The following is a 72,089-nucleotide window of genomic DNA, read 5'->3' as shown; positions in this document are numbered from 1 at the left end:
TTCAAGATTCTGTGTCGAGCCACCAAATTCCAGTGGGATAGAGAATGCGACCAGGCATTTGAGGAATTGAAGGGTTATCTAAACTCTTTGCCTGTACTAGCAAAGCCCAACATCGGTGAGCCACTCCGCATCTACTTATCCTCGACCGAGCATGCTGTAGGCTCGGCATTAGTACGACAGGATGACGAAGAACAACCCGTGTATTTCCTGAGTCACATTCTAAAGGATGCTGAGTCCCGCTACACTGGTCTCGAAAAGCTTGCCTTCGCGCTGGTCCTCGCCGCTCGGAGGCTTCGACCTTATTTCCTCGCGCACACAATAATCATCATGACGAACAGCCCTCTAGGGAGAGTTCTCCTCAACCAGGAGGCATCCGGGCGGCTGATTAAGTGGACAACCGAACTTAGTGAATTCGATATCCAGTACCAACCCCACACGGCGATTAAGGCGCAATCGCTGGTGGACTTCATCACTGAAGTGCAGAATCCCGAGCCCGGAGCTTTGTGGAAAGTACATGTGGACGGATCATCCACTCGGCTCGGAAGCGGTATTGGTATTCTATTGACCTCTCCTCAAGAAGAGCGGATGCATCTGTCTGTCCGGCTGAACTATCGGGAAACCAATAATGAGGCAGAATATGAAGCCCTCATTACGGGATTGCAGGCCGCTCGGCATGTGGGAGCGAGCCGAGTAATGATCTATTCAGACTCTCAGCTTGCCGCTCAGCAGCTTGCAGGATCTTTCGAGATAAACATCCCCAGACTCAGGCTCTACGCAGAAGCCTTCGAAAGGCTCAAAAACAACTTCTGCGAGGTTATCATACAAAAGATCCCCCGAGCAGAGAACCAGGCGGTGGATGAATTGGCCAAACTGGCAAGTTCAATAACGTCAATCGTCATCCAGCAAACAATTGAGCATGTAGCCTTAGTGGCTCACATTGACCAGATAGAGGGTCTCACGTTCCCAAGTGACTGGAGGACGACTTTAATGGAATTTTTACGAACAGGAGCTACGCCATTCGACTGGGAAGAGGCCCAGTTGCTAAGAAGAAAAGTCGGTCGGTTTACCCTCATCGGAGATCAGCTCTACAAGAAGGTTTTCTCCCGACCATTGCTAAAATGCGTCAGCTCGGAGGACGCGGAATATATACTAGAAGAGGTACATCAAGGATCTTGTGGAGGACACCCGGGCGGCCGCTCGTTGGCGAGGAAGATTCTGCTAACCGGGTACTTTTGGCTAATCCTCTAGGAAGATGTCGCTCGAACCGTCGCCACATGCCTTTCCTGTCAGAAATATCACAACTCCACCCACTGGCCCACTAAGAAGATGAAGGCGTTTATAGTGTCCTGACCGTTCGACCAGTGGGGCATGTATATTGTGGGACTTTTTCCTATGGCGACCGGGCAGCGGAAGTTTTTACTTGTGGCAGTGGACTATTTCTCCAAATGGGTTGAAACCGAGCCGCTAGCAAAAATAACTGAGCAGATGGTCAAGAAGTTCATCTGGCATCACATAATATATCGGTTCGGCATTCCACGTCAGCTCGTGTCCAACAATGGGCGGCAGTTCGTCGGGCAGCAACTCCATGAATGGTGCAAAGGGTACGGCATTCAGCAGCACTTCACCTCCATGGCATATCCGCAGAGTAACGGGCAAGCCGAAGTCACCAATCGGGAGATCCTTCGGATTCTTCGAGTTCAGCTCGACCATGTCATGGGTCGCTGGGTAGATGAGCTCTCGGATGTGTTATGGGCAATCCGCACTACTCCTACGGAGGGAACGGGAGTCACGCCTTTTCACTTGGTATACGGAGGGGAAGCCGTCGTGCCCGTGGAGGTTGGAATAGAATCTGATCGGGTGCAATAGTATGATGCAAGTAACACCGAGCAGAGATAGCTGGAGCTAGACTTGATAGACGAGGGGTGAGCCAAAGCAGCCGTCCGCCTAATGGCATATCGGCAAAGAATGAAGCAGAGTTACAACAGGCGAGTAATTCCCAAGGCGTTCCAAGTCGGCGATTTCGTATGGAAGAAGGTGAAGCCGGTTGGGGATGTGAGCAAGCTGGAGGCTCCCTGGGCTGGGCCCTTCAAAGTCATTAAGAAGTTCCGATCGGGCATCTACTACCTGGAAGATGAAGACGGACGGCAGCTAGAACGACCACAAAGCGCTATCCATCTCCAGCCGTATCGGGCTGGGTGAAAGGTGTGCCAATGTAATCAGTTATGTGTATTTCTGCTCTTCGATACCCTTTGATTGCAGGAATGAAATCATAAAACACAAGGGTATAACAAATTTACGTCGAACGACCACTCTCCACGAAGACCGTCGAGCGGCGACGTTAAACTCTAGAGTCGAGCCGGCGACTATAAACCCCCCGGCCTGAAGACCGTCGAGCGGCGACGTTAAACTCTAGAGTCGAACCGGCGACTATAAACCCCCCGGCCTGAAGACCGTCGAGCGGCGACGTTAAACTCTAGAGTCGAACCGGCGACTATAAACCCCCTAGCCTGAAGACCGTCGAGCGGCGACGTTAAACTCTAGAGTCGAGCCGGCGACTATAAACCCCCCGGCCTGAAGACCGTCGAACAGCGATGTTAAACTCTAGAGTCGAACCGGCGACTATAAACCCCCCGGCCTGAAGACTGTCGAGCGACGACGTTAAACTCTAGAGTCGAGCCGCAGACTATAAACCCCCCGGCATGAGCCAATGTCGTGCAGAAGCACTTCAGCGAGACGCTTGAAGACCGTCGAGCGGCGACGTTAAACTCTAGAGTCGAGCCGGCGACTATAAACCCCCCGACCCGAAGACCGTCGAGCGGCGACGTTAAACTCTAGAGTCGAACCGGCGACTATAAACCCCCCGGCCTGAAGACCGTCGAGTGGCGACGTTAAACTCTAGAGTCGAGTCGGCGACTATAAACCCCCCGACCCGAAGACCGTCGAGCGGCGACGTTAAACTCTAGAGTCGAACCGGCGACTATAAACCCCCGGCCTGAAGACCGTTGAGCGACGACGTTAAACTCTAGAGTGGAATCGGCGACTATAAACTCCCCAGCATGAGGACCGTCGAACGGCGACGTTAAACACCCAGGCCGAACTGGTGGCTATTAAAAATCCGGCTTGAAGATCGCCGACCGGCAACTATAAAGTTCAGCCTTGGCATCGCTTAAACCTAACAGAGCTTATGGAAAATAGGTGGTCTTGTGCTCGACTGCCGAGCGGCAGTTCGGGGATCAAATGACGGAGGCTCTCACGAATATAGTAACAATCAAGGAAACGGATAACTCGCTCGAATGCACACAGCGATAGAGCAAGCAGACAATGAAAAGCCAAAAAGTTAAGTTCATTAAACAAAATAAGCCGAACGACGAGTACATATAGTGAAATAGGTCGAACGGCCAATACACATCCACGACTTTACTCTAGATAATTAAAAATCTCATCCGGAATCGTGGTTAGAAGATCAGCATGATCACGGATAGGAATATTGAAATCCTCAGGAAGCCGACCCTTTGTCTTCGGATAGTCAGCCGTAGCAGTGATGGCCAGCTCGAACGCGTGGACTAGCCGAGTGCAGGCTTTCTCTACAAATTTCTTCGAACGGATGTAGTTCTGTCGCGCGATAGCAAATCGGCTAGGCTCGGCCTCCTGATATTCTTTGAGGGCGGCTCGGGAGGCCTCCAGTGCGTCTTGAAAGGTCTTCAGGTCAGCTTGGAGAGTGATCACCTCTGCCGATCGACCAGCCTTCTCGTCGGTGAGCAGATCCGTTAATTCCTTGACCTTCAGCTCAAGTGCCCGAACCTCGACATTCTTCGCCTCCAGGTCAGTGATGGCTTTATTCTTCCTGTTGGTGGCCAAAGTGATCTTCTTGTCGTATGTTTTGACCTGGGTCTCGAGCCGGTCCACCATGGTTTGCAGGTCCGAAGATTTGTGTTGCTCGGCCTCCAGCAGTTTCTTGGTCTTATCCAGGTCTGCCTTCAGCTCGGCATAAGTGGGGCTTTGAGAGGAAGCCCCGCCAGAAACCTTGAGTTTCTTGAACTACTCTAAGAACGTCAGGTGGTTGCATACCGCAATGCTTTCCACCCAATACTGCAATCAAGTCAGAAGGGAAAAAGTCAGTACCGAACAGAAAGGAAAGAGTGAAGGGTATGGTAAGAGTTACCCCAGTGTCCTGTTGCAGGTGGTTGTTGCCGAGCAGCCCCGGGGACATCAGAGCAGTACACGCCCGAGCGTCCTCCCATACTTTCGCGAGGGGTCCCCGGACGGTTATTAAGGGTTCAGGGCTCGCCGGCTGTTTGGCCGTCTGCAGATATTCCTCTGTCGGTAGGTGGAGTAAGGTCGAACGACCAATACACATCCACGACTTTACTCTAGATAATTAAAAATCTCATCCGGAATCGTGGTTAGAAGATCAGCATGATCACGGATAGGAATATTGAAATCCTCAGGAAGCCGACCCTTTGTCTTCGGATAGTCAGTCGTGGCAGTGATGGCCAGCTCGAACGCGTGGACTAGCCGAGCGCAGGCTTTCTCTACAAATTTCTTCGAACAGATGTAGTTCTGCCGCGCGACAGCAAATCGGCTAGGCTCGGCCTCCTGATATTCTTTGAGGGCGGCTCGGGAGGCCTCCAGTGCGTCTTGAAAGGTCTTCAGGTCAGCTTGGAGAGTGATCACCTCTGCCGATCGGCCAGCCTTCTCGTCGGTGAGCAGATCTGTTAATTCCTTGACCTTCAGCTCAAGCGCCCGGGCCTCGACATTCTTCGCCTCCAGGTCGGTGATGGCCTTATTCTTCCTGTTGGTGGCCAAAGTGATCTTCTTGTCGTATGTTTTGACCTGGGTCTCGAGCCGGTCCACCATGGTTTGCAAGCCCGAGGATTTATGTTGCTCGGCCTCCAGCAGTTTCTTGGTCTTATCCAGGTCTGCCTTCAGCTCGGCATAAGTGGGGCTTTGAGAGGAAGCCCCTCCAGAAACCTTGAGTTTCTTGAACTCCTCCTCTAAGAACACCAGGCGGTTGCATACCGCAATGCTTTCCACCCAATACTACAATCAAGTCAGAAGGGAAAAAGTCAGTACCGAACAGAAAGGAAAGAGTGAAGGGTATGGTAAGAGTTACCCTGGTGGCCTGTTGCAGGTGGCTGTTGCCGAGCAGCCCCGGGGACATCAGAGCAGTACGCGCCCGAGCGTCCTCCCATACTTTCACGAGGGGTCCCCGGACGGTTATTAAGGGTTCAGGGCTCACCGGCTGTTTGGTCGTCTGCAGATATTCCTCTGTCGGTAGGTGGAGTAAGGTCTTGATAGTCCTGCGTCGGCCCGGGGTAGATTGAGCAGACGCGGAAGGGGCAGAAGACTGGCCTACCGGATCGGAACGGATGAGGGATTGCCTGATTGTCCGTTGAGCAAGAGGAAGTGAGCTGAGGGGTTGAGCAGCAATGGGGTCGGAAGGCCAATCACCTTGAGATGGGGTCCGGTCGGAAGATAGCGTTTCCACAGTCGCCGGAGCCAATGGAGGGGGATCGTCCATCTGCTCGGACACGTGTACGGCTGAGGTGGCCGAGCGGGTTTGTGTGCCCATTCGGTGGTGTTTGCGTCCGACCAACAGAACTTCGTCACCGAAAGACCCGGCTTCCTCGGGTCGAGTGGCCGATTGAATACCCGACGGAACGGTCTCTTCTGCTGCATCAGTTGTGGCAGTTCGAGCGGCAAACGCATCGCTCGCCGTCTGCACCTCTTCGCGCTCGCCTTCATGAGAGCCGACCAGGGCGATGCCGAGTCTCTCCGACTCCTGTGCTGTAGCCGCCTCTATCTCGGCAGCCTTGCGCTTTATCATGCCGAGCACCACCGATTTCATCATGGTCGCAGCTGCAAGAAAGAGAAAAGAAATTAGTTAGACTCAAAGAAAAGGAGAGAAAGTTATTTCTTACCAGGGTCATTCAAAAGTCGCGTTCGGATCAGGCTTAAGCCAAACAGATACAGCATCCCTTCGGGTAGCAGCTTGTGGATGTCCAACTTCAGCTCGGCCAGCAGGTAAGCCACGTGTAAAAAAAGGGACTCGGTCCTATACCTTTTCAGGTCGGGAGGAGGTGGCAGAGCTGTTTGCCATTGGGTTCAGAAGGGTGGTGACTCGGGAAGACTCAAAAAGAAAAAATAATCTTTCCAGTGCTTGTTGGAGGTCGGCATCTTATCAAAGAAAACCAAACCGATCCGAGATTGAAACAAGAAGGTGCCTATCTCAAATTGCTTGGGATAGTAAAAATAATGAAAATTTTGAGGCTTAAGGGGGATGTTGTGCACTCGAAAGAGCACAACCACTCCACACAGCAGCCTAAAGGAGTTGGGCACGAGCTGGCCGAGCGGAATGCGAAAGTAGTTACACACTTCTATGATGAATGGGTGGATGGGAAACCTAAGGTCCGCTACGAATTGGTCTCTGAAGAAAGTAACAGTGTCGACCGGCGGGTCATGGGGTCGGTCAGACGGCTCGTCTAGGATAAGCTTGTGGTCGGCAGGGATGTCATAGGCATTAACTAGATTACAGGCATCTCCTGAGTCGAACCGACTCTCCATGGCTTGATGCCAGAGGCCAGGGGAAGGGTCGAAAGAGCTGGCCATGATCGGAAAATGAAAGGGCAGAGCTTCGTCGGAAAAATTGACGGAAAGAACAACGAAAGAGGCAACGTCAAGGAAAGCGAGGGGAAGCAAACGCGAAAACAAGAGGATCAAAGAGCTTAACAAAGGAAACCTAAGAGAGGAAGGTGGAAGATCACCGGAGCGCTTGAAGCCGAGGACGTCGACGAAGCAGGCGGAAGCAGCAACGATGGAATATTTGTCGGCGCCGGTGCTTTATAAAGGGCGAGCTCGGTCAACCCTAGTCGTCTGATCTAGTTCGCGGAGATCGAAGTTGTCATCCGACCGTTGAATTCAAACTGCCGCATGTCCCCTCGGAGCCGACGCCCCCGCCGCACGATGACATCGACGGCTCCACGTGGCGCCAAGTTACAGGGCAGCATTTAATGAGCGTCATTGCCCCGACGTGGTCACGTGCTCGGTTTTAATGGCCAGGATTTGCACGAATTCCGAGAAAATCCTAAAGACGTCAGCATTAATCGACCTCAGGTTGGCAGGGCAATCAGCGGCGAGCAAAACTCTCCAAGGCCCAGCAGGTGGGTCGTCGAACGGTTGCAGGGTACCCTCATAGTGCCCGAACGGAGAAGCACTCACATCAGTGGAGGAGCGATCGTTACACCACCAAACTAATAGTCCAATCAGTCGGACTTCTAGCCTCCTTCGATTAGACTTGAGGGAAAGGCACGTGATCCGGTGGTGAAGGAGGGGGCCCAGCCATACAGTGGTCAATGACACGTGGAAGTCAAAGTCAAGATGGTCAGCCCAATGGTCTGGCAGAGCGGGAAGGTCACCTCGCCGATCGGTCGTTGTAACGAACAGACCGGCGCGAAGATAGCTCGATCGCAGGTCGGGTTTCCGATACTCAGGGGTTCTCGTATAAAAAAGCCGATGTGCCAAGCGGCATGTCCACTCAACTAAGCTATCAAACAACTAAGGTTGCGTGCCAGTCCGAGTATGCGACCGAGCGGCTCTCCCGCTCGGCCTACTAACGGACAAGAGAAGGGCAGCTGGCGATATCCTTCTCGAGACATGCGCCGCCGACAGATAGCATGGTCGGCGACCAAACCAGACAGAAGATCGTACGGTGGAAGTTTCCATTGTCACATCGGAGATATGCTCGAACGGTTGCGGTATGGCGTCAGACACACTTTTCTAACACGTCCATTTTAAGGTATGCTTTGGAAAGAGTGCAAACCTCGACGAGTGTGCACGCGTTCCCCCGGGATCCTATATAAGGACCCCTAGACTTCAACGGAGGTATGAGATATTCTTCACTGTAGCTACAGTTTCACTATTTTGCTTCCGCTTCTTCTCGTCGTGGCCTGACTTGAGCGTCGGAGGGTCGTCGTCGGGAACCCCTTCCCGGCTCAGCTTTGCTGCAGGTTCGTCGGGGGTTCACGTCATCTGGGAGGTGATCCGAAAACAGGATAGAGCGTCACGTCCTCAGCGTCCGTCAACTCGATTCTCGGACAGGATCAAGGTCATTTGACTAATCTTATTTGTAAGAAAGTTCTCTAAAAGGAAAAACCCTATATTTTGTAAAAAAAAAAGAAAAAAAAATCTATAAACTTAAACTTAAATTAATAGAAAAATCATTTTGAAAAGTTTTTAACAATGTCAAAACAATTATATTTATATATATTTATGTATTTCTAATTCATTAGCTAATTTTAAGTGAAATAAACAATAATTAAAATCTGAAAGTAAAAAATAAAATTAACTACATCAATAAAAAGATATGAGCCTAAATCTAAATTTATATAAAAAATTATTTTAGTAAAGCATTAAAAAAAAATGTTCATGTGGTAAATAATAGTAAAATATTAAAAATCTCAGCCTTTCTTTATTCATATTGCTAGTAATCAGTATTATTATATGAAATATAATTATAAAAAATTAATCTTCTTACATTTTTATCTGTAAAATCATACATCAATCTTTCATAATTACTCTAGAGATATAGCAGTCCTTACCGATACATTACAGTCGGATCCTATAATGCGTTCCTTCCGAGGAACAACTTAGCATTAGCCCACAATAGTTTAATTGATCCATTCATTGAACATCTATTATAATTTAACGTTGTTTGGCAACCTAACATAACCCTCTTCTTTTATCTGGACTTGAGACCGACTATGACTGATTCGTCATGGGCAGAATTTCAAACTAGTAAAATCTAAAATAAATTATGGATCAAATTTAATTTTCACATATAAAAATTAAAAATTATTAGTCCAATCTAAATTCCACAAATAAAAAATTAAAAATTATTAGCCAAATTTAATTTAGTTGGTAAAAAATTAGAAGTACCGGTCAAAATGAGTTTTTATTAAAATTCATTTTGATTAATAATCTTAAATGTTTTCCAGCCAAATTAACATTCCAAAATAAATTAATAATTATATTTTATTTAATAAATACTATATTTATGTATATATATAATATATTAATACTTACCTTTCCTCCTTCGCCGCCCCTTGAGTCTCTCCAAACCACAATTGCCCTCAACTAGTACTCTTCTATCTTTATTTTTGTCTTTTTTTCCTCTCTATAAATTGACTCTCCGCTTCGTTTCGTCACATCGCTCAATATCTCTTATCCTCGTACACGATTGCTACACTGGTAATTAAGGAAGATGGCGACGCTCAGCGCTGCAGCAGCCACAGTCGACGGAACGGGCTCCAGGACGCTCCATGTAATCCCACTACTCGATCGGGTTATTTAATTTGCCGCCATAACACCATGGCATGCATGTATCTGATTATATTTTGTCATAACCGTACATGCACTGCAGGCTAATTCGCCAGACAGCAAGAAGATCGTCGGCGTTTTCTACAAGGCCAACCAGTACGCTTCCCTGAATCCTGAATTTGTTGGGTGCGCTGAAGCCGCCTTGGGCATTCGGGACTGGCTAGAATCGAAAGGCCACCAGTACATTGTAACTGATGACAAAGAAGGCCCAAATTGCGGTTCGTATGCTAAATTTCTCTGATTGTTAGTCATCGAATTGGAACGGATATTGGGCTAATTTAATTTAGCTGCTTTATTTTCTCATGGCAGAGTTAGAGAAACACATTCACGACATGCATGTTTTGATCACGACTCCCTTCCATCCGGTTTACGTGACCGCGGAGAAGATAAAGAAAGCCAAAAACCTGCAACTTCTTCTGACCGCTGGGGTTGGCTCGGACCACGTCGATCTGAAAGCGGCAGCCGACGCAGGAATCACTGTAGTAGAAATCAGCGGAAGCAATGCTGTCTCGGTGGCAGAGGATGAATTGATGCGAATTCTCATCCTCGTCCGGAACTTCTTGCCTGGTTATCGTCAGGTGATCGACGGTGACTGGAACGTCGCGGGCATCGCGCACAGGGCTTACGATCTTGAGGGTAAGACTGTCGGCATTATCGGGGCGGGGCGCATCGGGAAGCTTTTGCTTCAGCGCCTGAAGCCTTTCAACTGCAATCTGCTTTACCATGACCGCCTCACGATTTCACCTGAACTGGAGAAAGAGACAGGAGCTAAGTTTGAGGAAGATCTTGATGTAATTCTCCCAAAGTGTGACGTCGTCGTCATAAACACGCCTCTTACCGAGAAAACCAGGTCTCATTTTTATTTTTTTTAGTTTTTTTTGTTCCTTCCGATGACTGATCGGACATTGGATCGACGACTCCAGAAATTAATGCTCTCTCTGTTTCCTTCAGAGGAATGTTTGATAAGGAGAGGATCGGGAAGTTGAAGAAGGGAGTTCTCATCGTGAATAATGCTCGAGCTGCTATCATGGACGCCCAAGCAGTCGTAGATGCTTGCTCTAGTGGGCACATTGCAGGTTCATATGATAACTATCCGATCCGTTGAAAAAATGAATCAGATCAGAAGATTTAATTTATTATTTTTTTTATTTTATTGCTATATAAATGAATCCATCCATCTTGATCTGATCATTCAGGTTACAGTGGCGACGTTTGGAATCCCCAGCCAGCTCCCAGAGATCATCCATGGCGCTACATGCCAAACCACGCAATGACTCCCCATGTATCTGGCACCACCATTAACAGCCAAGTAGGTTTTCTTGGCAGTTTCTTCGGCCACGTACATTCAATTTGCTTCTTCTTCCTTGGAAAATTTTGTTGGACTTGATGATTAATTAACATGGTTAAATTATCTAAATTGTGCAGCTGAGATATGCGGATGGAGTGAAAGACACACTCGATAAGTACTTCAAAGGAGAGGAATTTCTAGCTCAAAACTACATTGTCAAGGAGGGAAAGCTTGCGAGCCAATACCAATGAAACGAATGATGACCTCTCTTTTATATATCTTCTCAGTTCAAGAATGTTTGCATGTTGAGTTATGGAGTTTCTGCAACTAGTATTACAATAAGAGGAGATGATTTGTTGCTTTGATCGTTACGCTTGACCAGAAACGACTTTTATATATTGATTATTATATTGAGATGATACTAAATGTAATAATTAAAACATATTAAAGGTTTTTAATTTACCATAGTCCAGTTAATCTAAGGATATGATTAAAGAGTAATTTTTTTTAATTAAAAGAGTATCTTTAAATCTATTTTTCTTTTTAAAAAAATATCCCTAAAAATAGTAGCTAAACATGGGGAATAGATAATTTGACCAATCGTTGATTGCTTTCATTGAGAAATCACTAATAGTTTGAATAAGTTTACAATTTGAAGTATAATAGCTATAAAAATTTAGTTACCGACAACAATAGAATTAGAAGTTGTTCATCGATTGTCAGAGTAGCGTTTGGACGTTGTTGAAACATTCTGGAGCAACGCGCAATAGTGAAAGTTGTTCTAAATCATCACATTTCGAAGCTACTAGTCGAACCTTTTTTATAGGCGAGTTAAACCTGATCTATCCACTGATCTTGGGATTACTATTTGACTCAACGTTGATTGATCGACTAATCCTCCCTGATCAGTCGACTGATCCTTTTGAATCCACCCAGCTTTCCATCCAGATGCTGATACTTCGGATAGAAGTCTTTGTTCAGTCGACCGATCCAACCATTCAATCAACCGAACTTTGATGCTCCCCGACTTATCTAGTCTGATCAACCTGGTCCAATCTACTAATATCTATCCACCTATTCGATCGACTGAACCCGAGGTTTTGTCGATCGATCCCTTGGTCAAACCTTCACCATGAGCTGATCTGATCTCTGGGGTTCGGTCGACTGATCCTGACATTCGGTCGACCGAATAAGTTAAAAATCTTAATCTACGGAATGTTAGTTTCCTATAAAATAGAGTTAGAATAATAGACAGATAAGGTATTTTGACAATCTCTAGACTGTCCTATTCCGACTTTAGGACTTTCCGAAAATTCTATGTCGAACCGATGCCTATTATTCCCTTAACGAGGAACACTTCCTCACCTAGTCCTCTCAAAAGACTTTACGTTTTGCCAGACTGGTCCTCTAGACCATTTGAACTTCTGCTCAGCATCCGAAACTTCAGGATTTTTCACTCGATGTCTGATTCCTGACCCGTTTAGTTTTCCGCCTGGTGTCCGCGACCCCCAAGACTTCCACCTAGAATCCGCAACCGTAGGATATTGTCCGACGTCCTGACCTGCCAAGACTTTGCTCAGTTTCCGGACGCGGACTTCGTTGCCTAATCATAGCTAGGACTTTCCACCTGCCTAGCCTCAACTAGGACTTTTACTTTACCTAAGATCACGCAGGACTTTCCTACAAACTTAGTCAAACTTATTGGATCACAAGACAGCTTAACTTTGAACCCCTTTACCATTATCAAAATACAGATTCAATCGTCTGGTGCTCTATGCACCAACAATCTCCCCCTTTTTGATTATGATAACTTGATTCAAAAGTTAACTAAAACATAGTAGTTTAATACTAAAGCAATTTGAACATCGAAAAATTGTTTAAGATTTATAATTTGGGTGGTTGGCTGTGTTGATATCACTCGACTAATGATGAACTCTATTGGAAGTTGACTAGGGATAAAATGAAATAGAAGAGAATGCTTTGTAGTCAACAATGATAGCCAACTATTACATAGGCAATCGACCAGTGCAATCAATTGGTGTTAAAATAGGAATCTACTAAAGAAACGAGATTCAAATACAACTTTAAAAAAGTTAAATTTTTATCATCTATAATGAATCAAGCAATTTTGTTCAAGCAGTCGACTAAGTACAATAAGTTAACTAAATGGATTCAAGTCACGAACATAGATCCTATAAAGTGTATTTTGTAGAGGTTTCATCTAAGACTTTGGAAGATATATTCTAGGAAGTGCCAAAGTAAGTGGTATTGCACTCTAGGGCTTCCAAAGAGCATTCCAAAGCAATCAAAGTTACTAAGCAAGCAAGATCTTATTCATTGGTAATCTCTTTTATTGAATAAGTTTATTTCTACTTGTATTTGTTCTTCTTTGTGCATTTTAAGTAAGAATTAGTTATTTATAAGAGGTTTATCTATCTCTAGATGAAATTCAAGAAGGATAAAGATAGTAGTATTACTAAGGTTGACTAACCATGGAGTAGGAATTGAAGGATTTCAAACCACATAAAAATGTTTGTATTCTTGTTTTACACTATGTTTGTGTTAGAGTGTATACTAAAAGTCTAGCTTTTGGTATAAACATTTATCTAGAAATAAAAATCACATTGGTCAAATGTCTACATTTATGATAAATGTAGTTGCTCAATTAATTTATATTGTAGATAACATGGTGTGTGGTGTCACATACAGAAGATCATGTTATTGGTTCCTTATAAATTATAAACAGTAGCTCACGACCAAGATGGAAAGGAACAAACCATTGGAAGGTCGTAGTGTAATTAGATATTAGTTTATCTTAACTATATAATTACACTAGTACACTTAGAGTGTATTGAGTAGGACCATTTGAGATCGTTCCTTTTATACTGTCTTTATAAAGGAACAAAGACCTCAGTTATTATGGAAGTGTGTGCTCTTAATCCTAATATAATAACAAGCACATATATTTGATATTTATTTCTTTAATTTATCAATGGGTGAGATTTAGTTCGATAAATCAATAAGCCCGATAAGTTGGGAAATGATGTCACTTATAGTGTGTGTTGTTGATTATAGAAGTGTCCTAGTGATCTAGGTTGAGAATGTCCCCAAGAGGAGCTCATAAGGATTGTCATGTTAAACCCTGCAGTGGACTTAGTCCGACGATGAAGTTGAGTGGTACTACTCTTGGAGCTAGATATTAATTAAGCGAGTTGTCAGTAACTTACTTAATTAGTGAATATTTGTTATCTTAAACACAGGGAGACTAACACACTCATAATAAGAAGGAGCCCAAAATATAATTTGGGATTGGTGCGGTAGTTCAATAATAGTTCTTTAGTGGAATGAATTATTATTGATGAAATTAAGTTGTGTGTTCGGTGAACACGGATGCTTAATTTCATCGGAGACCAAAACCAATTCCTCCTCTCCCTATCGTAGCCTCTAGTATATAGAGATTTATACCCACCATACCCACCTTCTTACCCATCCAAGTCGGCCAAGCTAGCTTGGAACCCAAGCTAGGGCCACCAAGACCAAGTGGATGAGCCGGTGGTGGCCATAGCATGGGTCCCAAGCTTAGGTGGCCGACCACTAGAATATTAAAAAGGATTTTTATTAAAATTATTTCTTATGTGGATATCATGATTTTAAAAGAGAGTTTAAAAATTAAAAATTTCCTTTTATAGCTTTCTACAAAAGATTAAGAGAAGAGATTAATCTCTTTCCTTATTTGTAGTTCAAAAGGATGGTTTTAATTTTTGGTAAAAACTTTCCTTATTTGTAAATCATCTACATGTTTAAAAGAGAGTTTAAAATTTGAAATCTTTCCTTATTTGTTGTTTAAAGGAGGATTTTAAATTTTAAGAAAACTTTTCTTTTTAATCATGTTCATGATTTAAAAGAGAGTTTAAAATTAAATATTCTCTTTTATAAGTTTCTACAAAAGATTAAGAAAAGATTTGATATCTTTCCTTATTTGTAGATTAAAAGAGATTTTAATTTTTAGAGATAACTTTCTTTTTATCCACATGTTAAAAGAAAGATTTTAATTTATTAAATTTCCTTTTTATAAACCAATCATGAAGGGATAAAATTATTGGAGAAATTTTATAAATTTCCGGAAGCAAATAAGGAAGTTTTAATTGGTGTTTAAAATTTTATTTGCTTGGAAGTTTATTGTTGCGGCCGGCCATTGAAATTTGAAAAGAAAAACTTGTTTTAATTAAATAAATTTTCCTTTTCATTGGCAAAAGAATTAAGGAAGTTTTTATTAAATTTTCCTTATTTGTCAAGACCAAGGATTATAAAAGAGGGGGTAGAGGAGGCTTCAAGGTAAACGACTCTATTATTTTTCTCCCTCTTTTCTTCCTTGGGTGTGGCCGGCCCTTTCTTTCCTCTCCTCTCCTTTGTGTGGCCGAAACCTTCTCATGATGGAGATAGCTTTGGTGGCCGGATCTAAGAAGGAGAAGAAGGAGAGAAAAGAAGCCTCTTTTCTAGCATCCCTTGGAGCATGGTGGTGGTGGCCGAATCTCTTCATCCTAGGAGAAGTTTTGATGGCCGAAACTTGCAAGGAAGAAGAAGGTGCTTGGTGGTTCTCATCTCGGAAGATCGTTGCCCACACAACGTCCGAGGTTAGAAGAGGAATAGGGTAGAAGATCAAGAGGTCTTTCTAAAAGGTATAACTAGTAATTTTTCTTTCCGCATCATACTAGTTATTTTTGGAAATAATACCAAATACAAGAGGCATACGATTCTAGAGTTTCGAATTTGTTTTCGATATAGTGTTCTTTTGTTTTTCTTTTCCTTGTGATTTAATTATTCTTTTCGGTTAACCTAAAGTTATTTTAGGAAATTAAATATTATCTTTCCATAAAAGGTTTTGTCTAGTCGGTGGTGGTTGCTCCCATATCCAAGAAGGTCGTGTGCCTCGCCACGTCAGTACTGGGAACCAATTATGGAAATTAATATTTAATGGAATTAATAACTTAAGGTGATTTGGGTCGAACGTGTTAAGTTCCGCAGGAGACCCAAGTCAAAACCTAAAAGAACGAATAGATTAAGTTTTGGATCAAACGTGTTAAGTTCCGCAGGCGATCCAAAATTTAATTTAAAAGAACACATGGTAGCTAGGAAAAGGTTCAGACCTTTGTACAAAATTTTTGTACAGTGGAACCTCTAGGTTTTCCGAGTAGCAACCAACAGTTTGTTCATTCTATTTTCACTATGTACACTAACATGGTGCAGACAAGCACAATCGACAAAAGCAGGGGGAAAATGAATCACACTATTCAACCCCTTTTATTTGCATTGATCGATCCTACAAGTTAAATCAAGAATGGATGTACTTAAAATTTATTTTTTAGCGTTATTTCCATATATGCTGTTTTTCCCTAACTTTCCTAAACATTAAAAAGGAGAGGTTGTTCTAACTTTTGGTCCCTAGGTGATCTAATGCGATCATAATTTTTATGTTAGGTAAAAGGTTTATGTTAATTTTTTTTTTTTTGTGTTGATTTGTTTTAAGGGTAACAAGGACTAAGTATACATATATGGTAGTAAAATATGGAATCCACCATCCCAATGATGCCACACAGTTGACCCCATAACCATATGTGAGGAGGTAAATCAGGAAGTAGTTGACCAGTGCAGGGAGGACTTTTTTTCCTCGGCTTTGCCAATATTTGAACTCTTGCCTATGGTAGTAACTCTGTCTCGCATTAGCCAACTCAACCCTGTTGTCGGGGCCTAATTATACCCATATGGAGAATAGTTTACATGGTCAAGGTTATAAGTGTTGGATATATGTGAATGGAGAAGAAGTAGAAGTAGAAAAAAGCTCCATTGTGAATGGTACTTTAGTCCCATATTGGGAGCTTTAAGGCAAATTGGTTGATTTATATTGATTCACATGCTTTGATGATGTGAACAAATGCATGCGGAGAGGCTCTCTCTCACGCGTGGGTGGGCAAGGGGGTGCGAATCCAGGGCCCAGATTGCACTAAACCATGTTGACTCGTGTGCGGGCATGACCTGCACATGCCAAATGCTGGGCTGGTCGAAGTAAAATTTGTCCAAGTGGAACAATCAATATTTTGCCACATAAACCTTTTGTTGCTTGTAAAGGAAGTATTAAATTGAAGATTAATGCAGAGAGTGAAACGTTGGTGTTTCATATCTCGATGAGTAATCGATCATTAACATTGTTGTTGATCTGAGCTCCTATATAAGGAGGCTGCGATCATATGGCAAAAGGTTACACACACAAAAGGCTGAATCTCCACCTACGTTCCCCATCTCCTCTATCCTGCATTTCTTGCTCGGTGGAGTGCACATGATAGCAGTCGAGTACCTCTCAGTTCGCCATGACCATCAGTTCTTGGTGGGAATCATGGTTCACCCTTATATCCTAGGAAACAAACGTCCCAGGAAAGCCTCGAAGCACAACCAGAGGTGGGGCGAATTTGTTTCAAGGAAACTGCATTCGTCGCGGACCTTGGTTCACTCAGTTCACTCATATGACCGCTTTCTAGGCTTCTCCCTGTTGATCGCTTCACTCTACTGTTCGTTCAGCAACTCGCTCGGCAGAAGTCTTTGACTTGCTCGACAGCAACTTGCTCGACAACAACTCGCTCGGCAAAAGCCTTTGACTCGCTCAGCAACAACTCGCTCGACGGAAGCTTTCGATTCGCTCGCTCGACCCTAAGCTTCGCTCGGTCGGTCTCTTCGCTTGGTCAGCCTTAAGCTTCGCTCGGTCGACCTCTTCGCTCGGTCGACCTCTTTGCTCGGTCGGCCTTAAGCTTCACTCGGATGGCCTCTTCACTCGGTAAGACTCTTCGCTCGGTCGACCTTAGCCTATTTCTCTCAATCGGCAAAAGCCTTCGATCCACTTGGTTGGCCTTAGCCTATTTCTCTCGGTCAGCAGAAGCCTTCGATTAGCTCAGTCGACCTTAGCATATTTTGCTCGGTCGACAACTAACTTACTCGGCCAGCAATTGTGAAGCCTGCGTTAAGCACTTGGCAGACACCAGCTCCTGCTAGCAGTTTGAGATTATCAACTCAGGTCATTTCAAAAGTTAAGTGAATTTAAATTCTATATAATTTTAAATTCAACTAAGTTTCTAAAATATCTTGCAAGAGATTATTTTTGCTAACAATAAGTACTAGTGGTTCAAGGTTCGTAGAAGATTAAAGAATGGTTGGTTTGGGAGACTAGAGGAACCATAGATAGGGTTGTAAATGAACCAAGCGTTCGTGAACAAGCTTAGTGTTCGACTTGGTAAGAGCTTGTTTATGTTCGTTCAATATACATAAGATTAATTAAACAAACAAGCTTGAATAGCTCGTTAAGCTTGAACACATATGTGTTCAGCTCGTTAACGTTCGTGAACAACGTTCGTGAACAATGTTCACGAACTATATTTATTAATAAAACTCTTTTCAATATGCTAAATAATAATAAAATAAATAAATAAATTTAAATTATCAATCTTAATAACCAATCAAACAATTAAAAGTTTCAAACAATCAAACATGCTTGAATTGAGAGCTTGATAACATCTAAACGAACCAAGCTCAAGTCAAACTTGAATTGAGAGCTTGATAACATCTAAACGAACCAAGCTCAAGCCAAGTTTCAAACAAGCTCAAGCTCATAAAAAATAAACCAAGCCAAGCTTGAACACTCATTTCAAAAGCTTGGTTCATTTTAAGCTCGGCTTGGCTCAGCTCGGTTATCTTATCAAACAAGCTTAAACACCCCAAAGCTTGGCTCGGCTCGGCTTGTTTACAGCCCTAACCATAGAATTTAAAACATCGGAGGTTGGGGCATTGGGGAGGAGTGTAAGCATCTGGAATATGAAGGATGTCACAGAGGGATGAGAAATGTACTATTAGTTTCTTTCTATTTAGGAAGTTTGACTGATTTAATTGACAACTAATTCGATTAGGCAATTGACTTAGAAAATTATTGTACCTTTTTTTATTTGACTAGTCTATTGATCATAAACAATCAATTTGATTCTGAAGTTGGTTGGATGGCTTGTTTATGAAAGAATCAAAGGAAACAATTGTAACTACTGATTCAATCAAGGTCAATCAGTTATAGTGATTGCAACATGAACCTTGGAAAAAGTAATCATCAAGGCAAACACAAAAAAATGATTACAAGCCACATGAATAAGTCAAAATAGTCAATTGATAGTGATATAATAATCTACTGATAAGCAATGTTAAAAAAAGGCGCTAGGCGGTAGGCGGACGGTTGCCCATCGCCTAGCACCTAGGCGCCTAAGTAGAATTTTTTTCCCAAGAAAACACTGTCAGATAGATCAGCTGATCAATCCAATAAGGTTTTCTCCACAAATAGAACTGTGTTGAATCGATCAGCTGATCGATTCAACATGCTGAATCGATTAGCTAATCGATTCAACATGCCGAATCGATTAGCTGATGGATTCAACATGCCGAATCGATTAGTTGATCGATTCAACATGCCGAATCGATCAATTGATCGATTTGGCAGGATTCTATTTATTACAAAATCCTTCCGAATAAATCAATTGATCGATTCAACACGTCGAATCGATCAGCTGATCGATTTGGTAGGGTTATGTTTGTCGTAGAATCCTTCCAAATCAATCAATTGATCATTCAGCAGGTCGAATCGATCAATTAATCGATTCGGTAGGGTTCTGTTTGTCGCAGAATCCTACCAAATTGATCACTTGATCAATTTGGTAGGATTATGTGATATGGCAGAATCCTGAAACTGAAAGTCTGAAAGACTTTCTCAATAGATAAATGTAAATAGAAATATCGAAATAGCAAAAGTATACAAACTAGTCTAAAAGACCAAAGTACAAACTACAGACTAAAAGTCTGAAACTATCAAGACATATAAAATAGCAAAAGTTTTCTCACAGCCACAAAATAACTCATATAATCTCCTATATCTCTAATTCTTCTTCTGGTCAACTCCATATTTCTCCAACACTTACTCGGTATCGGATTCAAACTCAAAATCCATAGCATCTTCCTCTTCTTCTTCCAATACAAATTCTTCTTTGTGAAGTTCTCTGATATCTTCAATATTTATCTCAACATCTTCATCTCCATCATCAACAATCCATCCTTGTGACATAGTTGCTTCACTAGCAAGTAGCACATCTTCTCTTTTTTTTTCTTTTTTTTTTTTGTTTATGGTCTTGGCATTGAATTGAATATAGACTAAATTGTTCAACCTTTCGGTATCTAGTCTATTTCTTTTCTTTGTATGAATCTACATTAAATAAATATATTAATTATTAAGTCAATAAGTAATTATTAATTAAGTACTTACCCCCTCAAATGTACTCCAATTTCTCTCACAACCGGAAGACCTTATAGTTAAAGAAAGAATTCTTTTAGACATCTTTTGTAATTTAGGTGCACCGTGTTCAAAAAGATGTCACCGGCTAACTAAATAAAAACAAATCAAACAATAACAATAAGCAAAATCAAGAAACAACAAACAAGCAATAAAAATAACAAAATAAAGTAAGTATTTAGTTCTTACCCGGATCATATTTCTCACCATTTTTTGTGCATCCAATTATTGCCAATGGTCTTCCAAATCCCCCCCCCCCACACACACACACTTTATTAATATACTTCAATAACTCCACATTTACTAGCTCACTTTGGCTATCAATATCATTGACAAAGAATGCTTCAATATAAGTGAATAAGTCATTCGTGACCACTTCTTCACTTCATATGCTCTAGTCATTGAAAGAGTAATAAGAATTCAAGAGGTAGGCTACCAAATGTAGTGGACTATCAAGCCGATTATGACTTTTCTCATCAATAATATCAATAATTGGACGATAGTGAAGCTCTTGATTTTTTTAATGTCACCTTAATCTCCTCTCTCACTCTAAGTAATTCTCCATATGCAAAACCCATATATAGCTTCTTATCCCCATCAACAAGACGAAGCGGCTTAACTAAAGGGGCAAACATCTTCAAGCAAAAAACTTACTCTATTCTAAAGAGAGGCATTCATAGCGGTATTATGTGTCACCTTCCTCTTTATGCTTTTTGAATGTTTGCATGCATTCTATTCTTTACTAGCAACCATAGATCTTAATTCACTTCTCTTCTCCATCAAGCTTTGTAAAGTTAGAAAAGCGGTTGTAAATCGTGTTACTCCCAGCCTGACTATGCCCCTTTTTTAGTAGACTTTCTCATCATTGACAATGTCTTGTGATGTGCATAAATAAAGATTGTCAAGTTCTTTTCCTTCTCAATAACCCCTTTGAATTTTGGTTGGCTCTCAATTCCTTGAAGCATAAAATTCATGGTGTGAGTTGAACATGAAGTCCAAAATATATGTGATCTCTTTTCCTTCAACAAATCTATAAACATCATATTATTCAAAGCATTGCTCGTTACCACTGGACTACACTTTAGGGCTCAACCTCTTTAATGCACTTGTCCATATATTCAAATATATATTTCCGGTGTGTGCTTCATCTGATGCTTCCCTAGAAAAAAAGGAAAGTTGTGCCTTCTTTACAATTGACACACAAATTTATTATACTTCTTCTTTTCCAGTCGGTTCAAGCATCGATCAAAATTGAGCAATCATTCAGAGCTTATTCTTCTTATTGCTTCTTTAATAGACTTTTAGTTCTATCTATCTCTTCCTTCAATAAGAGCTCCTTTAATAAGTATTGAGTTGGAGGGCGATAACCCGGACCCAATTGACCAACTGCTTCCACAAACCTCTTGAAGCTATCAATGTCAATGGCATGAAAAGGAATACCAGACTTATACGCCCATCGAGCTAAATATTGGTGCACATTGTGTGTCTTTTGCTTCCAAAGTGCATCAATAATATTTTATTATTGTTTTGTTTTCTTACTTCCACTCAATGAAGATTTGGAATCAATAACGGATGTAAATCTATCCATAGGGCCAAGAGTAAGCGGATTCCTTCTTGTCCCTAGAGTCCCTTCATTTTCCTTATATTTTTCAAGAACAACTTCTCTCACCTCCATTTCATTGATATTCTTTTATTTTTTTTTGTTCTTGCTTCTTCAATTGCATTCTTATACTTTAATTTATTCTCATCCGAGGACTTTTGGACTTCTTACATAAGGCAACATTTTCCTTGATATTGACAACATATTGTTTGATCCTATAAATTCCACCATTAGTAATTTTTTGACACAACTTATATTTCAACTTATCTAATTTGTAGAATTCACCACAAATTCCCATCCAACATAATTTGAATTACACTTTAAAGGGGCAACAATCGACCACATTAAATTAATTAGATGCTTGAGAATCTAATAAAAAAAATGTAGATGTGTTATATTAATGACCCCTAGTGTCGGCCCCACGAATATGGATAGAGGTAAATGCAGGTACACAGACATTAGGCTCATGGTAGGGTAAACCCCAGGTCGTCAGTTCCTGAGAATTGATCCCTGACCATTACGCTAAAGATGTCATGCACCTACCGTCTGCGCTACGCCCTGGAGGCACTTGAGTATCTAATAAAGAACATACAAGCAATGGTTATCAAGCAGTCAAAAAACCCATAGATGATAATTCTTAATTCAAGGCAAGTAATAACATACAATTGAATTTTATTAAGTATTAACCAATGGCGGGAAATGAAGAACATACAAGCAATGATTATCATTTATCAAACATACAATTTTAGTAACTTGGCAGAAGAAAAAGTTGTCTACAACTGTGGTTGGAAATGAAGGAACAAGGGTTGCTTCCTTTCGTTGTTAACACTTGGTAGCCTTGGCGACAACAAGCTCCTTGATGAAGACTAAAGGAGGAAGAGGCTAGGACAACAAGCTCTTTGCTGCTCATTCATTTTTCAGAAGAAGGGGAGGGAGAAGAGGCAGCAACTAGGGCAGGTTGGAGAATAAAATAGGATGAAGAAGAAGGGGAGGAAGAAGATTATGAGGTTTAGGGTGACTGAAAATCCTAATTAAAAGTTTAAAACATAACCCTATAATTTATATCAGTTGATCGATTTAAGGGGAAGAAGTTTATTGTGAAAAATTGGCCAAATCGATCTGGTAGGGTTTTCATAACAAATAGAATCGTGTTGAATCGATCAGCTGATCGATTCAACAAGCCAAAATGATCAGCTAATCGATTCAGTAGGGTTATATTTATTGTGAAAACCCTACCGAATTGATCAGCTGATTGATTCGGTCAGTTTTTCGCGATAAAAAAAAATTAGGCACCACCGAGGAGGCGACACTCAATGGCATCATAGGTAGTCCCAGCCGCTTAGGCGGTCGATTAATGCCTCACCACTTACCATCGCCACCTTGCCATGTGGGGTAGTTGGTTGCTGCCGACCGCCTAGGCAGCCCTAAGCGGGGATTTTTTGAACACTGCTGATAAGGGTATGTCAACACGATCATGTAAATAAAGTAATTTATGAGAAAAGCTTTAAAAATGGAGTTTAGAACCATGAACAGAACAATGCATTACAATATATTAGAAAAAGTTTTATTTTTGTTATTCCACTGTTGAACTTTATTGAAAACCCTATCTTTGTTGTAAGCCTCCCGTACTTGTTTATAATGATCGTATTATTGTGATATAGTATTAAATAAATTAATTATCGAATCCTCTCTACGATCATGTAGTATAAGAATATTGATTCAATCATCTCCTAATGAATATAACGATAGGATAATAGTTTTTAAAATTATGTTATTTAGGGTTTTGGGGTTTTTGACTATAAATGAGGTTTTGGATTTTGAATTCTAAGTCTAATTAAAGAGCAATACAAATAATGAAAATCTAATATAACATAAACTATGATTGTAAGGGAATTAAAGGCAACATAAAGTAAACATCTAACATCTAACGAAACGGAGTATTTAACAAAACCTAAAGCATTTAACAAAATCTAATCTAATCTAACCTAATTACATTCAAATGAAGGACACAAACATAATGGATTCAAACTAACACAGCATTGCAAATAATTAACTAGAGGAATTGCAAAACCAAAACCTCACTACAGATAGAAATATTTCATTGAACACCTATGAGCATGAATCAAATTAAACCAAATGCACACAATCTTAAATAGGGGAGTTAATTCCATTACAATTCATCAATCAACAAAAACAAGCAACACATGAAGAGAACCCAACAAATAAGAATTCAAGCCAGCACCTCAAAAGAGCTTCAAATGGCCGTTGTCTTGAGATGAAGAGGAGGTGGTAGGTTGTTCAGGTTCGGAGCAGATGCCTAATCGATCTTGAAAGATCTATGGATGACGAAGGAAACTCTGGCTACTTTCTGGCGATGGGCAACCCCAAGCTCCAGTAAGAACGACCATGAGATGAGGAAGTTGTGATCGTATCTTGCTTCGATTGGTAGAGGAGATCCGATCTGATCGAGATCTGGATAAGTAGATGAAGTATGCCGAGGAAGGAGATCCCCTTTACCTCGATGGAATGGAGCGGAGATGGTTAGAAGATGATGATGTTGTGGTCCCGTTTCTCTCCAGCAGTGGCATGCGATAGAGGAGTCTGTTGGACAATCTGTCGAAGATTTTGGGGAATTTGCCGAATTTAAATTACATCAAATTAAATTCAACTTATTTGTCGAGATAACCTGAGCAGATAATCTCAGGCTATCAACAGGGGCTGGTTTCTGCCAAGTATTGAGTGCAAATTGCACAATGGTTGAGCGACCGAGTGGGAAGAATGGTCGAGCGACCAAATCGGGCTGTGAGGCAGAGCGACCAAATGGCAGAACTGGTAGAGCAGCTGAGTGGGCAGTGCGATCGAGTCACAGATCAAACCGAGAGTCCGACCGGACAGAGTAGCCTACCAAGTAGGAGTGGCTGACCGGGAAGAGCAGCTCGAGTGACAGAGCAACGGAGTGAGCGAAGCGTTCAAGTGGACCGAGGCGTACGATGGATGCAGTTTCCTTGAAACAGATTCACCCCACCTCCAGCTATGTTTCGAGATTTTCTCAGATCGTCTGTTTCCTAGAATATAACGATTAACCATGATGCACACCAAGCACTGGTGGTCACGGTGAACTGAGAGATATCCGACTGCTATCACAGGTACTCCACTGAGCAAGAGATGGGAGAACTAGGTGGAGAACTTAAGCTTTTTGTGTGTGTTGCCTGTGATCGCAACCATCTCATATAAGAGCTCAAACCAATAAGCAACGTTTAATGATCTGTTAATGATCATTACTCGCTGAGCTGAAACGTCAACGTTTCACTCCGCTGTTTAAATTTTGCATTAACCTTTAATTTAATGCATCCGTTACTTGGTAAATTTTACCCCGACCAATCCAGCATTTGGCGTGAGCGGGTAATATAAGAGAAGAGGTACTTATGGCAGAACAGGCTGATTCAATCAGGGATGGATCTAGGAATTAGAAGTGAACTGGGTTAATCCCAAATTAGTTGAGTCAGCTAAGAACACCATAGAAGAGGTCTGAGTTCACTTCACGAGCATATTACCATCTTATCTTTTCCTATATTTTGCCAAATTTTAAGTTTTAATTAAATATATTTTTTTCATTATTTAATAAACTGTTAAGTTATTTTACAGATAATGATATCTAATTCATAGATGTTGAAAATTTAGGAGTGACCATTGACACCGATGTTAGACAGTGTGCCGCAGACGGTGAGCTAGAGATAGTCGGTTCACGAGCGCAGTGTGAGGTCATACTTGAGTGTCTCGTGCAGGACCTCAATTCATAGTTGCTTGCTTTTGGCGTTGACGTAAAGGTACATCGGCGTGGACGCCACCTCGATCCTGTCATGACAGTCGAGGGTAGTCATGTCGACGAATACACCTCTGGCCACGAAGGGAGTGGATGTGGTCACGAGCGACAATAAAAAATGTATATGAGGATGAGTCAACGAGGCAGAGGAGGAAGACAATATCAAGGAGGACGATGAACATAGTTAATTGATTCGTAAGTTCATTGTTCTAGTTGTCAATCAATAAAATAAGCCTATACATTCAATTTGTGTTTTTTATTAATGTAATAAAATTATTATATGATTTGCTTGATTTTAAAGTAAAAAAATAATTAAAATGGTGTTTTTATTTGATTCGGTGAATGAAAAAATATGAAGTGATTTTATGATTTTCTTGCATAATTTGTTCAGTGCAATCCGAGCCCTGAATTTGTACCCGTACACCCATGTATGAGAGATAGTTTCTTCCCATACATTTGTTCATATCATCAATACATGCGAATTAATATAAAACCAACTAATATGTCTTAAACTTCTCTTATTTACAATGGAGCTTCTTTTCTCTTCTAACTCTTCTCCATTCACGTCGGGAGGAAGAAGTGGTGCGTCGGGAGAAAGTTGGGATTGATTGGTGGAGAAGGAAGATGTCGCCGGAATCTATTATGTGGATCGTCGGAGCTTGGATGGAGGTGGATAGTGGATTTGATGGTAGACGGTTGGTTGGTGGTGTGGGATGGAAGTTTGCGATTGGTGGAGATGGAGGAAGCTGCAAATGAAGTAGGGAATCCCCTTTCTACTCCGGTGGTCGCTTGCAGTGGAGGAGAGGTCGACAGTGATATGCATGAGGGAGATGAGTCTCAAGTCACAACCCCCTCGTTACTATGCCGATCTTTGTTAGTGTAGCTTCTCAAAGCTTGTGGATCTGGGTTTTGGGTTGAGGAGGAAATGGGTTAAAAGATCCAATCCGAATTGGAGTTGGGTTGGACTACCACTCCTTGAAATGAGGTGAACCAAGGTTTGATTGGGTTGGATGTGTCCAATCTCTCCAAAAGTGAGCCAACCGTCAACTTGAACCATTTACCAAATTGAGGGCTTCAAAGGAACCGTGTACTAAATCTCTCAAGTGATGAACCATCTTCTCTAAGTTGAACCAAGTCCAAATTGAACCAAAGCTTCATTTGAACCGAGCTCTCCTCAACCCTAGCATAGGGTTCAATTGGTTTGGTTTGATTTGTGTCCATGTTTCTTTGTTAATTTCTTGTAAAATCATGAAATAATACTAGAATTTAGGAAAAAATTATAATAAACTCAAAAATAGATCTTACTTGTAAAATAAAATATAAAAAATAATTTACGCAAATGAGAAGATAAAAATGTTGGATATAAGAGCTAAAGTAATATGTTAAAATGTTAATTATCATTTATCATTGATGATTATGTAATAGATTTTTCCACCTACTCTTTATCAAAGAGAAAATCTAGAGGATTTTGGAAGCTTGAAGTTGGAGTTGTTGAACCATGTAAATAGCTTGTCTTTGTGGCGTGGTATGTGATCTTATGTTTATTTAGTTTTTTGTTGCTAATTTTTTGTGTGGCCTTATTGGTAAAAGAAGGAAAAAAATATATATTTGTAGGCACAATAGCTATTCACACGTCCTCTAGCATTCACCTCTCTTTCAAAACTAGCGCACATTAACAACACCTTCATTAGCAAATCTTTTATACATTTTAGATAATAAAATACAAAAACGTTTATTATCATCAGCAAAAGAGCACTTTATTTTTAAAAAATAAAAATAACATTTATCTATAATTTACTATCCAAAATACTAAAAACAACTCTAAACGAAGCTACTTAATTATGCCAAAGTAGCTCTAAGGTGGAACCGCTTAACTTTAAGGTGGAGCTGTTTTGAAGCAGCTCAAACACATAAAAGTATTTTAGGTAGAAAATTATACATAGGACATTGTTTTAATATATATATATATTTAAAATAAAAGGTGCTTTTTAAATTTTCTGTCTTTAACTTCTCACTTTCTCTACTTTACCTAATGAGCTATTTGGCCTACCACTTTAATGAAGTAGCTTGTAGTTTTGATGGAGAGCAAACTCTTCTTGCTTGACTATATATATCTTATGAGAAGCAACTTACATTTTACACTGGGCTTTAGTTCAAATATTGTTCACTAGCCTAGAGGTTAGGATTTAGGAAAGAGGGGAAAGAAGTTGATTGAGAAGGAACAAAATTATATTTTTGGTAACTCCTAACATGTTTATTCCGTGTTTTTTTTTTCAAGTAAACAAGTGTAGACTCCTTCTTCTCCTCAATTTTTTTAATTTTTTTTTTTTTTATCTTCTTGAGTAAACACTCTGTTAGCTGGTGAGAGTCCTTGCCCATCACAGCTAATAGCCCATTGCGGTCCATTGGGCACACAGAAAAGACAATGGAATGTATTGCAATATTTTAGTGAACCATATTAGAAAGTTTCAGTATTACCTATTTCACGTACTCAATTTTTTTTTTCATTGAAAAAACATTCCCATTATGTTGTTCTTTTTTTTCTACATTTAATTTTTTCTCAATCCATTCAAAAATTCTGCGTTCTCAATTTATATAGTTGAATACAAATCTAATGGCAAAATCATTAAGGAGATTGGTAGGAGTATTAATTTTAATTTAAAGCGATTCTAAATTTTCTAGATTCATTTTTTAAAATGAAATGACTTTGGACGTACACCATTCAAAAAATTTAAAAGTTTCATATTTTTTTCGAAATAGATGAGTCATAACAATTCATGGGTGGTGTTGGTTAGTGAATGCCATTATCTTAATTCTCATAATAAGTTTGTGATAAATTTTATTAAACCTTTGTATGTTCAAAAATTCATCGCTTTTAATTTACATTGCCAAATAAAGTCTAAGAGTATGAATACATTAAAAAGATTTGTAGGAATAAATTAGCTTTGGTTTGAAAACTTTGAAGTGATTTAGAATTTTCTAGGTCAATTAGTTAATTTGAAACAAAAGTGATAGATGAACCTATACTATTCTAAAATGTAATGCTATGTTTATTTGGGAGAACGGAAAGCTAAACTAAAGAAAAATTTTCGTAATCGTTTATTTCATTAAAATTTTAAAAAAGAAGAGAAACATAATTCATCAATGAATGATTTTATAGCTAAAATAAATTATTTCAAAATCAGATAGAAAATAATGATGAGAAAAAAATGATCCATGTACCCATTACCTATTAACTTATATTAACTTATAGATTTAAAAAATTATGAATGACTTTAAATCAAAATTAATATATTTCTATTTAATATATTTGTATTTGAATTCGGTCTCATAAATTAAGAATAATAAAAATTTAAATTGTTAGTGTAAAAATTTAAATATAAAAAAGAAGAGATATAATTGTTCATGGTATTTAATTTTTGGAATCTTAATTTTGGAATTGACCTATTTAGTCCCATAAAAGTTTACTATAAAGATAAATCTGAAAGTACGAGGATTATCTTCCCAAAGAGGAAGAAAATTAATCCACAGCTAGAAATTGGGCGAGGGTGCTTGGTTAAGCGGAAGCTCTCTGCTGTTGCAACCTAGCCCGGGGCAATACTGAATGCCGACTGTTTGCATTGACGGCTGAAGCCCTAACCTAAATTGTACCGAGGCGCGCGATTCTCCTTGCCGTTCCTCCCTCATCACCGAAGCTGCAGCTCTTCTTGGTCTCTCTCTCTCTCGTTCAACGTTTTAGTCCAGGTTCTGGGAAGGGCTGATGCTAGCGCAGGATGGGAATCAACAAGGTCACCGATGAGGGGATCGCGCTCGTCCGATCGGTGGTCGGTCAGGAATTCTCGGAGATGGACATTATTCGCGCTCTCCACATGGCAAATAACGACGTATCCTCCGCTATTAACATCATCTTCGACACTCCGCACCTCCGCCTCACCCCGGGCGACAAAACCATTGGCGCCCGGAGGAGAAGCCTCGACTCGCCCACCTCTATTACAATCCCCGTCGGTCGAGAAACCATAGCTACCGCTGCTAATGTTAACCTTGAGCCTGCTGCTGCCAGTGCTACTCCCGCCTGCACGCCGCTTACCGTGGATGCTACCTCTCTTGCCAATCACGAGCCCGTGGTTGCCCCTTGTAAAGTCGAAAGTGATCTCCTTGAGGACGGGAGCCCCAAAGTTGGGGCAGCCTCGGATCCCTACCCTTCGACAGATTTGAAGGAGAGGGATTGGTGGCTTGTGGGAAGTGCCGAGCTTTCTGGGCTTTCGACGTGCAAGGGTAGGCGGATTAAGCCGGGTGATAAGGTGATTTTTTCCTTCCCGTTGACGAATAAGGTGGTTTCTCCCTCTTCTGGAACTCGGTTTCCTAGCCGAGGTCGTTCCGTGGCTTCTTGTTCTGAAATAGTGCGCTTCTCCACTGAAGAGCATGGGGAGGTTGATTCTTCGTCACTAGTTTTCAGGAATGTCTGTGCTATCCTGGTCTTTTACTCATCCTATATGGTAACTTTTGTTTGATTATAGGTTGGTCGCATCCCCAATGAATGGGCTCGCTGTCTTTTGCCTTTGGTGAAAGCAAATAAGATTAGAATCGAGGGGTTCTGTAAATCTTCTCCTGAAGTTCTTAGTATTATGGATACTATACACTTATCTGTTAGGTATAATACAATTACCCAAGTTCTAGATCTAACTTTCAATAACTCTAAATTTCTTATTTATGCATTACGACTCAAATGGATATATTGTTACCAATTGAGCCATATATGTGGCATTACAACTCGGATTTCTTATTTATGCATGAGTCCTCATGGCAGTGTGCATATCAATAACTTGATGATCCAGAAACACCATCAAATGTCACTGAGGTCCACCAATGTGGCAATGGAGGATTTGTCAGTTCAGCCACTTCCAACCCTGTTTAGATTACTTGGTCTTATCCCCTTCAAAAAGGTGCCTACATGTGATCTTGGCTTGCTTTTGTGACAGAATATTCTCCTTGTTTGAATTACTCAGCTACTGTTGTTAGTCTAGATCAGTTTGTGTAGTGGCTCAATCCTTTGCTGCTGCTTCTACATTTTCATTCTGATTTGCACTCTCACATCGAAACTTTCTTGCTTAATCATGGATACTTGGAGAAGTGAGTATATGAAAAATAATTGTTTAATTTAAGAATAGTTCTTAGTGTTCTATAATGTACCTTTTCACAGTAGTTTAAAATTAAGGTGTTTAGTCTGCATCTATCATGGCTACTAGATATGTATGAGCTCTATGTAATGCAATTTCACCAGGATATTCAGGTCGTTCCTACATTTATGCTGGGACCCTACAAAGTGTTGTATAATAAGGAAAAACTGATCAAATAATCTGGAAGTTGGAGGAATTACATTTCTCCAGCTGATACCAAGTGGCCACAACCTAGGCATAACAGAGAAACCATTAAAACTGTCAGTAGAATGCAAAGTTTGCCATTGTACTGATAATGATGTTGTGAATCAGCTATATGGTCTTCGAACATCGACTTTTCTTATTTGTCTTGCAATTAATTTGTGAGGTTCTCTTCTCCACATGTTTACTAATCTTCTGATTTATATGGTTTTAAAATGCCCTCACTTGAACCACATAAGTGGCCACTTAATGAGGATTTTGAATGAAACCACAAAAAGGCTCCATGTGGCCACATATGACACATGCAGTTGAAATCCTTATTTGGTTATTTAAATTAAACCAAATCAATTTTAGACTCTAATCGTCTTTATCTAGCTTGTAAGTGCTAATATTTGTCTTGCAAATGATAAATACTTCATATCTCAATATGAGTATTTTTTAATATTTTAATGCTGACTATGCCACCCCCACCTAGTGGGATACAACTTGGTTGTTGTTGTAATGCCGACGATGTATGCTTCTGTTATGCCCTATGTGGGACGTATGTGCTATGCAATGGGTGAACTGCATATTGCTGCATTTGCCTCTTGAAACCTTGTCGATTTTGATCACATAAGCTTGATATGACATAGATATATGACAACACTCATTGACGCTGTCTCATGGATTACTTTTTAAACATTGGAGGCATATTGGGCATGAAAATAATAGGTTCTTTTTAGATCTAAAAAAATTGTTTCTTTTAATCAACATCCCTCTTGTCTTATAAAATATTTGGTTATGTAAACGATGAAATGCTGATTAATTTTTTTTTTTTCACAATACTCATTGTTTCAGTGATTACAGGTCTGGATGGAAGCACTAAATTACTTATCAGAGATCGGTGGATCAATATATAATTACCGATTATTCCTGCACAAATTCCAGCCCTCAATTGGACAATTTTAAAATTAAAAAATGAACACACGTTTTCTATGTTTCCAAATGGTTGAAACTTTCATATACTCTTGCTTGTAATCAATGATGCATTGTATGTCTAAGCTTAAGCCAAAACTACTACTTATACTTGTGTTTGACAGTCAAACACTACTAGTTATACACTGTTTTATTTTTGACAATTTCACATATAAATGATAAATTTTATGTTCTGAACTGTATATTTGCATTATGTGCTTTCCTTTTCTTTATTATTATTATTATTATTATTATTTTTTCTAAATATATGGGCAGGCTGAGTTTACTCCGGAGGATTTATACACTAGGAAGCGGCCCATGGAGTCCAAGGTAGGCAATAATATAAATCTCTTTTCTTCATTTCTATTATGCTATTTTATTACTAATCTTAGTGATGGAACAGGACAGATCTGAAACAGATTTACCTTTTGAAAATTTGAGAAAATTATGTGCCAACAGGAGCAAAATTGAGGATGATAAAGACCATATCTCAGATAATGATATGGATTGCATTATAGGCATTTCTGACCATTCTAAGTTAGAGGTAAGGGGAGTTTGAACTCTCAGATTGTCATTTAATTTCGACTTACCAAATTCGTTTGTATTAATTGTTTGGGCTTATGTATTTTTGCCTTACTTGTATGTATCAGGAAATGACTCCTCCTGACAGTTTGCAGTGTGAGTTACGTCCCTACCAGAAGCAAGCTCTTCATTGGATGCTGCAGATTGAAAAAGGAAGATACAAGGAGGCAGCAACAAGGCTACATCCTTGTTGGCATGCGTTCCGTGTAGCAGATAAGTATGCAAATCAGACTTTCTGTTAGTCTGTGGTAGGCTGTGATAGGTATGCTGACTAGCATTTTTGATTCTAGGAGGGCCGTTGCTATTTATCTTAATGCATTTTCTGGCGATGTAACACTTGAATTTCCAAGCACCTTGCAAATGTCTAGAGGCGGGGTATTAGTTTAACTTGATCATGGTTAGTTATTTATTTTAAAAATGCAGTTGAATTGATATGATCATGAAATTTCAGATTTTGGCAGATGCAATGGGATTAGGGAAGACCATAATGACAATAGCTCTTCTTCTTGCTCAATATGGTAAGGGAGGCTCATGCTCTTCCACCAGAAGCCAGGAGTCTCTTGATGCAAACGAAGTGAACAATATACACGAACAATCTCAAAATGCTACAAGCAAGTTATCTACCATCGCTGGTTTCAGAAAGTTATTTCAATCCAAGGCTTCACTTGTAGGGGCTGGCAATTTAATTGTATGCCCTATGACTCTATTAAGCCAGTGGAAGGTAAATCTTTCTAGTATTTTTGAAGATTGTATAAGCACATGTCACTATACTACTTTCCATTGTCAGTTGCAAAATGTTCACTTTGTGTAATGACAGGCTGAATTTGAAACCCACACTAAGCCTGGATCTCTTAATGTCTATGTTCATTATGGGCAAAATCGAACAAAAGACACAAAGGTGTTGGCACAAAATGATGTTGTTCTAACTACCTATGGTGTTCTGGCATCAGAATTTTCAACTGAAGTAATATACTATTTTCTTCAATTATATTTTATGATGGCATGTTTTGTAGATGTGCATTTTTCTGATGATTGATTCATTTCCTTGTAGAGTACTGAAGAAAATGGTGTACTTTACTTGCTTAATTGGTTCAGGGTTGTGCTTGACGAAGCTCACATAATAAAATCTTCTAAGAGCCAGGTCTCTATGGCTGCTGCTTCTCTAACTGCAGATAGGAGGTGGTGTCTCACTGGCACACCCATTCAGGTGGATAATATCTGAAAATACATGTGATTTATTAATCATGGCTTGTAGATTTATGCTGCAACACCTTACATATTTATTCCTCTCATTATAAGTACTTCAAAATTACTTTTAGTGTGCTTTGCGGTTTTATTGGAGTTAGAGATAATTGGGTTAGATAGATAACGGTTTCTTCACTTTAAAATTTTCAGTGACAACTTAGCTTCAACTCTTTATTAGGATATTCCCACTCAAGTTTAATAGCTCGGATTGTGTAACACAGCAAAATAATTCAAAGACAGATTCCAGCCTCTTCACTTTTTATTCTTTGAAGTCAACTTCACCTCTTTCTTGTCATGTTTACACTGAAGTTCAATACCTCGGGTTTTGTGGTACCTGAAAGATACATTTATTGTTAAATTTAGTTAATTATTTTTTATGTTAACTTAGATTTTCAGTAAGTTTTTGATAAATGATTTGAGTTGTTCGTTTATGCAAGTACTCATTATATACTTTCATTGTCAGTGTAATAATCTCTAACAGTTTATATTTGTTGTTCACCCTAAAACAGTATGCTAGTTCAAAATACTTATGCATCTGAATCTTGTTTCAAATGCTCTGTTTCTGTGAAAATAGGTCAACTTTCATCTAAATTTTCATTTTGTTAATTTTACTTATTTTTATATATTTGATGGCAGAACAACCTGGAGGATTTGTACAGCCTTCTACGATTTCTGAGGGTGGAGCCTTGGGGAAATTGGGGGCTGTAAGTTCTTTTATTTACAACCTCAACACTAATGAGTTTCAATTGAATAAGGAATGACCACCCAATATTTTCATTTCCGTTACTTGGTAGTTTTGTTTTATTTTATTTTTATAAAGGCAAGTAATTGATCATTCTTTTATTGATGTTATCATCATTTTAGTGTAATTATGAGGTTAATTGCTTAGTTGTGCTTGTTAAGCAAGGTAAAATTTAAGGTATTGCATTTATAGGAACTAAGTGCAGTGGATTTCACATTAGTGTTTATAGGTATACAATTTTATCATGGGGCTATATATACATACCCATGCAGTCTATGTTGCATGAATACAACGATACGGCAAATTTTGAAAATATAAGATACGATATGGTTAGGATACGACGATTATTAAAATATATATAAATATTATATATATAAATTTAGTATTAAAATTAAAAATTGTAGAGATAGAAAGCCATTATCATCATTCATAATATCCATTGTAAACAAAAAAACATACTCAATCATCAGATTCATCACTAAATCATAACATAGGGTTATAGCTATTGTATAGGACTAAAGAGGTTATAACTACTGTATATGATCGTAACAAGCTCCAATAGTAATCACAATACCAATGTCGTTTGATCCTGTCGGGAAGCTGAGAAGACGGACCTGCCGGTGTGTCGTGTCCGGAATGTTGACCGCATCTCCATGACCCGGGTGATGAGCTGTCTTCTGTGTTGACTGACCAAGTCGTCCGAAGTCCCTGGGTCGACAGTACCTGTATCCAGTGACCGGGTTGCCCCGGTCCCTGGCGCCCCGATGCTCGAAGCGGGTCCCACAAATGTATAAGTAGCTGAACACTAATGACAGAATAGTAAACTGAATGCAAGAAAGGTACGATGACGTACCCTAGCCCGGGGGGGGGGGGGCTCCCTCGGATGGATGGATGAGCTGGTTGCGGTACTGATCGAGTCGTCGTGGCCCTGTAATCTATGTATGATGCCAAGCTCCATGCCTGCCCAGACAACCAAAGGGAGGTGGCCCTTGTTCAACTCCAGTCATGAGTCAACCAGTCATCAAGAGTGTGAAAACATAGCATAAAATGGAAATGGTCCGTGAATGGCATCAAATTTTAATGATGCATGAATTGACTCCCAAGATGCTGGATTGCTGTGAAACTGGAACTTCTCTTGAATACGAAGATGGATGTCAGTGGTCAGCAATGAGAGAGCGCGATTTTCCTAAGGAGGTAGACAACCAAAGCAGTAAAGAATAAAACACAAAAGACTATGAATCAACTTGTCCTAGGGTTTGCGACGTAGTGTCCACAGCCGATCTCGATCCGCCACCCTCATCAATCTCTTATCTTCCACGCAAGGCCAATCCACAAAGGGGAGCAGGAGCTTGTGGCCGGTCTATCCGGCGGCGTCGCCGTGAGGAGGAGAAGAGAATAGGAGCGTCGGCGACGAGGGAGAGGGAGGGAAGTTGGCCGGCGTCGGCGTCAGCTCCCTACGCGAGAGTGCTGGCGGTGTAAAAATCTCGAACTCCCTCCTGTTTCGTGGCCGCCACCCCCCCCGGTTGGTGAACAGTGCTTATAAGCACCGTTAACCCTAAAGCCCTCATCCTTCCAAATGACAAAAATGACCCCCAATTTCTTCTTAATTCCTCCCAAGCCCCCAAGGTTATATCCATATCATCGTTAATGACAGATCAAGATGTAGATGCGTAGAGTGAAAATTACATGAAATGCGATTAGTACATGTCAATTTTCAAATGGTCCTAAGATGATCTCAAAAGAGGTCAGATCATATTTGCGAAATACTTTATGCTAAACTACAATAGCAAATCATGATCAACTTTATAATTCCAAAAGGAATCTGTATCATATTTACAAACACCAAATGCTAAACAACAGTAGTAAATGATGGATGGATGAGCTGGTTGCGGTACTGATCGAGTCGTCGTGGCCCTGTAATCTATGTATGATGCCAAGCTCCATGCTTGCCCAGACAACCAAAGGGAGGTGGCCCTTGTTCAACTCCAGTCATCAGTCAACGAGTCATCAAGAGTGTGAAAACATAGCATAAAATGGAAATGGTCCGTGAATGGCATCAAATTTTAATGATGCATGAATTGACTCCCAAGATGCTGGATTGCTGTGAAACTGGAACTTCTCTTGAATACGAAGATGGATGTCAGTGGTCAACAATGAGAGAGCGCGACTTTCCTAAGGAGGTAGACAACCAAAGCAGTAAAGAATAAAACACAAAAGACTATGAATCAACTTGTCCTAGGGTTTGCGACGTAGTGTCCACAGCCGATCTCGATCCGCCACCCTCATCAATCTCTTATCTTCCACGCAAGGCCAATCCACAAAGGGGAGCAGGAGCTTGTGGCCGGTCTATCCGGCGGCGTCGCCGTGAGGAGGAGAAGAGAATAGGAGCGTCGGCGACGAGGGAGAGGGAGGGAAGTTGGCCGGCGTCGGCGTCAGCTCCCTACGCGAGAGTGCTGGCGGTGTAAAAATCTCGAACTCCCTCCTGTTTCGTGGCCGCCACCTCCCTTTGACCCCGGTTGGTGAACAGTGCTTATAAGCACCGTTAACCCTAAAGCCCTCATCCTTCCAAATGACAAAAATGACCCCCAATTTCTTCTTAATTCCTCCCAAGCCCCCAAGGTTATATCCATATCATCGTTAATGACAGATCAAGATGTAGATGCGTAGAGTGAAAATTACATGAAATGCGATTAGTACATGTCAATTTTCAAATGGTCCTAAGATGACCTCAAAAGAGGTCAGATCATATTTGCGAAATACTTTATGCTAAACTACAATAGCAAATCATGATCAACTTTATAATTCCAAAAGGAATCTGTATCATATTTACAAACACCAAATGCTAAACAACAGTAGTAAATGATGGATGGATGAGCTGGTTGCGGTACTGATCGAGTCGTCGTGGCCCTGTAATCTATGTATGATGCCAAGCTCCATGCTTGCCCAGACAACCAAAGGGAGGTGGCCCTTGTTCAACTCCAGTCATCAGTCAACGAGTCATCAAGAGTGTGAAAACATAGCATAAAATGGAAATGGTCCGTGAATGGCATCAAATTTTAATGATGCATGAATTGACTCCCAAGATGCTGGATTGCTGTGAAACTGGAACTTCTCTTGAATACGAAGATGGATGTCAGTGGTCAACAATGAGAGAGCACGACTTTCCTAAGGAGGTAGACAACCAAAGCAGTAAAGAATAAAACACAAAAGACTATGAATCAACTTGTCCTAGGGTTTGCGACGTAGTGTCCACAGCCGATCTCGATCCGCCACCCTCATCAATCTCTTATCTTCCACGCAAGGCCAATCCACAAAGGGGAGCAGGAGCTTGTGGCCGGTCTATTCGGCGGCGTCGCCGTGAGGAGGAGAAGAGAATAGGAGCGTCGGCGACGAGGGAGAGGGAGGGAAGTTGGCCGGCGTCGGCGTCAGCTCCCTACGCGAGAGTGCTGGCGGTGTAAAAATCTCGAACTCCCTCCTGTTTCGTGGCCGCCACCTCCCTTTGACCCCCCCCCCCCCGGTTGGTGAACAGTGCTTATAAGCACCGTTAACCCTAAAGCCCTCATCCTTCTAAATGACAAAAATGACCCCCAATTTCTTCTTAATTCCTCCCAAGCCCCCAAGGTTATATCCATATCATCGTTAATGACATAGATCAAGATGTAGATGCGTAGAGTGAAAATTACATGAAATGCGATTAGTACATGTCAATTTTCAAATGGTCCTAAGATGACCTCAAAAGAGGTCAGATCATATTTGCGAAATACTTTATGCTAAACTACAATAGCAAATCATGATCAACTTTATAATTCCAAAAGGAATCTGTATCATATTTACAAACACCAAATGCTAAACAACAGTAGTAAATGATGATATCATAGTTAGAATGTCAAACAAATATATAAATTTCTATTAATGTCTTAAACTTTAAGTAAGTACAATAATAAAAATAAAATGTTTGTCTTTATTATCAAATATAGAGCAATAAGATAAATACAGACTCCCATTAGATGAGTTCTTCTTCCCTAAAAAGAACTCCTATATCCACAACATGCGGATAAAATACCTTAGGCACCAAGCCTTTGGTGAGTGGATCGGCCAACATAGAATTTGTGCTGATGTGCTCTACCATAATTTGACTATTTTGAACTCTTTTTTTAATTGCTAGAAATTTGATGTCGATGTGCTGACTACTCTGAACTCTTTCTTTAACTGCTAGAAACTTGATGTCGATGTGCTTGGACTTTGACGAACTGCGGTTGTTTTGACATAAAGTTCCGCGGTTTTATTATCACAGTAGATCCTCAGTAGTCAATAAATGCCATCAACGATTTGTAATGCTATGATGAAGTTCTGTAGCCAAATCCTGTGATTGAATGCTTCGTAGCATGCTACCAACTCTGCCTCTATAGTAGAAGTGACTACTAGCGTTTGCTTAACGCTCTTCCAAGATATAGCCCCTCCAACAAACATGAATATATAATTCAAAGTAGATCTCCTGCTATCCAAGCATCCAACAAAATTGGAGTCTGAATATCCAATCACCTCCGGATCTTCGATACGTGAGCATATGTCCTTTAGTTCTTTGCAAATACTGCATCACTCTCTTTACCGCTTTCCAGTGTCCATTTTTGGCTTGATTATGAGTGCCAAAATACACTATATCTCTATAGTTTTATTACAATAAAGTCATGGTTATATGATTTTCATGATTTTTGTTGGTCAGAAGCCTTCCTGTTAAACAGTGTTAAAAAATGTGCCAAGAAAAGTTCATTAATTTTCCTTTTAATATGACTTTTGGCCTTGTTGATTCTTATTTTTTCAGAAACCAATAATTTCAAACTCTGTACGGAATCTCTTATTTTTCTTGTTAAATGAACTTGATTGTGTCACTGTATGTCTCTTGTTGTTTTCTTACCTTCAAAACAGGAAGTTCAAAGAGATGGTGTCAATTGCAGGTCATGAGGGAAATTTTTTATGTTCTGAAAAAATATGGAACAGATGGTCTGCTGCAGAGAATAAACTGAGATCTGTCTTATTAACTAAGAGTTTCTACAACTTCATGATGGCTTGTTAAGAAGTCTCATATTCTGAAATGTGAACCTAGAAAAAGTTTCACAGCTTATTTTATTGGAAGCCTTCTGGGTGGTGTTTGTGTATTGACCATAACCAACCACTTGGTTATGATTTGGCCATTTGCATCCTCCTTTTTATATAATATCTCTCTTCCTCTTCTTTTTGTCTTCACTCCCATATTCTACCTTTCTGTCAGATCAAAGCACTCAAGCTCTATTTTCCTTGAACATTTTGGTTTGGTTACTATGTAAAATCAAGACTATTTTTCATGAATATGATATTAATAAAAACATGATTGAAGGCCAATGACACCAGCGTAAACAATTGCTGAACTTGCTTTTCCATGCATATGACTGTAAAAGCTTCCTCTAATGTACAAGTAATTTACTTAGGAGACCATTGTGGGTGTGGCATGTTTTTTATGGTCATGTGTATTGACTTAAGTTACATAACGATATGCTGGAGACAAGTTATCCATCATGTGCTGGGTTGTATATTCAAAATTTAGATGACTGATTCGCTAGTGGGGGAATTTGAGGACAAGAAGCAAAGACTAGCTTGGTTGTAGTGAGCTTTAGTTGTAGCCTCAACAATAAATCTAATTTATCACAACTTCATTGACAAGAATTTTATTGATGTCTGTTCCAGTAACCAATTACTAGAGTTTGATGATGAAGCCTGAATCCCCAAAGAAATGATCTCTTTAATGCTAGTCTCTTATATATTTGAAATAATTTAATTTTTTTTTTAGCACCTAGCGTAGATCTTGCAAGATAATTACACAAATTTCATGCCACCTTATTTCATAGTTAGTGATTATGAAACTGAAGACAGGACAATTGTCCCAATGAAACAACTAAACTTAGAGTATTAGTATTGGCGATTACTGAGGGAAAAATAATTTCCTTTGTCAGTATTTTAGCAAAAGGTGGTTACTTGGTAGTTTGTACAGAGTTCCACGGGATAAATTTGTTGTGGTCCCGAGTGTAGGATCGAGTCACAGGTCGAGATCCGGATTCGTATTTGGTCATGCAACACGTAAGGGGGAAGGGAGGGGGAAAGACTCATCCTAGATAGAGTCTAATTACTCAAATTTTCTTTTTCTTCCTCTTTTTTTTTATTAATAATAACACTTCTTATATAAGGGTCAAACATGACATGATTCAGGAAAGACCAACCCATACAGGAAACAAGGAATCAAAAATAGAAAAGCTAATTAGTTCATTATTTGTTTCTAATATAGCAACAGTTAAATTATGTCATTATTTATTTTCTACTAATTATGCAATAGTTAATTTATTTCTACTATAGCAGTAGCTAACTTAAGCCATTATTTATTTTCTACTAATTAGGCAATAGATATTTTATTTCTACTATAACAGTAGCTAAATAGGCAGTACCTAATTTGCTTCCAACTATAGTGGTGTCCAACAAAAGCGTCCACCTCGACGTCCATATCAAAATTCCATGTAGTTTATCCTAAATATTTGGGTCTAACATGGCTTGTTGTTTTTGTTAATTCAATGGTGGGATAAGATCCATGTTGTTGACCTTAAATATTTGAGACTAGTATGACTTGATGTTTTTTTACATGGTAGCTTATTTTTTGGTTATATAAAAGCAGCAGGGGAAATTCTATTGCAGTTACTGTCGTATAAACTATAAATACTTGAAGTATTTTATGAAAAATTAAATTTCAATCATTTGGGTGATTAATCTATCGCATCTTGAGCTTATGATGATGATGGACGTTTTTTCTCTACTACATTTTGTGCTTTAGTCTGCATCTTCTTTATCTGGTTATGCAACAAGAAATTCTGCTGTAGTTGGTTTTCGTGGCTGGTCATGCTAATGCCATCCATTGTGCTAATAATCATACATTGTTAGTTTTACAATCTTGATTTATCTTTTATGCTCTTGGTTACTCAAAGATGGAATAAACTCATACAAAAGCCCTATGAGGAAGGTGATGAACGTGGATTGAAACTGGTGCAGTCTATTCTAAGGTCCATAATGTTAAGAAGGACAAAATCAAGCACAGATGCAGAAGGCAGGTTTGTTTTCATAACAAATTTATTATTATAATAATTTGTATCATTCATATAAACTGTTTGTAGCAGACCAATTCTTGATCTTCCTCCTGCACAAGTTGATGTACTTTACTGTGAGCTGTCAGAAGCTGAAAAGGACTTCTATGAAGCTCTTTATAGAAAATCAAAGGTAGAATTTTCTTATTTCTTACTTTCTTCCTGGTGACACTCCTGTTGTTGGATTGTTAAGACATCGCTTCTGGAGTTTTTCCTAGGTAAAGTTTGATCAGTTTGTTGAGCAAGGTCGGGTTCTTCACAACTATGCTTCTATTTTAGAGTTACTTTTACGCCTTCGGCAGTGTTGTGATCATCCTTTCCTAGTTATGAGGTACGAAATTGATGACTAATTCAACTAGGAAGTTGTTTACTTCCATTGTTCGACTTACTTTCGTGTTTGGTCCACATGCTTTAAGCAGGATATAGGTTTTTCTATTTCCTGGTTAAATCCTCCACTTAATTAAATGCGCACTCAATTCAGCTGAGCAAGAAAAATTTCTTCTTTCTTTTTATTCACCGAATTAAAGTGAAATTCAGAACTTGTTTTTTTATTGATTGCTAGGTCTAGGTGTTTGTCTGAACTGAAGATGCAGTTTTCAGATGAGTGAATTCTGTATTAACCAATCAAAACTTTTGACATGAGTTATGGGTTTCTGGTTTTTTTACATGAGTTTGTGCATGATGCTTATTTCTCTTCTGCATTGAGAAAGTGCAGAACCTAGGCCGTTGGACTAATGTCAAGTGCTTCACAGTATACTGATAACAAGGAAAGTGTATGGATTAGGAAGGTAGGAGAGGGAGAGTACGCAGTTAGTTCTATTTTTTTATTGGAGTTAATACACAAATCCAGTCTAATCTTACACATTTTTTATAGTTAAAGTTAGTATCTATTATGAATCTATCCAACCCCGCTAAAAATATGATGACACCTATGTGACATTTTAGCACACATGGATGTTGATGTGAATAAAATGTGATGGCAGTGCAACTCTGTCATCATCCTTGCTAGTGTCGACCTCCCCGTTGCTGACATCTCCAAGGCTGTCCTATTGACCCGAAACTCTCTACCTGCCTCTACCTTCCAAATGTGCATTCCCTGTCTCGTCTAGTGATTTCATCATGGAGACCATCACCTCTCTAACCTACCATAATTACCTCAACGCTTTCGTTGTTACAATTATCGTGGCTATCATGTTCGTCCAAGATTGTTGTGCACTTGAGCACCCACTCCTGGTTGCATATGATGACTCCTTCATGCACTTCGTACTATTGGTTGTGTTACGATCAATAGAGGGCCGACTGATTTGGGGCGTTTATTCCTAGTCAGTAATAATGCCAAGGACAACATTGTACACCACGTGGTGTTGCTTCTGTGGAGGGGCTGCACAGGACAAAATGACAATCAAGGGTTTCTGTTCATCCACCTCTTCTTTTGGCGATCGGAGCTAATTGAGTTAGATAGTAGGGATCCAAGGAGGAGAAAAATGGGATTGTTGTGGTAGTTGGTGTACCAGGACGAAAGGGTTGGACGGTCCACTGATTTGTTTGGTGGTAGAGTGGGGTGGCAAGCTTGGTGGCTTTATCATGTCAGTGAGTGGGGGTGGTAGACAACATGCTAAAGGGTAGGGGTGGGCGTACGATGAGTTACTGCAATGAAGCTGGTAGGAGGGGTATATGTGACTAGAGGATGGGGAGGGATCAAATGCAGACCACATCTTCCACTACCTCAATTATGAATGCAACAATATAGTGAATGAACATGTTAAAGGCTGTCACTTCCTTTGGCGAGTAGCTCATCTCTGCCTTCTAAGTGTCTCCCAATAGTCTTTTATCCATGTCGGCATCCATGCGTGCATCAATGTGTGAATTTTGTAGACATGGAAAAATACCACGTGGGTATCATGACATTTTTATAACAGTCGTTGAAATACGGAATTTTATAACTGATGGTAAATTCTAATGCAGTTTAGAAAGGATTATTAGATTTTGAACTTTATAAAGCTTTGGATAGATTTGAGAAATGCACTCTTTTTGTTATTGATTTGCTTTATACATTACATAATATTCCTATAAACAGCACTAGACCACATACAAAAAAACTAACCACTGATAAGGAATTATTGTACATTAGATTAACCACTAAGATGTTGTAACATGTAAAATCATTACTGCATCATTTATCTTGCTATCAAAAGTTGACGCTCTCTGGCTAATTTAAGATGCAAACCAATCTAAAATGGTTGCTTTAGAAAGTAAAAAAATAAAAGAAAAGAAAAGATACAGTTCTGTGGCGTGGATTATATATTGGATGGTGAGACCTACATAATGGTGTGGCTTATTTATGTGCTGGTGACATATATTGGATGGTGAGGCATATATAAGTAATGCATAGCGGCACATTTGGTGGACTTTATTAGGGTGGTATAGGACTAGGTCAATTTACCTTTTTCTATGACTGCTCTTTAGAATGGTTTCTTCCAATGGTGTTGCTTATTGCATCACACAACCTGGAATAATTGTTAAAAACTCACTCGCTATCATATTTCAGTAATACGACAGCATATATTTATAGTACTACACATTTATACTAGTTGATGTACTCTTTAACATAGAAAACATAAAGCACTCATAAAGACTCTTAGTACACAATCTGGTTTCTATTTCCCTTGCATTGGAAATTAAAACACATTGGAGTTGCTGGGAATTTCTAGCTGACATTTTGACTTCCAAACCTTGGAACCGATGGATCTTACATGCTCATCATTTTCTAAAGTATGCCAAATTAAAAGTTAGGTTTTGGAATCTTTATTTCTGTATTTATAAACTTTCAGAAGAGAGTACTACTTATTTCTATCACAGTAGCGTCTCTATCATGTAGCATCAGAGGTGGATGACATTGCTGGTTGGTTGGTGCTCTAGATCAAGATATGCACATATGCAAGTCAGAGTTTGAAGTGGCACTGTTGGAATTGAGACTGTAGGTGATGCCCCTTGTTGCTGAAGGACTAATGCTGGATGTGAGGCAGCTTCACAAGAAAAGACAGATTGGCAGTAATGGAAGAGGAGAATAAGGAAAAATGGTCTCTGGCTTATAAACAATAAAAGGTGGCAAACTTGATCTCACACTTTACACATGAAAAAGAAAAGGAGAAAATGAACCTGGGAGAGAGATCATGAAGAGTAGAGAACACCTGATGAGTAGATGACAAAAATTGGAGATCTAGAAGAAGAAAAAGATGAGAAACACACATAGGAGATCTAGAGAAGAGCTAAAGAAGGAAACAATTGGCTCTAATACCAAACTGAAGTAGCAGAAGTTGGAAAAGTGGGTAGGAGCTGCGAAATCAGTATATATTGTGACCTGTTCACCTCCTTGAACATTATAGAGGTGCCTATGTAGCCATTTGACTAAGAGATTATCCACTAAAGTAATCTTCTGACCCTTAATTGAGGGTACCCTATATTGTAGTTGTTTCTCAAATAAAATCATCATAATTATTTATAGTTCTATTGCTTAATGGCCCTCTATCTCGTCTATAAATTTTTTTTTTTTCGCCATGTTAACCTAATGAGAATAATGTCTCATCAACACACAACAAATTGAAGATAGAAATCAGAAAAGTCTAAATATAGCGAACTTAAAGTATATAAGATAGTGACGCTATAAACCAAAGGATTTAGGTTGATAAACTGTATGAATGCCATAAGGATTGCCTTGACAAAATTATACTTCAGTGAAGAACCAAGTGAGAGCCTCACCATGTTCTGGATTGAAAACAAACATTACATTATGTGTGTTCACTATCCCCTATTTGTAGCTAAAGACATAGGTAAACTACTTACTTAGTTTGGACTCAAGTCATAATTACAACTCAAATAAATGCAAAATTTAGGCCTACACATTAAAATTGTCCCCACTACATAAAATGGAAATTAAGTGGCTAATTAACTTTAATTTGGTTGACTAGGCTGCATGGTTTGCACCTTTTCAATTCTGCTTCACCTACAACCTTGGCCTTGATAACTCCAATGTGCCCAATAAGCACTTCCTTCACCTTTTTAGATCTATTATGATTATGCCACCATCGATGCATAATGGGCCATCAACAACTTTTAGAATCAGATGCTCCTTTCTTTCCATGACCTTAACTTGATTCTCATCCTTAACTTCCTTAGTTGTAACTTGGTTTCCATCATTCCCCCTTTCCTCAAACGGATTTGTTCTCCAATCTTCGTCACCTACATCAAAGGGAGGAAGATCAGAAATGTTGAATGTACCACTCACATTATATTCAGACAAGTTAAGCTTGTAGGTATTACCATTGATCTATGATTTGAAACGGCCCATCTCCTCAGGGATGAAACCCGCCGATGTCGGTCCCAAGCCAGGATGAAAAAGGGTGAGGGTTGCGTATTAAGTTGCCAACCAACGTTGACTTTCAAGCAAATGTTAAATGAATGGATCCATCAAATTATGCCAATGCTTGGTCCTTCCCTAGAAGGAATGTGTTGTAGGGTCATCTGAGCAAAGACCTCTACATCTCCATAAGAATTTGGGTTGGCTAAAAATAAATATTATAGGAAGAACGCTCACTTGTAAAGCAATGAAGGTAGTAGATATGGTGATTAGGAGAAGAATTAATATTTTGTGTATACTAAGAGACAATGGATAGGAGAGAAGGCAAAGATGATAGAGAATTCTAGTTTTAAGTTATGATACTTAGAAAGAAGTAAAATAAGAAATAGAGAAGGTATTGTTGTCGATAAAAAGGGGATAGAATTATAACTCTTATGATAATTGTGGCGAAAGAAACTATTAATGTAATTAACATATATGTACCTCAAGTAGGATTAGATAAATACTCTAAATTTAGGTTTTTGAACGACTTAGATGAACTATTACAAAACATTCTGCCAACCGATATGATTTTAATAGGAGATTTAAATGGGACATGTAGGAGTGAAAATTGAGGAATATGATAGGGTAAATGAGGGTTATGAGTTTGGAACAAAAACATGAAGAAGATAAGATTATATTAGATTTTATGATAACATATAATCTTATACTAACTAATATATTTTTCAAGAAAAGAGAAGAAGTCACATTCAAAAGTGAGAATAATAAGTTGTAAATTGACTTTTTGAATGTTAGGAAGAAAGATAAAAAGATTTGTAAATACTATCCAATATAGGTTAATAGTGTTGGTTATGCGTCTCAAGCATAGTATCAATAGAAGAAAAATGTGCACGACTCCAAAAATTGAATGGAGAAAGTTAAAGGATCGAAAACAAAGTATATTTAAGGAGAGGGTAGAAGTACAAGTATTAAGAGAAATACTTGGCAACTCGAATATGACATGAGATAAGATAATATTAAAGTTGAAAATAGTAACAAGAGTGTACTCAGTGAGTCAAAGGGACATGCACTGCAAAGTAAAGAATCTTGGTGGTGAAATGAGAAAGTACAAGAGAAAGTGAAGGAAAAATCAACAGCCTATAAGGTATTATACACTTGTAAAAATAAGAAAAACATAAAAAAAGTATACATTAGCTAAGAAAGAGGTCAAAAAAGCAATGAATGAAGCTAAGAATGAAACTTTTGAATGTTTATATCGAAAATTAGATTAAAAAAGGAAAAGGGAGATTTATAAAATAGCTAAAATGAGAGAGAGGAAGACAAGAAATCTTATCCAAATAAGATGTATTAAAGATTAATGCAATACGGTATTATTAAATGATAAGAAAATAAAAGAGCGATGAAAGAAGTATTTTTATCAACTTTTTAATGAAGGTTTAGGTGAATAGCCTAACTTAGGTAATTTAAGTAGGTAGTATAGAAATTTAAATTTTTATTACAAGCTTTAAACGGGATGTAAAATGGAAAAATAGTTGAACTAGATGATATTTCGATAGAGGTATGAAAGTGTAAGGGAAACAAGGTATTGAATGCCTTATAAAATTATTCAACTTGATATTGAAAACGAAAAAAATACCTGATCAATGGAGGGTAAGTACTCTAGTTATCTTATATAAGAACAAAGGTAACGTACAAAATTGTACAAATTATAGGGGGATTAAACTAATGAGTCATACTTATCATGAAACTTTAGGTAATGAGTAATAGAAAAAAATTAAAGAGACTACGGTGATTGAAAATCAATTTGGAGCTAAATATATCTTCTCAAGTAACTAATTGAAAAGTATTGGGAACAGAAGCAAGACTTATGCATAGTATTCGTTGATCTAGAAAAAAAACTTATGATAGAGTCCCAAAGAAAATTATATTGAGAATTCTAGAAAAGAGAGATGCTAGCATAGCGTATATTAAACTAATTAAGGATATGTATGAGGATGTAATTACAAGGGTGAAGACTTTTCGACGATTAACCGAAACATTTCCCATAAGGATAGAGTTACATCAAATATCATCTCCAAGTCCCTATTATTTTGCACTAATAATAGATGAATATTATTTTGGTAGATGAGACACGTGAAAGAGTAAATGATAAATTCGAATCGAATCTTGACGAAAATTGCTAGAAGTGAAAGGTTTTAGTTATAGTAGAGTAAATATAAAATATATAGAATTTAGGTTTAGCAATATTAGACATTATAAGATAATTGTTAAGATAGGAGATGATGAGTGGTTTGTAATTGAGAGTTTTAAGTATTTAAGATTATTTCACAAAAGAATTGAGGGATTGAGAGAGATATCTTACATACAATACAAGCAAAATGATTGAAATGAAGGAGAACGTCATGTGTTATTTGTGATCGTAAAGTACCTCTATGATCTAAAGAAAATTTATACAAAACAACAAATAGACTTGTTATGTTATATGGAGCTGAATATTGGGCTATGACTCAGGTATATGAGCAGAGGACTCCGGACATGAGGACATTAAGTGAAAATGCGGACATACAAGGATGGAGAAAATAAGAAATGAAATTATTGGAGTGAAAGTTAGGATTATATCTATTGAGGGAAAACTCTGGAAGATATGTTTAAGATGATATGAACATTTACTTAGACGACCAATACATATTCTAGTTAGGCGATGTGTGCACATCAAATGTGGAAAAGAAAGACAAAAGATTTGATTAGTAATAATAAAATAAGATAAAATTCATTTAAGTATAAATGATAATAGAGTAAGGGATAGGACCCAATGACATAAAATGATCCATATAGCCGACTCCACCTAATGGGATAAGACTTGGTTGTATTTTTTCTCATATTAACCCAAAGCTAATCCCCAGGTTCAAAGATCACTATGACAAACTTTTAGGCCACAAGTAATGCTGGCAAGTCTCGAGGCCCTCGCTAAAAGATGCATCTTCTTGTCATAAGTTGAATAGTTCAAAGTTACTCCTGAGATGCAATAAATTTGAACCTCTTTTTCCCTAAGTTGTAGCAATCCTTTAGAAATCTCATCAAGAAAGAATTATTGAATTTTTGCAAAAGATTGTTAGTATTGAAATAATCCTCCTAGTACAAAAAGTACAAACAGGACTAAAAAACTCTCTTAACATTTCTTCGTTTTATATAAAAGCCTTCTTTTCTCCTCTCTTGCTTTTGAAACTTTTCTTCATATTTTTTCTCATTCATTTAGTGTTTTTTTTCTCATACCTTTTTCTTCTTTTTTTTTTTCATACACTTTTTTTCTTTTTCATTCTATAGGAGTTACAGGGTTATCGTGCATCACAAAAGAATATCTATTTTTGAGCCCATTATACATACGTGACCTTCCTATCAAATTGCCATGATCTGCCCTAAAGAATGATACCACATTGTAAAACCTCATCACAATACTTACCAAGAGAAAATAAAACCACCACCTACTGATTTATCTGAACTTCCCCACATTGATTCAACCATTGTAGCTTATAAGGACTAGGATGTTTAATAGTTATGTTAGTGTAATTTCCTCCATGTATAATATGACAACAAATGTGAAAAATGTCTCGCTGTGCTCCATCCTCCCTTCCTTGCACATTCAAAGTACGCCTAGTGACATGGGCTTTAATTTCAATCAGATACTACTCTCCATCACTTTCTATCAATAGTGGCAAGACATCATCATTTTTCTGACTGGTCTCAACATCACTATTTTCTCTCAAAAAATCATTATTCTTTTGTTTGGATATTATGATGCAATATGCCACTTTTCCAAGCATTTAAAACATTTAATATCTCTATTTCTAAAAGTTTGGGTAGTTTCTTTATGTTTGATTGAAATAGAAGTTGCATCCTTGTTTTTAGAAGACTCGGTCTTACTCATGGAGTTGATCTTGTCATCCTTCTGTTCTAGCTAGAATTTCAAGTGGGTGAATTAGAATTTTTCCCATGCTTAGTTAAACCCTTTTTTCTTATAAAGTTGCCTTTTAACTTTCGTCAACATGTGCACTATATCCTTAAGCTCCATATAATATACTGCAACTCCACTATATTTGTAATTTCTAGATTTAAGTCTTGGTGTGGAAAGTTCTTATGAGTAAAGCCAGGCAGATTAGAAAGTCCTGATGAGTGAAGCCAACTAGTTGAAAAATTCTAGTGAATGAAGCTAGGCAGTGAGAAAAGTCCTGATAAGTGAAGCCTGGTGTAAAGGCCTAGTGAGTGAAGCGAGGCAAAGGGAAATCTTGGTGAGTGAAGCCAGGTGGTGAAAGCCTTAGTGAGTGAAGCTAAGTAGAGGGAAATCTTAGTGAGTGAAGCTTGGAAATTCAGGTGAGTTAAGGTTGATCGGACACCTGGTGTTTGAAAATCCAAGTGGTTTATGGAGCACCCGACACTTGGCATGAGATGGTAAGTCTAAGTGGGTCAAGGTTGATCGGACACTTGGTACGGGAAGAAAAGTCCAAGTGAGTCAAAGGATTGATCGGACACTTGGCACGAGAAGAAAAGTCCAAGTGAGTCAAAGGATTGACCGGACACTTGGCACAAGGAAAAAAGTCCAAGTGGGTCTAAGGAGTGACCGAATACTTGGTGACGAAGTCTCAGCAGGTCAAAGTTGATTAGATGCTAGGCATGAAGGAGTCTCAACAGATCAAGGTTGACTAGAGTTTGAGATTGGAAACCTTAGACTTGAGTTAAGCAAGTTTGAGTTGATCAATCAATTAGGTGATTGATTGAGCTAGAGCCCAATCGATCCACTGATCGATTGGGCAGTGCTTCGGGACACGAGTAGCTCAATCGACCAGGTGATCGATTGAGAGGAAATCATGTGAGTAGGGGTGTAAATGAACCAAGCCGCGAATGAGATATTCGAAGCTCGATTCGATAAAAGCTCATTTAATGAGGCTCGTTAAGATAAACAAACCAAGCTCAAACTTCACAATATTTGGCTTGTTAGCTCGTAAACATATTCGTTAAACTCATGAATCAACTTTTAAATAAAAAAATAATAGTTTGATATTAATTTATAGATTTTACACTCTACTTATGAAACATATAGACAAATATATTAAATTTATTTATTAGAATAAAATTGTAAATTTAATAAGAATATTATAATTTTCTCGAAATATATAATTTAATTTTTAATGAATATTTAAATTTATAATTTCTGTTTATTAAGCTCGTTTAGTCTCGATAATAGCTCGAATAAGCTCGTGAGTTATGAATATATTCGTTAAATAAAGCTCGAGCTCAGCTCGATTATAAACAAGCTAAACTCAAATATTCAAGAGTTCGGCTCGGCTCGGCTCGATTACGCCCCTACGTGTGAGCACAGAAGACCTCCCAATCGTTCGATTGGAGCTGGTTTTCTTGCGATGACACGAGGCAGCCAGAATCGATTCAATCAATTTCGGGGTCTTATGTGAGAGCACAAAATACATCTGGATCGATCAATTGATCGATCCAGCTGCCCCAATCGCTTAGCCGATCGATTGGGATATGACCATTGCGTAGGTTACGAGCTTTGGATGGCTGTAATCGGCTGGATCTGACGTGACAATCGATTGGGGAGTTAATCTTAAATCGTGAAGTATAAGGCGACGACGAGGTTCAAATGCAACAACTCTTCACCGATTCTTCTCCGACTCTCATCGCCGGTTCTTGAAGGCTCTTGGAGCAAAGTGTTGCTGCATTTCCAAACATCAAGAGGCGTTTCCAAATAAGAAGAGAGCAAACTAGGGTTCGTTGTTGTAAATCTTGTAAGGTTTTATTTGTATTTGCTTCTATGTTCTTCTTGTTGTATAGAGAGTATTATACGAGGTTTCTCCACCTCTGGATTATTCCGAGGAGTGTTTTCATAGTGGGGATTGTACTCGTGTGTGGATCCTTAGATTAATCATCTCTTCTTGAGTTGGATACCAAGTAAATCCTTGGAGTTAGCATTGGAGGAGCTTGCGTTGTATTTTTCATTGCAAATCAACATCGATGAAGCGAGATAAGCTATTCACCCCCCTCTAGCTCCGGAGTGCCCCACCAGACACATCCTATATTTCTGTCAACATGATCTTCGAATCCTCCTCTTTGATCACCAACTCTATAGCATGACTGAATTTGTCTATGCTACACAAATTGGTTCTAAGTGTTAATTGAATGAGTGAAGATTGAACAGGCCAAGAATGAACACAATATTAGAACTGATGAACAAAATACAAAGTTTTAGAACTTACAACTTAATCACAGGGTTAAATCCCTTAGTGAACTCTTTACTGTGTTACATATGTGGGAGAGAAAAGGCTAGGAAAAGAAGAGAGGAAAAATTTTATAGTGAAAGGTTAGGGAAATATTTCCCTACTTGGTGTTGTAGGAAGAGAACTAGGAGAGTTACGGTCTTCTTGTATGGAAGGAAAGAGAGAGGTTAACCTAAATGTCTGAATTTGATTTATTGAAAGCATAGATGAATTAAATTAAATCAAGATAGACTAAAAAAATAAGAACTTTATTTATTTTTGACTAATAACAGCGTTTCCACCCAAATCTATGCTTGATGCTTTTCACCTTATTTGGATGGAAGCCAAATTTGAAGAAACTGGGGAAGCATTTTCCAGCCTCTTTCTTCCCTCTCTCCTTTTCTGCACAATGAAACAGAGGTAAAGGCTGTTGAGGCAAATCTTTCCCTAGGTGCATTCCCTTCTTTGTTTCAGTCCAAGAATCATAACTAAAAAAATTGATCTGTAAAACTTCTTATTGCATTTGCTGGATCTACTCTTAAATTAATATTTTGGTTCTTCGATTTGAGTGTTAGTGTTTAATCATTAGTATCATTTTCATAGTTCTTTGATTGATTATGATAGTTTGACCTGCTGTGTATATGTTAAAAATATTTACCAAAATATCCTTACCAAATCATTATGTTGTATTTTTGTGATAAGAGATCATATTTTTTATTGTGATGAATCATAGTCGAGGTGATACGCAAGAGTTCTCAGATCTCAACAAGCTCGCAAAACATTTTCTAAAAGGTGGCAAAGGTAGCATTGGTGGAGATCCCTCTGCTGCTCCTTCAAAGGCTTACATTAAAGAGGTTGTTGATGAACTGCAGAAAGGGGAGGAAAGGGAGTGCCCAATCTGCCTAGAAGCGTATGAGGATGCAGTATTAACTTCATGTGCACACCGTCTATGTCGTGAGTGCCTCTTAGCTAGCTGGCGAAGTGCAATAAGTGGTTTATGTCCTGTTTGTAGGTATTTTTCATCGCCTCCTTATTTGGTTGCTAATGATTTATGACCTAATCCCTACTTATTTGCTCTACGTTGTGATTGTAGGAAATTAGTAAATAAGCAAGATCTTATAACTGCTCCTACTGATAGCCGTTTCCAGATTGACATTGAAAAGAATTGGGTGGAGTCTTCTAAGGTTTCTGTCCTGCTTCGCGAACTAGAAAACCTTCGTGATTTTGGTGCTAAAAGCATTGTCTTCAGCCAGTGGACAGGTTTTTTGGATCTTTTGGAGATCCCACTTTCTCGGTATTCATCTTCTATGCAGTATTATTATTTTATTTATCATTTTATGCTAATCTTGGTAAAAAAACAATATAATATAATTCAAAGTCATCCAACTACTGATGAGGCCCTTGGGATAATCAAGTTTTTGTGCCAATAAATTGCCCATTGTACGACGTGTGAATTAAGATTTCCAAACTTTCTTAGACATCATTTGTCTCAATTCTCATATTGCAGTGGCATTACATTCTATCCTGCTTTGATAAACATTTGTGCTTTTGAGCATGACAGACCATTAACTTATATATTCTCTGCTGTCCACAACACTCATCTTCAATTGATTTTGCAACATAGGTCTATAGGCCCCACAAAGTCAAGGATTCAGTAGCAATGTTTGTCTAGCTTTGGTACTATGTTGTTATGAGATGAATGGTGTAGCTGACCTCTCATTAGGGGATACATAGCATGAACACTCATGTAACACGACCTCAATGAGTGCCTATGTGATTGAAGGAGGTTCAGCATGGGCACTTGCCTATTTACCTAGGCCAAAGATACACATCGAGGGTGTCTCAAATGCTTTCTCCCTCATAAATGGAACCCCTTGCCTACCCTCCACTAGGAAAATTCCTCCTCTACAAACCCTTGAAGAGGCAAACTATCACATCCACCAAGATTGACCTAACAAATGTTAGAATTCGCTTGGATTTGATCCAAAACAATGGACATGCTTGCACCCATGCATGGATGTTTGTGATGTGGCTCCCATTTTGTGTTAGAGAGTGATTCCTCGTGTATTCTCTTGGGCATGGTTTTAACTACCAAAGGTACCTTAAGCATGTTATGATCATCTACTACACTTGTCGACGTGCACAATATATCCCCTGATCAAATCATTAAAACTACTAATTGATCTGAGAGCTCATCCTATATTCCAAAGACCTCATCCATTCATAAATTGTCATTCATAAGTAAATCCTTTGGTGTTACTTCCAATTCTCACATCTCTTTTCCTATAGTAGTGTTCCTATCAGATATTTAGCATGCATGTACAACACCATACACATAAAAGTATAAACTGCATTAAGTAACAACAAGAATAAAACTATATATATCATGCATGCATATATATACACAAACGTAAGCTATTGGATATAAGTAGCACTTATTGCGAATAATGATGTATAATCGACATGCATGTACATCATAAATTATCAATATGAATAATCACACAACATATCATCATAATGTAACAATCATGAATAACAGTCTGACACCATAAATCATACATTTAACACATGCATTCAAATCATTGAAAGTCAGTAATATTATGTATATTGAACAAGGAAGCTTTAAGAGTGCAAGTACAGCAGAAAGAACTAAGAAGATAGAATGGGGCAAAACATGATCTCTTGCAAAAGCTGTGTTGCTTCAAAACCAAACCCAGGACAACAATGTTTTACAACAATTAGAAATCATTCTCTTCACATCACAAGCACACCACTATCACAGTAGTATACAACCATATCCCTAAGCCTCCTCAACCCTTGAATTACCACATCATTAGTACTCCCCAATTAAAACGACACCAAACCTCAATCTCAGATCATGATTACCAATTCAAACTAAGCATCAAGCAACTAAAACTCCACTATCACTGGCTTTTTGGAATCAAATCCTCACCATAGACTTTCATCTTATCCTCCATATAAAAGATTGAGACAAACAATCGTCCCTACTAAAAATCACAACCAACACACCCCATAACTCTATGTGAATATAATATCCAACAGTAACATTCTAACTTGATTCTAGTAAATTATCATAATATTGCCTGAATAGAACCTCCTAATTGTTGCCGTAATCCCAACCACCTCTTCAAATGGAGACAACTAACATGATTACCACAATATCAATAGAAGTATCATAATATTGCCTGAATAGAAGCTCCTAATTGTTGCCGTAATCCCAACCTCCTCTTCGAATGGAGACAACATGATTGGCACAATATCAATAGACCTCTTTATTGTGAGTTTAGTAGAGTTATCTTAACATAGAGACGTCATCTACCCGCCTCATTGCTAACCTACTCTTCGAATGGCGACAACATGATTGGCACAATATCAATAGACCTCTTTATTGTGAGTTTAGTAGAATTATCTTAACATAGAGACGTCATCTACCCGCCTCATTGCTTGGACACCTTAATGTAATCAACACATTGCAATTGTCTAATTGCTTGTGTTGACCCTAAGGTTGATTAACCACTTAGTTTAAGTTCAGAATCACTATTTGTTGGTGCAATCATGCTCCAAGTGGTCGAGTCCAAGTATGTAGTTTTGATGTGTTTGACAAAGGTTTAAAGTTATATTTGTATTGTGTTACTTATGTTGTGTCAAGTGTGCAAGTGTAGTCTACTTGATATTTGCATTGAAAGAGTAATGGAAAGTCCAATAGGTCTTGGCAGATGAGTGAAGTCTAAGTGGGTCTAGATCGATTGGACATTTGGCAAACTATAAGGCTTTAGGTGCTGACAGATTTAGAAGTTCATCAGGAGTTAGCAAACGAGGAAATTCCGGTAGGTTGAGGTCGACTAGATACTTGATAGATGATAAAGACTTAGAGGTGAAATCTCTTGGCAAACGAGGTTGACCAAATACCTAGCACACAGACTTAGAGTTTATCTCTTAGCATGTGAATTGTGAGAGACTGTGAGCAACTTGACCCAAAGGTAGAATAACTACTTAGTTTAAGTTCAGAACAACTATTTGTTAGTGCAATCATGCCCCAAGTGGTTGAGTCTGACCATGTGGTTTTAATATGTTTGACAAAGGTTTAAAGTTAGGTTCATACTGTGTTACTTATGTTGTGTGTCAGGTGTGCAAGTGTAGGCTACTTGACATTTACCTTGTAAGTGTAAGGAGTGAAGTCTAAGTGGGTTGAGATTGACTGCATGCTTGGTTGAAAAGGAAAGTCCAATAGGCATTGGCAAATGGGTGAAGTCTAAGTGGGTCCACCTTGTTTGGACATTTAGCAAACTAGAATTCTTTAGGTGATAGCAGATTTCAAAGTCCAACAGTTGTTGGCAAACACAAAAAGTCCCGATAGGTCGAGGTTGATTTGATATCTGTCACGTAACTCAAGTTTTAGAGGTAAACTCTTGGCACGTGAGTTGTGAGAGATTATGAGCGACTTATATTTTAAATGTGGGTAGCTTTTTTACTTAGGTAAAGACTTATTGAGGAATGTGTGTTTTAGGTCAAAGTGAGTGAGTCACTCCATTGTGTGAGGGTGGAAACTCGCAATAGAAAGTTTTTATTTCGGATTGAGTCTATTGAAATAAAGTCTATCAACTAATTGGTAATTTTTGAATTTAAATTATTATAACCGTTCAATAAGATATTGCTTGTATAAGTTGTTAGCGATTATTAAGAGTGATCATGTTTAAACAGTCGATTGATGAAAGTAAGAAAATTCATTCATAGTAATGAGTCAATCTGGATTAGTATACTAACGATGCATATTAATCAACTGATAACATAGTCACCAAAGGATGCATGTCACCAACAGACCGTGTCAATGGTTGAGTTGACTTGAGGAGTGAATAGTATTGGGTCACGAACAATTGATATATACACACATTAAACTGTTATATTATAAGTTTATAATTGTTATTAATAATATAACAATGTTACATTTATTATAACAATGCTATATTATAATATATATATTTATATATATTAATTAGTTAATTATTTTAATAAACTATAAATAACTAATTAAATTTTATTATAATAATTATTAGTTATTTATATTGATAATTTACTATTTAAATAATTTAAAATTTATTATAATTAATTATTCAAAAATTTATATAATTAATAGAAATTAATTAAATTCTTATTATATATAATCACATAAACTAACTAATCATATTATTGATTAACATACAATTCATTGGTTTATGAATTAAATGAATAATTATTAACAAAGATATAAATTCTATTTAGTTTTAAATATTACTTATAGCCTAATTTAGTTAATTTTTTTAATATATATTCACTCGTAATTACTTATCAATTTTTTGTTCTTAATTAATAAGAAGCATTATTAAGTATTTTATTATTAGTTATTATATATTAGTTTACTAATATTTATTTATAATATAATAAAATTATTATTATTATTTTTTATTATACGATGAGCTCAAGAATAGGTTAAAAAATTAAATAAATTAATCTTAAAATGAAGTATTATTTTGGTTATAACTAATTAATTTAAAATTATTTTCATTTGATTTGAACGGGACTTGATTAAATTTAAAATATTTTTAAATTATAAAATAAGTTTATACATTTTAAATAATAATTTTTTTAAAAACTTTTTAAATAATTTAAAAATTAATAAATATGTATAAAATAATTTAGATTTTCTAATAATTGTTAAAAATTGATAGTGAATTTAAAATAATCTATTTTTTAAATATGATTTTTAAACATTTAATATAAATTTTAAGAAATAAACTTTTTTCCAAATATATTCAAACAATAATTTTAAACTTTCAAATAGTTTTCATACATTGGTAAATAATTTTTACATAATCTTTGAACCTTTTAAATAATTTTTATAATTAGTTTTAGAATTTTTTGATAATTTTGTGAATTATTTATTTTTTAAGTTGATTATTTCAAGCATTACTTTCATACCTTTCAAATATTCATAAAAATTAATTATGTATTTTAATTATTTAAAATAAATTTTGCATATTCAAACATGAGTTTGGAAATAATGCTAAAGTTGTGATATAACTTAGTGACTATTTAATTTAATAATTTTTTACTTTATATGCATTTTTTTATATTTTTGTTATGATAATATCCACTAGTTATATTTGGGTTTACTCTTAGTTTTATTAACCATCATATTTAAATATAACGAACTTTAAAATGAAAATTTGATTAAAAAAAAGGGCAGTCCGGTGCACGAAGCTCTTGCTATGCGAGGTCCCGGGGAAGGATTCATTGTCTTGCTTTTTGCAAGAGGCTGTTTTCAGGATTCGAACCTGTGACATTTTGGTCACAAAGCAACAACTTTACTATTGCGCCAAGGCTCTCTTCTAAATGAAAATTTGATTATATTAAATTAATAGTTTAATAGTTGTTTAAAGTTTTAAATAATGTTTTTGTAAAAAATATTTATTTATTATTTTTTTGTTTAAGTAGATATTATGGTGTGTTTTTTTTTATGAATAGGTTAATATTTCTTATGTTAAATTCGTCATTGTTAAAAATTGTGAATATTTGCTCTATTTATTTGTTTTGAATGATTTTATTTATTTGATATATAATGATACATGGGTAGATAAATGACACAAAAATAATAATTTTATGATCCAGCTTGGAGAAACTTCGACTAGAGAATCAATTTCATTGACAATATTTGCATTGTGATATGATTAGACATGGTAGTGGTGTCACATGCTTGAAATAAGATCTGGCTGGTGGAGATATGGATAATTCCAAGTGTTCAAAAGTCTTTCAAGAAATTGGTCGTGCAATGGAGGAACTTGATAGACGAAATTTAAAGTACAAACAACAATGCAAAGTTTTTAATAGACGAGCATCTAGAACCTATTTATGATGAACTTGGCAGTTGTGGTGAAGGTAGTCCAAATGACTAAAACACTTCTAGCTGCTCTCTGTGCATATCGAATTGAGTATGAGCAACATATGCAATATCGTTTGATACAGTTCGTGCTAGTGGAAGTGGCTTAATTGTTGCATCAACATTGGGGAGAAGTGCAAGTGTTCTTATTTCCTTATCATAAGGTGGTATTGGCCATTTCTTTTCTTCTTTGAGATGAAGGCGCAATTGATATTGATCCATGCATTCCCAAACAAACTAGGATTGATGCATATACAAGGGAGAAGAGGAAATCGATTGGCTAAAGTATTGCAAAACTTTTTCATTTCAATAGAATTCTCCCTAATATTTGGTATCCAACTTCCAACTTCATATGAAATTAATACAGACGAATAAACTGAGGGGATTAAGATATGGATCCTACCGTGTAAGAAGCAATGGGCCTATATGGAGTTTCATTAATGTGCGATAATTGGACAACATCACATATAAACAATATTAATTTTCTGCTATACTGTAATAGAAAGGTGATATTTCACAAATCTATTGATGCAATTGGAGAATATCATGGTGCATCTTACATATATTACTTGATGGGTTACCTCAAGAGATAGATTTGATTATGGTAAAGAATGTAGTGAAAAAAGGATAATTATTAACAAATTCCTTTATAGTCATCATTAGATTCATGGGTTAATGAAAAATTTATTGATGAGAAGATTCTATGACTAAGAGCAACTAGGCGTACAACTCACTATCCAATTATTATCCTAGAAAATGTCAATTTGAAGACCATGTTCACTTTTGAATGGGGAACCTCTCGATACTCTAGCACCACTACGAGTAAGGACAAAAAATTGTTATATTTGCTAAATTTTATGACTATATAGTAGATATTCTTATGGCATTATAGTTTTTGTATGTTGTTCTACACAAAGTCAACATGGTGGGCAATGCCTACCACCTAATTCATAAAGCAAAAAAAGAAAGCAAGCGGAGGCACAACCACAAATCAACTATCAACATTTTGTTGATATAATCACTACAAGATGAGACAACTAAATAGGAAAACATGTTCATTTGGTAGACACATATTTTTTAATAATATATATATTTTAAATATTATTCATAATTATATATGCTTAATTATTTTAGATTATTACATCAATTTGATATATCAATATTGGCACAACCTAGCCATAAATAATAATCTCTTAATGATCCTCAAAATTGTAATATGAAGACTACAAGTAAATAGAGAATTAACTGCTGAGAATATTAATGGCAGTTGATTATTTTAATGAGCATATGGTTCTTTAGGTAATCCTTTTGCAATATCATGTAAATATAAAATAAATGTTCCTAAATATAGAACAATTCATTATTCTTCATTGCCAACATATATAAAAATTAAATTATATTTATTATTATTTATCTTATAGACAAGTGGTGGTTATAATATGGAGAATCAACCATTTACGGATTTTCTCACATACAAGGTCTTTAAGTGGTTGCAAAAGAAACTGATCCACTTTCTCCCTCATTCATATGAAAGTTCAAAATTGTCTTTCTTATTGTCACTCGCAGAAGACGGTCTACATTCATTATGATATGCATCTTCAGTTAAGAGCCATACTTGATAAGTGAGCACAAGAATTTAGTGATATAAACCTATTTGATATTGGATTCGTCAGCATGATCTGATGATGGATTGGTGGAGTGTTATTGAGGTTAAGAATCCATTACTTGATGAAGCAGATCCATCACGACTATCTCAATTTCTTATCTAACAAATTAAAAAAGAGCAAGCTAGAGAAATTAGTGAAGAAGAAGATGATGAAGCTTTTGAACGAGAATTTTTAATTTCTGAATCTCGACCTGGACATTCTCATACATCCCAACCCCCAAACACAACCAAAGTCCACAAATAAAGCTAAAGTCAATGATCAATTTCTACTAAAGAGAAAGGGGAAAGTAAAGCTCTTGCTTTCAAGGGAAAGAGCCAATTGAGGATTGGTGAAAATCCATTCAATGTAATTGATGAGCTAGAACATGATGAAAGTGATATCATAACACTACAGTTTGATAGGAAGTTCAAAATGATGATAGCGATGTCGACAACATTCAAGTACCATTTGAGATGATGACACAAGAGATGCACTTGGTGGTTTTGAAACTTATGTTCCCTTGACTCTAGCACTTGACCCTTAGATATGTAAAGGTTACACATACAATCCAAGATGATGATCATGATGCTCGAATCTATGATTCTCAAATGTGGGACAGTTTAGCTAAGGTTGATTTTGATTGAATTTCATTATACTCTTGGCCTTCTTATTGCAGCTTGGATACATCATATGGTAAACCATCATATCATAGCTCGGGGGTATATGCTTATCCTTACTTGTGTTTGTACTAGTTTGGATTATTGTGGTGCTAGGCTAAGTTCAACTACTAGTGGTGAACCGAGATATGCTTGCTCATGAATGTGTAGAGAAATCAATATCAATATCACATATCATGGGATAATTATTTGATTTGGGTGTTAGAGAATTATAGAGTTGATCTTACAGTATGTTACACTAATCGATGCTTTTAATCAATTCATGATACTCCTTTTGGTATGAGCATGTTATGTACTTAGTACTTACTAAGGTTATTCTAAGGTGGCATTTGGTTCATTCTTAGGAATCAGAATGGGAATGAGTATCATAGTATTATGGAATGAGAATAGGTATTTAGCTTGGGTATCATTCTTAAAAATAATATTTGGTTAGTTGAATATTTTCAATCGGAATGAACCTAAATTTTCTTTTTTTACCTTTGAGGAAAATAAGAAAAAAAAATTAGATGTGAGAGAAAGTATGATGGGAAAAAAATGAAGAGAGGGAAAGTGTGGTGAGAGAAAATGAGAGAGAGCGTGATAGGAGAGATTGAGGAGAGAAAAAAATATGCTAAGAGAGAACGTGTGATGGGAAAAAATGAAGAGAGAGTGTAATGGGAGAGAATGAAGAGAGGAAAAGTGTGATGAGAGAAAATGAGGAGAGAGTATGGTAGGAGAGAGCGTGATGAAAAAAATGAGAGTATGTAATGGGAGAGAAAGTCATGAAAAAGAATGAAGAAAGAGAAAATAAGGAGAGAGAGTGTGTGATGGGAGAGAATACAGGGAGAAAATGATAGAGAATGTGTGATGAGAGAGAATGAGGAGAGAGAAAGTATAATGAGAGAGAACAAGGAGAGAGAAAGTAAAATGAAAGAAAAATTGAATAAATATATTAAGGATATTTTTATTCAAAACTTAATTTTCATTCTCATTCCCATTTCCATCAAAACCCAAGGGAAGATGTGGGTTTCATCAATGCCTAAGTTTTTGGGTTTTATTCCAAAATCTTGATTCCATTCTCATCAACCAAATACAAGGTTTGAGAATGAATCCATTCCTTCATTTCTAAACCCTTAAATCAAATGCCACTTAATTTTTTTTGTAAATTTTAATTCTAATTTGTAACAATATCAAATTCTTTTCAAATGAGAAATCTATTTATTTGCTTTTATCAATCATGTCAAGTTGTTCAATAGTTGAGAATTTATATAAAACTAGGGATGCAAACGAGCTGAACCGAGCCGAATAGTAATAGGCTCGAGCTTAGCTCGTTTAAGTTATATTCGAGCTCGAGCTTTTATCACAAGGCTCGAGCTCGGTTCGTTTTAGAATTATCAAGCTTGCGAACAGTTCGAACTCGGCTCGTTATTAGCTCGATTATCAAAGGTAACGAGCCTAACTCGTTAAGCGAACTCGGGCTCGTTTTTGGGCTCGTTTAGAGCTCGTTTTAGAACTCGTTTTTTGGCTCATTTTAAAGCTTATTTTAAGGCTCGTTTTAGAGCTCGTTTTTTTACTCGTTTTAGAGCTTGTTTTTTGGCTCAGTTTAAGGCTCGTTTTTTTGGCTCGCGAGCCTATAAACGAACATGTTCGCGAGCTCATGAGCCGAATATCCTTAAGCTCGAGCTCGGCTCGATAAAACTGTCGAGCTCGAAATCGAGCTCGAGCTCGGCTTGATAAGATAAACGAACTCGAACGAGCTTTTTACCGAATCGAGCTCCGAATAACTCATGAACTGTTTGGTTCATTTACATCCCTATATAAAACCAATTTAAAATCAAGTATATCATAAAAATTATTTTTTAAAAACAAATAAAAATAGAGTAAACACACATTCATCTAAGAATTATTATGTATATAGATGAACAATGTAACAATAAGTCAAAACCGTCCTACTATCATATCCATTATAAATCAGATTAAACAACATTTTTACATAAATTCAAAATACAAAAATTACATTAAATTCCATGAATAATTTGAAGATGTGACAATATAGAATCACTATCTAAATAAATATAACATAACTTGGAGTCGAAGACTAATGCAAGACTTAGACGCAATGTCTCTGCGATAAAATTTTAAGCGATCAATATTATTTTAATTTTGCCAACAATAATAAAAAAAATATGTTGAATTTATACCTTTGTAATAGCCTTTGCAAACTTTTAATAGAGTTTAAATATCTCACGACATAATATTGAAACATGAATTCAATAACAAATAGCCGAAATATAAAATCAAGTGAGCATTTATAACAATATAATATTAATAGAAATAATTTTTAAATTAATATTCATTTGTATTTAAAATAAAGAAGTACTAAAATTGTATCAGCACGATACAATACAATATTGAAATCATATCGTTCTGATTTAATATTGAAACTCCGGCACAGGCTCACTCCTGACCCATGGAAGAAGAGAAAAAAATGAAAGGACAAAGGGGAAGTGATTGACAACTGTGGTGATGCTAGGAAGAGTAGGCAGTAGTAGATGGTGGCAAAAGGTAAATACGCTCGCCTCTAGCGCCCTCGCTAACCTGTCCCAGGGCCAACACGGAGGAGGTAAATCACTGGCGGCTACTAGCCTTTGGAATAATGACTAGTACATAAGGGATACATTTATCTCAGATTTGTCGAGATTCGAACCCCAGACCTCATGGTGGCAACACCTCATGCTCTAGCCACTAGACCGTCCCGAGGGGACCGTAGATGACTGCGAGTTAGAGAGAGATAGAGAGAGAGAGATGAAGAGAAGGGAAAAGGGAGGGGAGAGATGGTTGACACTTGTCTTTGCTGTATTGGTACGTGGGTGATGAGCGGTGGCAATAGTATGTTGCACACATGGAGTGAGAAAGAGGGGAAATGAGAGAGAAAAGTTGGTTGTTAGTGGAAGGTGCTGGCAGCAAAGACAACATCCCAAGTAAGTGAAGAGAGTGAGATCAAGTGTGGTGTATCCCAATTTTTTTGAAATTCCATTAACTCATCCAAACTATTCCCATATGTAAATTTGGTTCAGCACTAGCTAAAATAAATTCAAATGGGCCCCAGTTTGAACCTTCATGACCCTAATCAACAAGCCTACACAATGAGTGCTTTAATGCTAAAAATCTTATTTGGTTGGTTTAGTTTAATTTATTTTGTCCTCTAAATTTTCTTACAAAAATCCATTTAAGATGTGAATAATTAAATACACTAAAAACTCAGAATCTAACTCATACTCAGTGGCGGATACATGTTTCTATAATTCCTGACAAGTGAGCTACCTTAGGCATACTCAGTTTCTTGCTCTCTTTGTGTTTTGGGAAATGGAAGGTAGAAATTTAGTAATTTATATCAACTCCATCTTGAAGATTATGTGGTCCCTACCAGGCTTTTGCCATCTTGATATGCAATAATCACCATTTCTAATGCACTTAACTGCCTCCAGCTCATAGATGCTCTGAAAGCTAGGGAGCATATTTTGTTTTCTGATAGTGCTTCATTTTTTACTTCTAAGAAAATTCCTAGAAAACAAGGCAAGGAAGAAACATGTTAATCTTGGCCACGCTGCTATAATACTTAATTTAATTCCTCACTATTGATATGTTAATCTTAGCCGCAGTGCTACAATTCTTGAATTCCTCACTATTGCCATTTTTATACAAATTGGTCGATCCTACTTGCTGGCCTCTTTTGGAGCCCTTTAATTTTTGATTTTGTACTTGCATTCTTTTATAAGCTGTGTACTTTATTTAATTTATTTGGTATGATGTTGACCTAAGGGAATCTTTTGAAAGTCATTTCATTTTATTGTTGCAAGATAAGCGAGATCTTGGTCCCTGTGATTTCTTCAGAATTTTCTCTTTATGATTTAGTAATTTGAAAAGTGGATTGGGTAACACATTTTCTTCCAATCAGGCAGAGTTCACATTTTCCCTTAAAGACACCACATTGTTTGTGCTACTACTGCACCTCTACTATTCTCTTCTATATATTCCTTTAGCTATTTCTATGTTCTACCATGCAATTGGAGTTGTAATTTTGTTGTTTTTAGGCACAATTTCTCATTTGTTCGTTTGGACGGGACCTTGAATCAACAGCAACGAGAAAGAGTGCTTTGTCAATTTGCAGAGGACAATAATATATTGGTCGGTTTGTTTGAATATTTTGCATTGCAAAAGTTTGCTTATCTGTGAATTCATTTGGTCAATTGTTTATTTGTTCATCCAAGGTGACCTACTTCTCTTACTATAGATACTACTTATGTCATTGAAGGCTGGTGGTGTTGGAATAAATCTTACAGCAGCAACTAGTGCCTTCCTCATGGTATGAATAGTAATTTACTTTATGATGAAGAGTCTAATCCTAGTATTTTTCAGATTTCTATAATTTTGCTTCCATCCTTTGTAGAAACTGCAGAATTTGATGTTTAATTATGTACATTTATCATGGTTGATACTTGATAGACATACAAAATTTAGTCATGCTAAAACTGCACCCTCATTGTCATACATTTCTTTGTTCAAAATTCTGAAATGGGTAGGATAAATCCTAGATGCTAGGTTATTAAAAATATTTTTTCCCCTCATGAAAGTGCCACATTAATCTCACATAGTGTCGTGTCTTTATCTAGAGAGGCAATAATTGAGGCAAAAACAAAGAATGAAATGTCGTGTCGTGCCGCCCTTCACATATGATTTTTACCGTTCCGCCGCGCAGGCGAAACCAGCACACCGCGTAGGATGATTTCGGCGTGCATCACGCACGTCCGTGACAACACGCACGTCTGTGACAACACGCACGTCCGTGACAGCACGCGGGACTGAAGAGCGACGAGGTATGATTTTCTCCTATTCGCAAACGACTCGATGTCCCAGTCTCGGATGCTTCCCAGGTGGCGTCGGAGGAGTCGCGGGATGTCTCCAACGGCTCCGAAAGCATCGTTGGACGCTTCTAGAGGCTCCAAAAGCATCCCGCGATGCCTTCCTACTTCGGCTCCGCAACGGCGCTAAAAACTTGTTACGAGGCCGCAAGTGCACGACTATATAGTCAGTAATAAAAAGATATTGAACCCAAGGGATTGGATATAAGCATTAGAGACTAAACTCAACAAATTAGCTAAACGATCGAGATTTGTGAATTTTTGCACTTAAAGTAAAAGGGAAGAGGAGAGAAAGAGAGGGAGTAAGGAAAGTTGGTTGAGGAAAACATTCTAAGAGTTTGGTTTCATTGTAATGCCAATCAATGTATTAAGAATTACCTAATACCCATCCTCTATCCTTATGCGTATGCAGGAAGTTTAATATAAGTACCCCGAATATATTTTGATGTGATCCTATTATATTTGATCCTTGTGTTTAAGTGTGTAGGAACTTAGGAATACAATAAATCGAGCGGAAGCCACGGTGGACGAGAAGGATGACACCGAAAGTGAGTAGATGGGCCGGTGCATCTGAGAGACGAAAAGCTATGGAAGAGTACGCTGGTGGAGTGAGAAGGATATGTACGACATTTTCGAGGGACGAGAAGTCGGAGTGAAAAATTGCTCTAAGAGAAGGACAATGTTGGGCTCGGATAAGCTCAACTTTAGATGGCCAGAGAATCATCTAAGCGACCGGAACGGAAGATCGGACAAGTCAACACTGTTTGACTTGTCCAGGTGCTGGGACTACGGGCCCACACACTCGTAATCCCTTGGCGCCTCGTCGAACAGAAGCTGTTGTGGATGACGCTTGGGTCCACGTTAGCAGCAATCTAGGCGCACAGACTAGTCCAGGCATCCGGACAAGGATGAATTTTTATCATCGTACCGTTAAGTAGCCGTTGCGAGCAGATAAGGCGCACAATTGGGGGAGCCCGGAAATGCCGCGTTAGTAAAACGGCTAGTTCGACTAGTAGGCTATAAATAAAGCTCTAGTCCTCTTCATTTTACAGAACACTCGAATACGAACTCTGTGCTTTCATTTGTTTTACTGTCTTTATGATTCTACGCTGTCAACTTTGTAAGAGGCTAATCTGCCTTCGTCTAAAGGAGATTTGTTGAGTGGAGCTTTCACTGTCTTGGACTAGCAACCTCCCTAGTTGTAAACCAAGTAAATCTTACCTCTTCTTTTTCATTATGTTAATTAACTTTTGTTCAACTAACCTGTGTTATCTTTGCTAAAGCATGAAATCAAGAGTTTTAAATTTCTTAACAGGGCAATTCACCCTCCTTCTCGCCGGCCACACAGAACCAACATTTAATTCAATACCGACATTATCTCGCGACGGTCATGACAGAGTGGTATCTCTATTAGTATCTAATGCTACCGAATGAACGTGGTCCCTAGGAAGTCCGATTAACGGGATACCCTTGTCACTAGGGGTTCTCGGTTATACGTTCACTAGAGTACACGAAACACTTGATAACATAGATTTAGAAATAACCCATTTAGCCTAATACAATGCTTCCTTGTATCGAATCATCCTCCCTTTCAAGGCAATACCCTAGAAGTCCGGTTAAAGGGATACCCTTATCATTAGAGCCCTCAGTCATACTTCTAGAGTATCCTCTTACGAGGTCGACAAAACAATACAATCATTCAATCAAACATGAGATCTAAGCACAAAAACACCATACACATATAAGATCAAATAAATACAAGCCATAAATATGTCATATGGATAGGAAATTGGCAAATCCAAAGAGTATACATCAATTATACATCACAACTACTCTCTTGATCATAGAACAAAGAGATCTACTCCATGACGATTGACGAGAGGAGATGAATCCAAAGACATTGAAATTGCAAGCTTAAAATCCAATATAAAGAAAAGAGGAAGAAAAGCTTATCGAAGGCGTTGAGTGGTTTTCGAATCAAATTATTTGCTTCAGGAATCGAAGGAGATGTTGAATACGGCTTCAGTTCTTCAATCGGGGCGCAAAAGAGGTGATCTAGACCAAGATGGATCTCCCAAGAGGGAGAACCTTCGTCTCTTTGAAAAGGGTAAGAGCTCCCCTTTTATAGAGCAGCGCACGACCCCAGGCACGGCTCGTGTTACGGTCATTCCTTTTTGCACGGCTAGGGCTTGAAGGGGGGCTCTAGAAAGGTAGCACGATCGTGCCTGCACCTTGCAGGGTATGAAGTCGTTCGGTGGAAAAGCATGGTCGTGCCAATTGGCATGGCCACCCCTTGATTTGGCTATATGGATACTTGGCACGGTTGTGCCTTTTGACACAACCCGATCTTGCCTCAATTCTGAAAATCTAGCACGACCATGTGAAAACACACGGCCTAGACTTGCTTGTGCTCTGGTAGGGTGGTACGACTGTGGCTTGCTTATCCTTGGTATGGAGCCACGACCATGTGAAACCACACGCCCAAGCTCTGCTCTTCTTCCTAGATCGATCCGAAGCACGTCTCAACTCTGTTCTCGCTCGGAAATTGTATCTTGTTATTAGCAAAGCAAACAAAGAGCAAATCTCCGACAAAGGAAATAATTATGCCGAAAATATGATAAGGATGACTGAAATAATATAGCACATACACCCCCACCTCGTGATCTGCCGAGCCCCTCGGTGATATTGCTTTGAAAATTAAAATTTTGATTTAATTAATTTAAACAATTCCCAAGTATGTGTAATATTTCAAACTGGTTTTTATAAATCCTAATTAAATTATCCCAATAAAATATATGAAAATTATATTTAAAATTAAAAATTTTTAAATAAATTTTATTGATTAATATTATAAAAAATTATAATAATTCTGATTTATATTCGAATTTTTTTTATTATTATTTTAAATTTCATTTAAAAATTTTAAAAAAATTCTAATAATTCTGATTTATATTTTAATAGTTTTTATTATTTTAAATTTCATTTAAATTTTTTTAAAAAATTCTAATAATTCTGATTTATATTTTAATATTTTAAAAATTTTTTAAAAAATTATAATAATTCTGATTTATATTCTAATATTTTTTATCGTAAAAAATTCTAATAACTCTGATTTATATTCTAATATTTTTTTATTATTTTAAATTTTATTTACAAATTCTAAAAAATTCTAATAAATTAAATTTATATTCTGTTTAATTGATATTTTTTTTACTATTTAAAATGTATATTATTTAAATTAATTAAATGAATAAATAATTAATTTATATAATTATTATATATAAAGTAACATCTTTGTGTTAATTTATATATTTATTATAGATAATATTTTTTTATCTTAGAATTAATTTAAAATTTGGATCCATGAATATTAACATATTTAGCCTTTTTACTTTTAGGATTCTTACTTTCTGAACATATGAAATATATATTTTTATCTTAGAATGTCTCTATTTTATCTAAGAAATATTACTTGTCCTTTATTTTAAAAGTTTTGATAAAGGTATGCTCAAGTTTATGATTTCTAATAAAACATTTATAATCTTGTACACTTTTGATTATTCTAAATTGAGAAAGTTAAATTAATATTATTAGGAGATTCTTTCAAATTTTTTTTATAAAAATACCGAAACCGTATCGGCACGACATGATACGATACCGAAACCGTATCGTTTCAGTCTGAGACCGAAATTTCGGAACGGGTCGAAATTTTAAACCTTGGGCAAAAGTAATTTAGTATTTTTATTTGAATCGATGTGGACTTGGAATTATCTTAGTGGGTCATATTTTGTTCTTCCTAATCCTGTGAAGGTTCTCCAGTAAGCTTCTACACGTTCAAGTGACTGGTGCCAAGTGAGATTAATTAGCTTACTGATGTTGACTAACTTTCTTGATAACTAATAGCATTAGTCTGAATTATGTTAAAATAAAATGTGAGTTCTAACATAACAATTACAAATGGTTGAAGCAGCTACTATGAAAAGCTAAAAAATACTTGTGTGAAAATGTTATTCCTTTAGAGCTATTACGAAGCAACTATTAGCTGCATTCCATTAGAACTATGTATATGTTTGTTAAATATGCCATTCATTTGTGAAATACTTTTGTTTATTACCTCTTCCCCCTTTGTTAAATTCCTGTGATCTTAAATGTTTTCCCCTTAGGATCCATGGTGGAACCCAGCTGTTGAAGAACAGGCTGTGATGCGAATTCATCGTATTGGTCAAACCAAAAGTGTTGCTATCAAAAGATTTATTGTAAAGGTAAAAATTCCATATCTGATGGTGTTCATTGGAGAACAAGAGCTCATTGTTCTAAATTTGTGTTCTTATGTGTGTTCATAGAGTTTAATTTTTTTTTGCTTTGCTTTTATCTGGGAGGTTCTGATGCAAAAATAAAATGGTAGGCATTTTTTGCTTTGTTTTTACCTAGAATTTAGTATGTTAATATTATATGTGAATGTATAGTTTGAGCATTTGTAGTTAATTATATAGCAATGATTGTAAGAGTATTAAATTTTATCCCATACCGTAAAGAGTTACATCTCTTTTTACCAATTCACCAGCCAATTTAATTTATCTCAAGGCGAAAATATGTAAAATGTTGCTAATATTTATGTATTAAAGGTTTAATTGTAAATATGAATTTTAGGTGGTGTTTGGTTAAATAGCTGGAATGACTATGGGTATGAGTTTAATAGTAAGGTGAAATGGAAATAAGAATGGGAAATGAAATCCACCTAGTTATATGGATTTGGTTGATTCCCATAAATCTAGAAATCATTCCCAAATTCATAATTCAAACACTATTTTTTCCTATCATTCCATTCCCTCATTCCTAAATCCATCAATCCATCAATGATACATCAGAACTTTTAATTGAAAAAAAATATGCTAATTCAATTTAAATCAAACCAAATTGATCTAACCCAACCATATTGATGGATTTAATTCTGCAACCCATTCGGTTTGGTATGCTTTGAAAAGAAATTTGAGCGATCATTAGTTGGTTTAGTTTGGTTCAGTTTCAAGAATGGGGCACCCCTAGTCATGAAATTCTATTCCAGTGGTAGGCATTAGAAGACGTGTATTACCCATGTACGTGAGGAAAGCTTTTGTTTCTTGTCTCTACAAGTGTTATTTTGATTCTGGTCTATTTATTAGGAAGAATAACTAGTGTTTAACTTCAAGTTATGTTGGACAGGGAACTGTGGAGGAGAGGATGCAAATTGTACAGGCTCGAAAACAAAGGATGATATCTGGAGCTTTAACTGATCATGAAGTGCGGGCCGCACGCATCGAAGAACTAAAAATGCTTTTTACATGAAAGACTTCTGATGAGGATTTTTGGTGGCTGATTGGCCGCTTGATCTGCTTGTGACTATATTCATGTTGCTAATGCAGCTTTTCCACTTGCTGGCTTAGGTAATGACATAATATTCATCTGCACTGAAAATGTGATATTTCTTGACACCTATGGTGATTGTTTGTGCCTTGCCTTCTGCATGTTGTATGAGTAACCTCTTGAAAGAAACATTTTAAACAAATGGAATCAGATTATGAGGGTCATGCTCTAAACTTATAATGCACGAAATGAAAGAAAACTAGTGTGATACCGGCCCAGTGATGTGAAATGGTATGATAGGAATAAATCCACCATCTAAGGATAAATTTTTTGATTTAACTCACCTTTTGAAAGAAACCTACCAAGAGATGATAAGAAACTAAAAGGCAAACACAGTTTTTGTTTTTTCAAGTCAAAGATGTATATCTTTTTGCAAAATTCAACCCCCTCT

The 72,089-nt window shown here is 37.7% G+C and overlaps 2 protein-coding genes across 2 annotated transcripts; both read left to right on the top strand.

Annotated features, from left to right (window-relative positions):
• Nucleotides 1-9,204: 9,204 nt before the first annotated feature.
• LOC122039908 (formate dehydrogenase 1, mitochondrial-like) lies at nt 9,205-11,026 on the top strand. The gene is made up of 6 exons (XM_042599324.1): nt 9,205-9,319; nt 9,419-9,593; nt 9,685-10,225; nt 10,327-10,451; nt 10,572-10,684; nt 10,801-11,026. The coding sequence occupies exons 1-6, from the start codon at nt 9,260-9,262 to the stop codon at nt 10,912-10,914; spliced, it is 1,128 nt and encodes a 375-aa protein (XP_042455258.1). The 5' UTR covers nt 9,205-9,259; the 3' UTR covers nt 10,915-11,026.
• Nucleotides 11,027-28,967: 17,941 nt separating this feature from the next.
• Nucleotides 28,968-71,799, top strand: LOC122041985 (DNA repair protein RAD5A-like). Its single transcript, XM_042601891.1, has 20 exons — nt 28,968-29,883; nt 29,971-30,104; nt 30,261-30,396; nt 32,062-32,115; nt 32,189-32,329; nt 32,436-32,584; nt 32,658-32,742; nt 32,819-33,088; nt 33,185-33,331; nt 33,419-33,574; nt 34,249-34,316; nt 41,359-41,481; nt 41,548-41,647; nt 41,733-41,845; nt 52,871-53,149; nt 53,231-53,431; nt 65,468-65,561; nt 65,668-65,739; nt 70,459-70,557; nt 71,498-71,799. Exons 1-20 carry the CDS (start codon nt 29,227-29,229, stop codon nt 71,618-71,620), a joined length of 3,201 nt encoding a protein of 1,066 aa, XP_042457825.1. The 5' UTR covers nt 28,968-29,226; the 3' UTR covers nt 71,621-71,799.
• Nucleotides 71,800-72,089: the final 290 nt, after the last annotated feature.

Source organism: Zingiber officinale, chromosome 2A, assembly GCF_018446385.1.
Source record: "Zingiber officinale cultivar Zhangliang chromosome 2A, Zo_v1.1, whole genome shotgun sequence".
Classification (NCBI taxonomy): domain Eukaryota; kingdom Viridiplantae; phylum Streptophyta; class Magnoliopsida; order Zingiberales; family Zingiberaceae; genus Zingiber; species Zingiber officinale.
This window is presented reverse-complemented; position numbering and strand designations above follow the sequence as displayed.

Coding starts and splice junctions, on each gene's coding strand:
- LOC122039908 (XM_042599324.1), top strand. CDS start 9,260: ATGGCGACGCTCAGCGCTGCAGCAGCCACAGTCGACGGAACGGGCTCC. Junction 9,320..9,418: donor CGGGCTCCAGGACGCTCCAT/GTAATCCCACTA, acceptor CATGCACTGCAG/GCTAATTCGCCAGACAGCAA. Junction 9,594..9,684: donor CAAAGAAGGCCCAAATTGCG/GTTCGTATGCTA, acceptor TTCTCATGGCAG/AGTTAGAGAAACACATTCAC.
- LOC122041985 (XM_042601891.1), top strand. CDS start 29,227: ATGGGAATCAACAAGGTCACCGATGAGGGGATCGCGCTCGTCCGATCG. Junction 65,740..70,458: donor CAACTAGTGCCTTCCTCATG/GTATGAATAGTA, acceptor TTTTCCCCTTAG/GATCCATGGTGGAACCCAGC. Junction 70,558..71,497: donor TCAAAAGATTTATTGTAAAG/GTAAAAATTCCA, acceptor TATGTTGGACAG/GGAACTGTGGAGGAGAGGAT.